The sequence below is a fragment of the Anastrepha ludens genome, chromosome 3, assembly GCF_028408465.1.
Source record: "Anastrepha ludens isolate Willacy chromosome 3, idAnaLude1.1, whole genome shotgun sequence".
In the NCBI taxonomy this organism is placed as follows: Eukaryota; Metazoa; Arthropoda; class Insecta; order Diptera; family Tephritidae; genus Anastrepha; species Anastrepha ludens.
In genome coordinates, this window is record NC_071499.1 from 101,442,783 (window position 1) to 101,514,871 (window position 72,089).

The 72,089-nt window shown below is 37.1% G+C and overlaps 1 protein-coding gene across 1 annotated transcript; it reads left to right on the forward strand.

The window, feature by feature from the left end:
- The first annotated feature begins 39,882 nt into the window (after nucleotides 1-39,882).
- Nucleotides 39,883-41,928, forward strand: LOC128856654 (NADH dehydrogenase [ubiquinone] flavoprotein 1, mitochondrial-like). The gene is made up of 2 exons (XM_054091967.1): nucleotides 39,883-39,985; nucleotides 40,043-41,928. Exon 2 carries the CDS (start codon nucleotides 40,049-40,051, stop codon nucleotides 41,603-41,605), a length of 1,557 nt encoding a protein of 518 aa, XP_053947942.1. The 5' UTR covers nucleotides 39,883-39,985; nucleotides 40,043-40,048; the 3' UTR covers nucleotides 41,606-41,928.
- The last annotated feature ends 30,161 nt before the right edge of the window (nucleotides 41,929-72,089 follow it).

The window sequence follows — 72,089 nt, forward strand, 5'->3', positions numbered from 1 at the left end:
AGTATACAACATTTCACAAAAATCCAAAACAAAAAAAGTTATGGGACTTCCCGGGTTAAAATGGTACTCGTTTCTAAGCTTCATTTGTCGCAATACGAACTTTCCGAATTTTCCGATCTGCATACCAATAACTCTCTTCGCACGTTGTTATCATTTGGATACTTTACGACTATAGTCGTAACATAGCTATGTTTCCTGCCATTTGGGGTCTCTGTTCAATCCTATAATTCTCGGCTAAGGCTTATTAATCTAGGATCTCCAGAATGAAGCGCAGTCCTTTCTTCTTCCTGATTGGCGATAACCATGTACGCAATTTTGGTCGAGTTTAACAAAACGGCCAGTCGTGCTAACCGGTGTCAGTTGGACACACCAAGTGCAGCCAAATCAGTCCTTCCACTTTCGTTTATTTTCAGTGTATTACTGGCATCGTCGACTGTATACTTCTACTGGAGTGGATAAGCTCCAATGTTCCACAAATAAGACTTCGCACTTTTTACTCTTTTTGTGGGAAAAACTTAAAGAGTCAATTTGGAGTAATGAACCCTTTGCTCGCATACTTCCAGACTATAATTTATTATCCAATTCCGGCCTGCTTGGTTCCCCTTTTTCTATTTCTGACTTTGTCAACATTTTTAAATTAGTTGCTTAATATTGTATTCATATTAATTGCTAAAATTTTAGTTACCAAATTCAGTTCGTTTTTATATTTTTTTTCTCTAGTCTGTAAGGAACTTTGTACTGTAGATGATTGCTAAAAATAAAAATAAAATGTAAAATAAAATAAAATAAAAATTCTACCATCAAAAAGCTTATCATTAAGAACTGCCGGCCATCGGAGGCGGTATATGGGAAACACTCAAGTGCTTTCAAGTAAATTAGAAGAGAAATTTAGTGGAACACCCAACAAAGGATGAGCGCGCTAATTATTTTTTGTATATAAAGGGTGGCCAGAGGTTTTTTTTTTTTGATAGATCACGTGTGACTACTATCAAACTAAATACATAATTCTTTTCAGTATTCATTGACGTTTAATCATGGAATGACTTACGCCTCAACAACGATTACAAATCATACAACTCTATTGGGAAAATCGCCGCGCTGTGAAAAGTGTTCATCGCGCGCTCAGGCCAATTTATGGTGGTCAACGACGAAGCCCATTTTTGGCTTGACGGCTACGTTAATAAGCAAAGTTGCCGTACTTGGGTTGGAAAGCAAACCGAAGTCATTCAAGACCAGCCATTACATCCATTGAAATCAATCGTTCTGTGCGACCTAAGGGCTGGAGGAATCTTCGTACATATTTCTTCAAAAATGAGACTGACGCCAATGTGATATGAATGACGAACGCTATCGCGCCATGATACACCACTTTTTGATGCCCTAAATGTATTTACTGCGTCTTCGCTTCGGTGAGCAATTTATCTCTCGTCTCGGGCCAGTGGGCTGGCCACCAAGATCGTGTGATATCACACCATTGGGCTTTCATTTGTAGGGGTATGTAAAGTCGAAATGCTTTGTGGATAAACCAGATTTGATTGAAATATTGGAAGCCAACATTACTTGTGGTATTCTCAAAATACCGCAGAAGTCCTCCAGCGAGTCATTATGCAATGCTGTTTACCGATGGCCGAGTTATGGCACAATTGCGGCCAACATTTGAATTGAAGACTACGAATACTAGTCATGATAGATGTTTCACATAAATCTCGGTATTTCAGATTTGGATGTAAATGTGAAAATGCATCTCCTTTAGGAAAGAGTTAGTATGAATAAGTGTGTCTTGAATAAATTTGAACTGATACAAATTAGGCGTATAATTTGACTTCAGACAAAGGTTAATAGTAAAACACAAAGGCGCATGTAGAAGCAGAGAGAAGCGAGTTGGCAATTGCATTTGATTTTGTTCGAAGAGATAAAGAGGAATAGAATGGAATATAATTATGGATGAAAGGAAGCACTCGGGTTTTATTCGCCATTGCACTTAAGGCTAAGAAGTAGTATTTAAAGGAAACTTTAGCAAGCTTCCCTGGTTTCTTTATGGGTCTTAGCAGTTTTCCGAGGGAAGCGAATCTAGCTCGTCCATTCTCAATACATCCGCCCCAAAAATGCACCGTCTAAGTCCCACGAAAGACGAACAGCAGGTAGAGAAAAATGCTTCGCACTATCTTCATGCCTAAAGCATAATCTACACAGGGATTGTCAATGATACATATGGTGACCATATGCCGTCCACGTGGATTGTGGCCGTAATTAGTCCTATTAGGGCTCGCAGCTCACTATGTCGGGGAAACAATTTTACTACCACCCTGCCATGCCTTTTCTGGAAACACTTGGTTGTTTTGCAGGTGTCAGTTCTGCACCAAGGAACCGCAGCTTGCCAATAATTCAGCTAGTTCATTGCCTTACATAAGTTCAAGCTTATTCCACCTTGCAACAGAGTTTAACCTGAACTTGCATTCCTGAACAACTTTTGAAGAAGTGCGAGCAATTTCTAAGGACTTAAGAGTAGCGTGGGTATCTCTACAAGAGAGTATGAGACTCCAGTAAGACCTTAATCAAGAACTGGTCGCTTACTTACTTACTTAGGTGGCCATAACAACCCGTTACCGAGTTACGGCCGACCTCACTAGCTCTCTCCAGGCGTCTCTGCTCCGCGCGCGCCTTCTCCAATTCTGTATACCAAGCGAGCATAGGGCCTCCTCCACCTGGTCTTTCCACCGGAGCAATGGTCTTCCTCTGCGTCGGCTCCCTTGGACTTCGTCCTCGAACATCTTCTTTGCTGGAGCTTCTTCATCCATACGCACGACATGCCCTAGCCAACGCAGGCGTTGGATGGCGATGCGTTGAACTACGTCAATGTCGGCGTAGAGCTCATACAGCTCGTGGTTCATTCTTGAACGGTAGTCTTCGCCAACGCGCACAGGACCGAAGATCTTACGAAGAACTTTTCTCTTGAACACCCCAAGAGCGGCTGCATCGCTTTGTGACACTATCCATGCCTCTGCGCCATAAAGCAAAATGGGTATGATGAGCGTCTTGTAAAGTGTCAGTTGATCATGCGAGAGAGGGCTCGACTACTCCATTGCCTACTTAGCCCATAGTAACACCTATTAGCAAGAGTGATTCTCCGTTTGATCTCCAGGCTAATATCGTTGTTGCTGTTAACGGCGGTGCCAAGATAAATAAATTCTGGCACAACTTCGAAAATATAGTTGTCCGCAATTACGTGCGTTCCTACACGCCGTGGACACATTTGTAGAAAATAGTGCCATTACGATGCACACCTGCTTTTCGGACCACCCCTTCTCTCACGAAGTTGAAGAGGTTGCATGACAGTGGATCGCCTTGTCTGAAACCTCGAACGGTACTGAATGGCTCGGAGAGGTTATTTCCTACCTTGACGGAGCTGGTTGTGTTGCTCAACGTCATTCTGCGTACAGGCAATCCCTTATCGGGCTATCGAGCGCAGCTTTATAGTCGACAAAGAGATGATGGGTGTCGACTTGCTTTTCATGGGTCTTTTCCAGGATTTGGGGTAATGTGAAAATCTGGTCGATGGTGGACTGAAGCCGCACTGAAAAGGCCCGATCAGTGTGTTGGCAAACGGCTTAAATCTTCCACATAGGACGCTAGACAGGACCTTGTAAGCGATGGTTAGAAGACTGATGCCCCGGTAGTTGGTGCAGATCGTCGGGTCACTCTTCTTCAGTATAGGACAAAGGACACTGAGATTCAAAGGGATATATGGGATTTAGCAATACAAGGCAACGACCTTGTTTAACATGGCAAACTCCAGGGATCTATCCTTGTCACTTGCTTTATCCAAGTCGTCACACAGCCTCCTGGTTTTGATCCTGTCTTTTCCTTGGCCATCCTGGATAGCTGCTGAGCACCCGCCGGGCAGTGAACGAATGTGTGAGACGAATGTCCCCCAAGACATTACATTTGGGTTGTGCGCTGGGTTTGGGACCCGCCACCGAAAACAAAAAACAACCAGTGAAGACCGCAATAGCCTCGGATAAAGAACTGGTCGCTACTGTTCCAAATATACTATTTTCTTACTTAGCAACCAGTTTTCCTACAGGTACTGTGCACTTCATTCTGGTGCATTTGTGCAACTAATATAATAATCTATGAATGGATGAGTTGTACCAATTTACACTGGTGAATTTGGTAGCGTGATTTATTCTTGCTTATATATACACTTAAAATTTCCTTCTTCAATATATAAGTTTGTGCGGATACATGTACATGCACATGTAAGTACACACATGCATAACTAGAATTAAAATGTGGGAGGATTTCCTTACTTCTGCAGCACTTTACACTTTTGTTACGAGTAGAAAGTTTGTAAGGCCAAAATAAACAAATATTTTACATTAGGAAGTAATCCAACAGATTTACTAGTTTGCCTTTCTTTTATGTCAGTGCGTGTATAATTAGTAATCAAGATAAACTGTTTCATTGTTCACAAACTCAGATGCATATTTTCACATTCGTGAGACGAATTCATTTAATATCTAAAATAAATTAAATATGGCATTGCTCTCTTAGAGGGTTAAAATATGTATGAATTTAAGCGAATGAAACACAAGGAATTCAAAAATGTATTTATGTAAATTAGTTTTATTACTCAAGTGCTTACCCGATCTAAAAGGCAAGGGTGACTCTCCATTGGATGTCAATGTTGGCGCGGTTGCCTATGTTAATGTTGATTTTCAACTGAACGAAATTATCTACCAGAGAATTCTAGAAATGTAATAAACTGTTAACTGTAACGTGTGGTCCAGGGCACCTATACACTGATTTTTTGTTCGATGTCACTTGATTTTTAGTTTTCAGATTGTTTTCGTCTTTATACAATTTTAGGGCGGCTGAAGTTCAGTCCTATATTTCGTCAGGGTATCAATGTTCATTTATAAATCACCCTTTTAATACTTGCTGTCATATGCAGCTCGCCATTTCTAGTCGCGCTTCACAAACCTACATCCCCACGGGCAAAAATGTATATCTTGATACTCATGTAAGGAAAACTCAGTTCACCTCGGGGAGGACTGATTACTTCATCTCAACGGTGACATCCAATAGGAATTTTGCCACCATCTTTCAATTTCGGGAGGAATGGAGTAAGGGACTTTTATAAAAGAGCTTCGACACTTCAGTCTACATAGATGGTTCAAAAATGGATTGTGGTGTTGGAGCTGCTATATATTGGCATAGACATAGAATTCCAAAATTTGTGAGTGTTACCAACACTTTCAATGTTTTGCAGGCGGAAGTATTGTTAATAGGGGAAGATTGTAGGCTACTAATCACAGAATCTTCCATATAGCCAAGCTGCAAGCACTGGATCCAGTTACAACAACCTCTAAACTGGTAGAGCAAAGCAGAAATAGCCGTACCATATTTTGTAAACCATAAAGTTACCTCAATCTTGGTCTCGAACTGGCACGAGGGGGATCTGCCATGAATCACATTCTTGCAGAATCGGTATTCACACCACTGAGTGCAATCAAGAAAGCAATTTCCTTAAAATATCTACAGTTCGCGGAGTGCAGATGAAGGGAACATACAACACGCAAAGTTAGCAGAACGTTATGGCCCACCTACAACCCCTAACAAATGTCAATACTGACAAATATAAAAGGGATGCCTGTGGCGGCGGTTACAACTGGCGATTTGTTTGATTTTATGCAAAGGGTAAGTATTCATTCGATATAACTCTCCCTGTTCTACAAAACTATGTTAAATGTATTTTTGAGATATTTAATTTTTTACTAATTTTTAGGCTTAGAAATGGAATACCCAGGAGGCAAAAATCAACATTTCCGACACCTGCTCTTCTTTGCTTTCCATCGAGGTCAAAAAGCTGCCGAAGCAGCCTGGAACATTTGCGTTGCGGGTGCGCCATCTCGAGCTTCGGTATGGAAATATTGAATAACTTTGATATCCATTGTCAGAAGGACTTGAGAAAAAATAATTTGGAAACGTCAGTTCAGTACAATTTTAACGATGAATAACTTTTCACCTAAAGAACGCGCGGAAATTGTGACCTTGTATTTGGAAAATGGTCGTTCAATTGTGCTTGCTCTACGTGCATACCGTCGAAAATACCGCGGTCGTAAAGTGCCTTCTGATAACACCATACTCGATCTGACTAAAAATTTTGAAGAATCGGGGTCTGTAGCAAATCATCAACGTGTTTCAGTTCGTAAAAGACGCTCCAATGAAATTGTTGAAACTGTCAAGCAGAGTGTTTTGAAAAGCCCAAATCTGTCATATCGTCACCGTGCCCAGCAGCTAAACATGAAAGGAACCACTCTTAGAAGGATTTTAAAAGAGGATCTTCACATGTTTCCTTACAAAGTGCAAATAACTCAACGATTATTGCCCACTACATTGGAAGCGCTCAGGACCAACATTAGATCTGAAATAGAGGCAATATCACCCGAAATGCTAGCAAAAGTAATGGAAAATTCGAAAAAAAGAGCACAATATTGTGTGGCTCGTAAAGGTGGTCATTTGTTAGATGCTGTGTTCTAAGTGCAGTTGAAACAGATTGCAAAGGACAAAATCAAATAAAAAAACACCAACAAACATTAAATTTTGCTAGTTGCTAAAGTTATTCAATATTTCCATATCGAAGCTCGAGATGGCGCACACTGTATGTATATGGAGAAGGTTTGCAAAGTTCAAAAATGGCGACTTTAACGTCGATGACACGTTCCACAGCGGGGTGCCATCCAAATTTAATGAAGAACGTCTCAAATCACTTTTGAAGGAGAACGGCCGCCAAACCAGTCGTGAATTGACGGAAAAATGAAATGCGATCATAAAACGATTCTCAAACACCTTCCTTCAATGGGATTTACCGAAAACCTGAGAACCTGGGTGCCTCACGAGCTCAACGAAGAAATCAAAGATAGTCGCCTTCAAATTGCTTCTCTTGAGCTTCATAATACCCTTGACGACATCAGAAACAGATAGGCACAATGCCCCAAAATTAAGAGGTGAAAAGCTATTAGAGGGCAAACTAGAATCGAAGTCCAAGTCGGGTTCAAAATTAGAGCAAAAAAAGTCAGCAAATGAATTGGCAGATTTTATAGCAGAATTTGCATATTTACTATTATAAAAAACATTGTTTTGCACCATTGAGCAAGACTTTTTTGATTTGATGAATTGCCACAAGGCCTTCGACTCCGAAATAATATTGTTTTCGAAATTCATGATGTAACTTCTATATAAGAACTTGTTCAAACAGTTAAATTCCTTTAAATGGCACTGAAATTTTGAGTAATACATTGGGTCTCCAGACCTTTTCACACAGTTTGGAAAATTGGTTTTTTAGATTTTTGGGTCAATGCTCGTTAAGTTGACGTAAAGCCCACATTCCTACGATCAGGCTCTCGGTTTTTAAGCGCACCGCAGTCTTCTCATTTTGCTGGGAAACCTTCTCGAGGATCCCGTGTCCAGATAGCTCATCCGCCAATTATGTTACCGCCCAGGAACTTAAATGAAAATAATGTCGAAGTATACTGATGCGGTCGAGAAGGAGGTCAGACATTCCCTGGGTATTTTCGAAAGCACTAACAACAGCAAACGCCTGCTTCTTTGGTTGCGGCTACCGCTGCGTGCAGGACACTGCAATAATCTGGTAGCCTCAATGTGCGCTTAATGCAGAGCCTCTCGCGAAGTACTCCTGCACCAACCCTTCATCCATCATCGAGCCGTCCGTGAACATATTTACCACTCCCAGCCTAAAAATGCTGCACTCCGCTCACTCCCATGAAGGAATATGAATGGAGAAACTGCCGCTTGAACTCAGCGGGGTCGAGACACTGATTAATCCCCAAAGGGCGAACTCAAAGTCTCGAAGGATACTGGGGTGTCCGTAGGTTAAGTCTTGATTACAGCTCAAACACTACAATCTGGTTGCATTACATGCAGTGGCAAGTGGCATTATTGCCTGCAATGCTAATAGCTATCAAATTCTTCAATGAGTTAAGCGCTACGGTAGGGGTCATCTGATGCGCCCCACAGATTCCAATGAGAGCAGACTCCGGCCGCTCTCCAGCTTCTTAGCTCTGCAGCGCGTTGAACCAGACGAGGTCTTCATACAAAGAAATCACTGGTATGATTCACAAAATGCAATATCACAAAATTGGATATTTCTTACGGGAAAATGGATTTTAAATACACTGTAGTATATTTTCGTTCCGGACTGTATCTACATATATATGTAGACCCCGCGAAGCTGATACTGACCACCGGTACAGGAATAGAGTTGTAGTCCTTAGCGCTCACATAAGGCTCACAGTACTAAGAATTAATAGCTTTACTTACACAGTAGCGACGTTTTCTGGACATCCTTTACTAGCTATCGGCGCGAAAATTATTACGTGGGCCGAACATTCTGCGAAGGGTAGCTATTTACGTTTATGTAAATGCATGAGAATACATACTCATATATGGTCGTTTATACATTAATACTTCTGCTCACATACACACGAGTGCGGTTCAATAAGTACCCGTTGATGACAAAGGGCATTTCGTGTGCTGCCATCTATCAAACGACGGCAAAACAAATTTGCGACTGAATGATAGGTTAGTTTGGTTTTGGCAGCTATTCGCTAAGACGTGTTTCGTGATTTTCACTAAGATGGAAAATGAGCAGTATCGTGCGATAATTCGGTTTTTGGTCGATGCTGTGTATGGGGACGCTTCGCCATCTATGATGACAGTTAGATATTGGTTCAACGAATTTAAACGTGGGCGAACATCTGTTTTTGATAAGGAGCGACGTTTTTGATACCGGCAGACGTGGTTACCGAGAAAATCATTCAAAACTCCCACGACATGCGCGAAGCAACTGGTGTCTCGACCGGAACGGCAATCAATATGATAAGTTGACGATGAAAAAATTGTTGGCCCGATGAGTGCCGCGATTGCTCACGATGGACAACAAGCGGATGTGGCTGTTAACTTTGAAACAGTGTTTGGAGCCATTTAAGCGAGATCCGAAGGAATTTTTGGGTTGAGTTGTCACCCTTGACGAAACCTGGATTCATCATAATACACCAGAAACTAAGCAACAAGCAAAACAATGAATTTTTCCCGCTGAACCTGCTCCAAAGAAGGCGAAGACAGTCCCATCGACCGGAAAGGTTATGCCGACGATTTTTTTAGAATGCGAACGGCGTCATCCTCATGGATTTTTTAGAAAAAGGAAGAATAATCACTGTACAATACTACAGTGAGTTATTGGATCGCTTTCACAAAAAACTGAAGGTGACACGGTCGCATTTGGCGAAAAAGAAGGTACAGGTTCACCACGACAATGAATTGCGTTATCAGTTGCTGCCGCACCCCCATAATCACCCGATCTGTCTCCCTGCAACTTTTTCTTGTTCCCTAACATGAAGAAATGGCTCATCGCCAAGACAGAGGCGTAGTTGGAGGGCTCGACAAATCCTATTTTTGGAGGGGTTATAAAAGTGACCGGAACGTTGGGAAAAGTGTACCTTTCTAAAAGGGGTTAGGTTAGGTTAGGTTAAATGGCTGCCCTAGCTAAAGGGCTCACTTGGACAAATGTTAAGAAATTCCTCCGTTGTGGTGCCATACATGGGAGAGGAGAAAGAAGATGGGAAGGAAGAAGGAGCCTTGGGATTAGATACGATGATGACCATACATTTTACGACGGCGCCGACGGGGGCTGATTTACGTTCGTAGTTAGCCGTAACAAGCTACTAATGAACTTCACCAAATTTATGATACTTACTCCGGCTATATCCGCAGGCGTAGCGAAAAAGTGGGAGCCCAGATTTCTAAGTCTTTGCCAGACGAGAGCAGGGCAGCTGAGAAGAAGGTATTGAGATGATTCCACCTCGTCCTCCAGACAGTTTAAAAGGGGACTATAATGCAAAATAAATAAAAAATTTTGAAAAAATGGTGTCTTCATTTCTTACACGGTTAATTATTGATCCGCTCTCATATGTATGTACTTATATATGCGAAAAAGTGGGTATTCAACATTGATGTTATTGCTTTTGAAGAAAATCACAAAATAGTGCAACCCATTGTTTGATATGCATGACATCCATTCTGCCTACACCTTTGGGGCGGTCAGCACCATGTACACGAAATGCTGTACTCGTACGTTAAAGCGTTGAATGTGTTATGGCGTCAACCACAATGTTGGCACATGAACGACATGCGGACCAAAGCCGATTCTGGCATTGTAGGCCACACAAATCATGTTTTTGCCAAACGATTACCTACCAACCAGCTAGTGAAATCAAACGAGTAAACATTTCTGACCACATTGGAATGCTAATGGGACCTCACACGCTTCACAGATTCCCCGCTAGATCCGGATGAACTGGGACAGATGTTGAATGCACCATTCCAATGGTTGCGTAATAGGATGCACACTTGAATATCTTGCTAAATAGTGAGAGTTCAAATGGGTGCTCTATTTGGGTAAATCTTCGGTTATTAGAACTGAAGTTAATACATATGTACATACATGCAAGTACACTCGTGTTACGGTTTCGTGAGAGGTGAAGAGATTCATTTCAACAATGCACTATGGGGTTTTTGGCGTTTTTTTTGGCATATATTAAAAAAATAACGTATCCTGTATTTTAAAATAAGCTTTATTTTTGTTTTTACCATACCCTAATTAGTTGAGAAATTAGTGGTTGAAATTTTTTACGGTCACACTGATTGAACGGTACGCCTTCAAAGTCAGCTGATTATCGTGTTCGCTTTGTGCACAGTTTGGTGGAATACATTGAAAAAAATTCGATTGCTCGAGTTATCCAAATAAAACAAAGAATCCAAATTTAAATGATGGAAGGTTATAGTCCAGGTATATAAGATTATAGTTTAGTAACATTTTTTCAATTATGTGTGTTTTAGATTTTGTATATCGTGTTTTATTCATATGTATTATTTAAATTAGTCTTAACAAGTATAGGTGCGTTTCGTATAATAGAACTTCCAAGGCGCACAGAAGTGCACAGAGTTTTAAATGTAGAGTTACTTACTAAAACGTGCACAATAATATGTAACTAACTTTGTTTGCACAAATTTGCCCCTTTTTGATAAAATCGCCTTTTACAGAGCGATATACGTTCGGAAATGTAGAGCTGCTAGATATTTATATCAAAAATAATCGGGCAGAGGTCGCAGTTAAGCAGCATATATTAAAAAAAATTGGTGAAAGTCTGAATGAATCTGAGGTAAATTCGAAATCTGAAATCATATATGTACGGGTATAATGGTAAAAAGATATTTGTGGAATATTTAGGACAAATGACCCTAATTGATGGGAAAGTTTTAAATATAATGTCGGAATGCAACTCATGCCAGTCTTGCCCCATCTGCGGAGCAAAACCAACACAATTACTTAATATTAAAGATAGTTATTCAGAAGTTTTCAAGGCCAAAACAAATGCCCTTCAATATGGAATCAGTCCTTTGCATGCTTGGATCCGCTTTTTCGAGTTTGTGTTGAAACTTTCATATAGAGTCGAGATGAAAAAGTGGCACGTTAAAGATTGCGATAAACCTCAATTAATAGCTCGAAAATAATTAATACAAAGGACACTTTTAAAGGAAATGGGCCTCAATGTAGACAAGCCTATTCCAAACGGCAGCGGAAACTCCAATGACGGCAACACAGCAAGGAGGGCAGTTTCTGACGTAGCCTTATTAGCCTCAATTTTAAATGTTGAAGAACAATTACTGAAAAACTTCTATATAATTTTAGTGAGCATTTCCTGTGAGCATGAAATTAGCTCAAGCAAGTTTGAAACCTTTTGTGGAAAGGTTTTTGAACTGTACAATTAAAATTATCCTTGGTATCCTATGTCTCCTACTGTGCACAAGGTATTAGTACATGGTCATCAAATAATAAAAAACTCCTTGGTTCCTGTTGGCTGTCTTGGGGAACATGCATCCGAATCCCGAAATAAGTTGTATAAGAGCGATAGAAGGGGGCATGCAAGAAAATGCAGTCGGCTGGATAATGTGACAGATGTTTTTAACAGAGCCTTAGATACTTCGGACCCATTTTTGTCCACTACCTTTTTAAAAGAACGACAAAACAAAAATAAAAAGAAAGACACACCAAAAGAAGTTTTCGCGCTGCTTCAATCGCCATTTTTAAATATTTTAACAAATAACGACAAAGATTATCAGGAGGAAGATGAAGAATATGACGAAGATATTGAACTTGATGTGATTACTTCTGACGAAGAATATATTAAAATAGAAGAAAACTAAGTTCATATTGGTAGTAAGTAGTCTCAATAAGCTGTTTGTAAGTTACGTAATATTTTTCTTTCTTCTTAGAACACATATCGCACCCTAAATACAAAAGGGTCACAACTCAAAATGAGCAGAAGCTCAAATATGAACGAGACGTTATCAATAAAACGGTCCGCGGATGACATTTGGCAAAAATAATTTTTTTGTTTTTTGGTAGGACTGTTATAAGCTAACATGGCAAATTTCAGGGTGATATGTCACATAGTTTGTTTTATGTGCTACTGTAAACAAGTCAAGCTCGAGTGTGGAAAATTTTGAGTTGTGCCCCTTTTGTATTTAGGGTGCGATATATGCAGTTTAAAAATGTACCTAAGCCATTTTGGAAGGGAATTATCCACCCAGACAAATTTAATATAAAAACAAAGAAATAATTTAATTAATTTTAAATAAATACTTATTGTTTAAGAATGCACAAATTCGCGAAATAAATGAAATATATGGAAACACAAATTTACTATAAATTGTCATATTATTTTAAAGATCATGTTCAGGGCGGAGGTGTAGGCGTAATCGAATGAAAAAATAAACAAAAACCGAAATTCTACTTAAATCTACGTGATACACCTGCAAAAATTTAAGTCATTATCTTTAAATTTGTGATTTATGCCAAAAAAAGTTAAAAAAACCCCATAGTGCATAAATTTCACTATATTCTCCTAAATGGCTGATGACATTGTGAACTATTTTAGAAATGACACTAAAGCACAAGTCTTACTCTCACGCAGTACATAATAAAGGAGACTTAAAAATATTCTTTGCTTGGCCGACACCGTACTTCAAATTGCTTTAGTTGCGATGCTCATTGCATTTTCTGCGCTTGCTCTGGCGTCCATGTCAAATTGCTATTTCTGTCAACTACACTGACATTGCCGACATTTCACTAACCTCAAATGCGAACGAACGTGCTGAACAGCAAGAGTTCTTCATTGTGGTAAAGGGTTATTTATTAAGAGGTGTAATTTTGATATTCAAAGAAAAATGATATTTTTTAATATAAATTATCGGATGTTTATTTCCTTATAGAGGGGAAGGTATGCTGTTAATAGTGGAAAATAACATCAGGTAAATGACCACGACGACCACTCTTACAGGACAATATCCTTTTCATGAAATTTTACGTAGCCGAATTGCAAAGTGGCTGCCCTATGTCCTCGATAGCCTCACGAATTCCATCTTTGAGGTCTTGAATCGACCCTGGGTTGTTGGCGTAGACCTTATCTTTCAAGTGGCCCCAAAGAAAAAAGTCACCAGGTGTTAAATCACAAGATCTCGGTGGTCAATTGTGATCACCTCTTCGAGAGATAACACGGTCTGGAAACTTTTCCTGTAAAAGATCAATGGTTTCGTTGCTTGTGTGGCACGTAGCGCCGTCTTGTTGAAAATAAACGTTGTCCAGATCAATACCATCCAATTCCGGCCATAAAAGTCGTTAATCATCTCTCGATAGCCTTTTATATATTTAAATAACACAATTACTTTTTTTTACTATTAAGATATTGTAAATTATATGAATAAATTAAATTGAAAAATTATATAAAAATACAATAAAAAAATAAGTAAATTAAAAATTGCTGGTACAGCTGGTCTGGTCGCACAGCGGCGCGGCCATAATCATCTTTTATAATACTTTGAAAAACATAAAGTTAAAATATATACTGTTTATGATATGTACAATAAAGGACTTATTTTAGATATTTATTTCATAGTCCCCCAGAATTATAAAATTACTTTATACTACAATTACTACAACTTTCACGTGCTGTACCTTTTATTTAGCCTCACCGCTGTTAAAAACCGGCAATTGGAATTCTTGTGCATTCGACGAAAAGTTTTGTTTTTAATATAATGATTTTCAGTCTATCTCACTCAATTTCAAATTAAAGTATAACCCTACCTTCTCGGCTAGTAAGGAGAAATTGTTTATGACTTTTAAAAGCTGTATTTATTCTTCAAAATCAATTTCATCATAATCAAAGGACCGCCGGTTTGTATATTTTATTCACAAGGTTAAATATGGTTAAGAATAACAATTTTAGTTTTAAAAAATCAATTAGTTGAAAATAGTAATGTACACCCGTTGGCTTGCAAATCGACCGACTTTCCATAATATTATATAAAACGCAATTTCCCTCTGCTAGCACTCGAAATTACACTTTCCCCTGATTGCCGATGTGTTCAGGCAAAATTGTCAGCACTACGGTAGTGTAATTGAGGATTATAGCCATCCCACAATACTTCCCCACTGATACAGAATTTATGGGTATATCTGTTTTATATCCTCAGTCGCGTTGAAAAAGTGTCCCAGTGCAGCCTGAAGGAATAGTCTTAGGTCATACGGTGCTAAGTAGGTTAAAAACGATTTGGAAGGATGTTTGTTAAATGTTTTGCTAAATTCTATCGAAGAAACAGTGGTGTGAACGCATGCACAGAGTTTTTGTTGGCGCCCGATAAGATTTAATTCACTAATTTTATAATTTCTCTGACACAAAATATCTTCAAAATACTGGCTGATTCAATAAGACCGCGGATTTGCTCACATAAATAAAACACAATAATTTTGTCAATTATTATAATTTTTCTTTTATTTCATTGTTCTCTTTCGTATATATGGCATTTGTGTATGAAGAAGGAAGTCCAATGTTGTCAAAATGCAAGATCTCGACGGCCATTTGACTTCGTAGTTTCGTGAAATAATGCGTCCTTGGAAATTTGTTTACAATAGCGCCATTTATTCTTGCGCTGTATGGCAAGTGGCTACGTCGTCCATATCCATGTCATATAACTCATATCATAAAAAGTGTGTTATTAAATTACAATCACGTTCAGCTTAGAAGCGTTACCGTCAAAAATTTTCAAAAAGTACGGTCCGATGACACCTCCACCACAAAACCACACCGAACAGTGGCTCGTTGCATAGCTTTTGTTTCTTAGTGGCATTTGAATTTTCTGTAGCCCAAACGACAGTCGCAATTGACAGAAATTTGGCAGTTACTACATTCTTCTCACTTCCCTTCGGTGTGGTGTATGAAGACGATTCCGATGTCGAGGTCTGAGCCCCGGTAATAAAGCCGACTGTGCTGCATTCATATTCTCTTCATGCCTTATTTTTCTTCATTTTCACGTGGTTTTTCACTGAGTCTGAGTCTCAAGCCCTCATTTTAGTCATTATGTTTTTATGCCTGTGTGGATTTGTACTCCATGAATCCATGTTCGAATTTTTATGCCCTGATCTGATTTGATTAATGTCTGAAAGAAAAAACAATAAGAATGCAAAGAGGTTATTTCATGGCAAGGCTTTCAAAATACGTAAAACACAAAAATTGATAGATTTTATTAATGATTATTTATTGCTGTCATTTTGTAAATTCTTGCTAAAACTAGTGCCGTTAGTTTTAAAATTTCGTCTTTTGCAAATTAATAGAAAAGTTTTTGATTTGGCAGATCTTATTCATAAATCTCTTGTAACCGGCTGAAAACGGACAACGCAATAAAATTTTTCAAAAAATGCCTGTTGTAAGGGAATTTTCAACGTATCAGGATTGCTGTAGCCATGGCAATTGAGAGCATTTATTATATACGCGGCCGATATAACCGAATGGATTGGTGTCTGGCTAACATTAAGAAGCGCGAAGGTTCGAAGCTCCGTGCATGAATCACCAAATGAAAGACAAAGTTGTTTTAATAGCGATCGCTCTTCGACAGGCAAAGGCAATCCTCCGAGTGTATTTCGGCTCCTCATAAAAGAACATTGTCGTTCGGAGCTGACTTACAACTATAGGTCAGCCCATTTGTAAAACAACATCAAGGCACACACCCAAATTGGAGGAGGAGCTCGTTAATTTTACCTAGTAATTAATTCGTTAGTTCAAATCTTTCGCCTTTCTCTTTAGTTGTTTGAGGGAAACCTTTAAAGAACGGTTTGTATATTTTGATCCCTAACCTGTTTCAGCCGAGCTTCAATTGATCAATATTTAGACCACTCATGACGCCAACTTTGCTGATCCCCATACCCAAAAGTCGTGAAGATTAAGATCTGACGACGCTGCAGGCGATTCTTTACTTTTTTTGAAATCTGGCAAATTTTGATTACACAAGAATGAGTGCGTTTTGTCTTGTGAGACGTAGCGCTCCTTATTGTAAGTGAAAATACTCAGCGCCATAAAACTCCTAGGTAATAGATGACCTTCTTAACCGTTTTGAATGTAGTAATTTGCGTCAATATTTACTAATTGATCGATACAAGGGAGCGGCAACTTACCCTTCATTGATGTTATGTTGCAGTTTAGGGAACGTGAAATCACAACCAATTATTCTTTTGCTGTGCGATTCGTAATATGACTTGTAAGGTACCTTGCCCTAAATATATTTTTAGCCTTTAAAGCTTATGACCTACAACAATACGACATTAACGACCCCCTTGTGAATGCCCCAGTTGTAAGGGAATAATCAAAAATCTTTGTGAAAATTCCACAAATTTTTTTTCCGATGCATACGAAAAATGTTGATTTACTTGATTCTCGTGGATACACAACTTGCCTGCGGGGGCCCCCAGTGTTGTCCGAAAACAGGCCAACCTCAAAAGGATGGGATGCTCGTTTGACTTATTTTCAGTATATGAGCTGTTTGGACATCACTGTACTAGTTTTAGAATCCTTGCTAAATAGACAAACCGACCGGCACCCACTACTTTTCGTTGTCTTTCAAGTCGCTAGGAGTACGCGATGTGATGTTCTGTCTTGCGGTTGTGCAAAATGTTTCTGAGCCGTTCCCGACCATAAGCTCTGTCAATCATCATCATAAATATCATATCATATTTGTTTTCAGAGAGAGTAAAACTTGCTAACAATTTGAACTGCAACCTCAACATACAAATTAAAGGACGATATTAACTTCGTTCAAGTAATAGATGTAGGTATACCATCAATTAGCATGTAACAAAGTATCTCCTGACAATATATAAACACAGTACTCGTATATTCAATCTGTAGAGACATTCATTGAAATCGTTTAAAAAAACACTCCGAATATAAAACATCTTATTATACCAAATGAAGAATTAGAAAGTTTTCGGATTGCAAAAAAAAAAACTTCTATATAGAAGAAAGCACCAGCACACAAAGGTATTCGGGAAACTCATATGTGGAAAAATGAAATTAGATGAAACATAAAAAATAAAGTGTACATAGCAAGAACTTGTGAACATATGTGGAAAATTTTGGTAAAAACAGCCATGATTTAATTAAAGTTGAGATTCACGTGATTTAGTAAGTTACATATATGACTGAGTTAGGTTAAGATTCTTGATAGACATTAAATGGTAAAGTAAACGTAATAAAAAAATAAGTTTCTTGCTTGTAATGATTTTTCTCTGTACACTTATTGTACGTAAAGTGGAAAATATTCCTCTTCGATGACTTATGCAAGTGAAATATTTTTAACAATACAGCATCTTAAAATAAAAAAAACTATAAAACACTTACTGTACTTTGGTATATCACACAATATGAGTCGTTAGAGTCGATATTCATCGAGAAGTTTACGTTTGTGCCCAAAAAACAGGGTTTTACTCAAAAAGTCATTACTCAAAAAGAACTGACTTTAGCAACTGGGCATTCAGCTCAATTGAAGTTTGAGATGTCCTATTGATTTGGAAAGAGTTAAAAAAAATACACATTTTGAAATATTGAATTTCGAAAAAATTGTTTTCGCAAAATAAAAAAATTTCAACTACTTTTTTTGCTATTGTTTGTACATGAAGTCGCTCGTACAAGTAATGACGATCATTTGACTAAGTTATGAGCAATTAAAAAAAATGTGTTATATAATTAAAAAAAACCTATTTTGAGTCGAAAAACAAAATTGCCGATAAATCTTGAAACAAAATTTGTTCGGGCGAACAAAAAAATACGTGTCTCATTATTTTGACCAGAGAGCAACATATTTAAGTTACATCAAAATCGAATAACATGTCCCGAATAGCCCGCTTGAATTGAAATGGAAAGCATCAATAGACAAAAGGTGAAGTTTTTGGGTTTTAAACAGACAAACTACTGTATAGGCACAAGGAGAATAAAATGTACTAACGTTAAATCAATACATCCAGCTTTAACTTCACGAACACCGCTATTCGTGTCTTTAACTTCTTACAATAATTCTGAAAATGGGTTTCCTTTCGTTGGAATAAAAAATCTATTAGAATGTTTTTGTTATGTTTGCGGATGCTAAAGGATGGCGCAAAATTGACCATTCAACTTTTTACTAAAAAAAACAAATTATTTTGAATGACGGAAATCTTTATTTTGACCATTACGTGCTCCATTGCTTGTCTGTTTGTATGCTGCAGCTGTCTAGCTCACAAGTGTCAAATATAATTGCCGTAGGACGATATTTGCAAATATTATAAATCTTTCCATAATTGATTGATTGCGCCACATGCTGGAAGAAATGTGAAGAAATTTCTCCGCAAACACTCACAAGTTATATACACAGAAATTGATTTCTACAAAATTGGTTTGGTGCTGAATGAAGCTGTACGTAGCTGTACTTAATGCAAATGTGTCCTTTTTTCTTTTTCGTTCCCAAAGCTATAGTCGGGAAATCATTTGTAGTTACGTTTGCGCGATGAAAGGCGTTCGCATAAAAGTAAAATCATTTAGCATAGTACAATCTAAAAATATTGTAATACTAAAAATATTGTAAAAATAAAGGGTGTTTTTTTTTGGAGGTTAGGTTTTCAAGATGAAATAAAACGGATATAATTTAATGTTATGGCCAAGAATTTAGCTTTATTATAAAGATAAGGGTTTGCCATTATGTTTTAAAAATGATTTCGGGCAAGTGGCCGCCGCGGCTGGCTCGAATAAATTCCAGCCGAGAGGCCCAATTTTCGACCACTTTTTGCAGCAATTGGGGCCGTATGTCAGCAATAACGCACCGAATATTCTCTTCCAAGACGTCAATCGTCTCGGGCTTATCTGCGTAGACAAGCGACTTCACATAGCCCCACAAGCAATAGTCCAGCGGTGTTATATCGCACGATCTTGGAGGCCACGCCGCAGGTCCATGGCGCGAGATAATGCGCTCACCAAAAGTTTCCTTCAATAAATCGATTGTTGCGTTGGCTGTATGGCAATTAGCGCCGTCTTGTTGGAACCAAAGGTCGTCCACATCAACATCGTCCAATTCAGGCACGAAAAAGTCATTAATCATGGCTCTATAGCGCGCCCCATTGGCTGTAACATTATGGCCGGCTTCATTTTTAAAGAAATATGGACCAATGATTCCCCCTGCCCATAGAGCACACCAAACAGTGACTTTTTGAGGATATAACGGCGTCTCAGCAATGCCTTGTGGATTATGTTCACTCCAAATGTGACAATTTTGCTTATTGACATACCCATTCAACCAAAAGTGAGCTTCATCGCTGAACAAAATTTTCTTCGATGCGTCGCGCGAACCGAACCATTATTTTCGTAATAAATTTGCACGATTTGCAAACGTTGTTCAGGTGTAAGTCTATTCATTATGAAATGGCAAACCAAACTGAGCATAAATCAAGTGACAGCTGTCAAAAAGACCATCTACGAAAAAAGTAGTGCCAACTTGAAAACCTAACCTCTAAAAAAAACACCCTTTAGTACAATCTGAAAACCCTTTTGAAAATATTAGTCGCCGCTCGGCATACATTGATCGTCTTCAGAGTGAATTTCTGCCATGAAAAAAGCTTAGTGTAACAACCATCGCAAATTTGCAAATCTAACAAATGTTGTATATATCCATATATACGCATACATACATAAATGTATATACTTATATACTGCTTTGGATAACTATACCAAAAGGACTTGCTGGCAAATTTTGACTATTTATCTAAATTGATTATTTTTTTTTACTACAAAAACCAACTTTGTGAAAATTAAAAAAAAATGAATAATTTTTCAAAAAATTTCACATCCTTTCACTGAGAAAAATGCACTTCTTCATGAATTAGGTATAAAATGCTTAAATATCGAAAGAAAATATAATATATTATATATCTCTTATATATATGTATATGCATGTATGGATATAAATATAGCCACTGTATAACCCAGGCATGGTGGAAATGCCGTGGAAAACCCGACTTCATCGCAAACTAGTAGTGGTGTGCAAAGTAAACTAAATTATTCCGTTCGTAATTTCTGCGAAGAGAATATGTCCTTGTGCGATGGACCGAAGATTTTATATGGTGTGATGAATACACTCATTTCGATTGCTCTTACAATGCCAAAAAAGGAATGCCACCTCACCATTAGCTACATAAAAGCATATTGGCTAAGGCCAATGAGTATAAATGTGCTTTTACCTATATTCTAACATTAGACATTATTAACGTCAGATAAAACATGATCATTACGCTTCAAACGAATGTCAATTACTGCGGTCCAGACATCACATACACACCTTCAAATCACCAGTATATTACTAGAGCGAACACAACAATAATATCAGCAGCGACACCTCTTGTTACGAGAAACTTTTTTTACGGAAACTTCTTCTCACACCAAGTAAAATAGAAATTTTTTCACATTAAATTCCAAATATCATAGCTCTCTTTCCAGTGATATGATCTGATTGCCCCTAGGTTAGGTTAGGTTGTGGTGGCAGTCGGTCCGTATGACCAACTCACTTAGACATCACAGGTCCGTTGTGATACCACTGTGCGACACGGGAACCTTGTTTATTTACTTTCGTGAAACCATTTTGAGGCTCTTATGAAGCGCAGGATTGGTCTAATCCCTGCGCCAGATCTGGTTGCCCCTAATCTTAATATTTGTTTTTGGCTGTGAACTAGTCTTTCATCAACAAGTTGCAAAATATTGGCCAAATATTGTCGTTATCAACACCTTTGTCAAAGTGCTAAACAACCAAGTTGTTTGCCAAAGAGCCATATGCAAAAACTAATATTAACTAACTGTCGTTTTTTCACTGTTTTCTGCAAATGAATTGACTGAAAATTTGTAATTATCTTAAGTCAACTAATCAAGATGCGTCATTATTTTTTTGTATTTTATCCATTGGCATTAATTTAAATTTCGATTAATAAAGACTTGGAAGTATTTGCAATAAGTTCTTTTTTATTTAGTCTTTATATTATTGTATTTATGGGACTTTATTCTATTTTATTTTATATTACTTTTTTCATTCTGCTATGTTATATTATAATTTCCTCAACTTTATTTTTTATTTTACTTTAGTCAATATTATTCTATTTTATTTGATTTATTTTTTAAACCATTTTACTTTATTTTATGATATTTTATTTTATGTTATTCTATTTATTTATCTTGTTTTACTTTACTTTATTATATTTCATTTTGTTTGTTGTGTTTTTATTTTATTCACTGCATTTTAATTTATTTTACTTTACATTATTTATTTAATTCATTCTTAAATTTAAAATTTTTATTTTTATTTTGTTTTATTGGTATTTTTTATTGTTTATTTTTTCAGTTAATTGTTAATGTTTTTTTAGTTTTTATTTTTTTATTTTATTTTTTTATTTATTATTGTTTACTTTATTTTATTTTTTATTTTTTAATTTTTTGTTTTGTTTTATTCTATCTTAATGCATTTTATTCTAATTATTTATTTACTCTATTGTGATTTGTCTTATTTCTTTTTCTATTTTTTTCATATTTTATTTTATTTCACTTTATTTTATTTTGATACGAGTGTACCTAATTGTATTTAGTTAAATTTTGTTTTAATTGACTTTTTAAATATTTAGATGTAATCATTTGCAATTTGGCGGCCGCCGTAGCCGAATGGGTTGGTGCGTGATTACCATTCGGAATTCACAGAGAGGTCGTTGGTTCGAATCTCGGTGAAAGCAAAATTAATAAAAACATTTTTCTAATAGCTGTCGCCCCTCGGCAGGCAATGGCAAACCTCCGAGTGTATTTCTGCCATGAAAAAGCTCCTTATAAAAATATCTGCCGTTCGGAGTCGGCTTGAAACTGTAGGTCCCTCCATTTGTGGAACAACATCAAGACGCACACCAAAAATAGGAGGAGGAGCTCGGCCAAACACCTAACAGAAGTGTACGCGCCAATTATTTATTTATTTAATCATTTGCAATGCAAAATGACTTTAGTTCTTGCAAGGTGATTAAATTCACATTTGTTTGATATTGAAAGAGCGCCTGTTCTTGAGTATTCCTTGCTGAACGATAAATATTTTATTTATTTGGCACTTCTGATTGTGTATGTCTTCTTTCTTCGACATATACAAAACTCCATTAGCTGCGCTATTAAAACTTTTCAGTACAATTATTTTTATTGATTTATTTAAGTCATTTCTCACTTGGAATTCAACTCCTATATCCGCTTAACTTGCAATATTTCCCATTGCATTTTAAATGTGAGGAGGAGTACATAAGTCTCACTTGCTACGCTTTGCAGTTTCCATTTTTCACTTTTGTTTCTTTATTTTCATTCGACCATTTTACGCTCCAACGCTTCGTTGTTATTCATAATTTTTTTCTTCCAAATATATAACAAAATACCACACATAACCGCTTTATTGCATCAAGAGGAAGACATGCTTGGGTACAACCATTTGGACGGATGAGGTGTTTTCTGATGTTTTGTATCCGACGTATGTGGTCTGAGTGGCTTCCGCCTTTTGACAGTTAACTTTTTATGATCGACAACGGCCTTTCATACACACAAGTTCATGAACAAGGGAACATTTACGCGACGAAATATTATCCGCGTTTATTCGCACGAACATCTTCAGAAACAGGAACAAACTGTTGTCACAAAACCACATCTGTATACGGCATCTCGTATTCTTGTGAAGTCATACCAAACTTACCACAGTGTTGACTAAGTGGTGGGCTGGACAAATTCAACTTGTTTTTATCACTCGTTTGCGAGTGTTATTGAGTGAGTATGAAAACTGTTGAGTGCTTTAAGGGGTTGATACCGAGCGACGGTCGCCGATTATACGAGTACAATAGCACTGAAAAACAAACCATAGGTGAAAAGAGCAAAGGGGTATACATACTTACATACATATGTTTGCTCCAAGTGGTTAAGATAGCTGCTGTTATTATACGCTGGATGCGTCTTTGCGTGCTTTTTTGCCTAAACGCTTTTATTCTATAAATCTTTTTGCACGTCACATCTATGCGGTTTCTGGTCTGCTTGGATGGTTTTAAATAGTTTTGATTCCTAGTAAAATAATAAAAACAATCTCATATGATATTATAATTCTGTAGTATTTTTAAACATATATTGTTATTATCACATATACTCTAATTTTTCGATTTTCCTGATCTAAACTCAGGAAGCAGTTTACCTGGACGCAGGCACGCCACTCTTAATTAATGCGAAAGCGGTTCCAAACTAGGTTGAGTTTTTTCGACGAGAGCAGCTTTGATGATGCATTACGCATTTTAAACCCGCTCATCCGCAAACACAACTACCAAAAAACAAAAAAAAAAACTCCGAATGTGCTGGCCTTATATTGCATGAGCATTTGACTATGAGAAAGCTCTGTTCAAAGTAGGTGTCGCGTTTGCTCACTGTTGACGAAAAACAAGAACGTGTTAATGACTCTGAACGGTTTTTGGCCAGGTTTAAAGGTAATATACCGGAATTTTTGCATCGTGAAACATGGATCCAGCACTTCACTCCGGAATCAAAACGGTTGTCATCTGAGTGGACAGCAGCTAGTAAACCTAGTCCAAAGCGCCCGAAAGCACAACAATCGACTGGAAAGATTTAAGCCTCGGTAATAAAGGATGTGCAGGGTGTAATATTTGTCGACTATTTTGAGAAGGACATACCATCAATAGTGAATATTCTATAGCGTTGTTGGAGCATTTGAAGGCCGAAACTGCAAAGAAACGTCCGCATATGGCAAAGAAAAAATTTTGTTTCTTCAAGACAACGCATCGTGTCACAAGTCAATCAAAACAGTGACGAAACTACATTAATTTGACTTCGAATTACTCCTACACCCACCGATTCTACCAGATTTGGCTCGCAGACGAGGTTATCCCTGAAACTGAGGCTTATGTTGAGGCAATAGATAAATCGTTCTACGAAAGTGGTGTTGAAATGTTAGAGCAGCGCTCGAACGATTGCGTGGTTCTTGATGGAAATTACGTTGATGAACAAGGTTAATTTGAGCGAAAGAAAATGTACTTTCTTTGTTAGGCCCTGAGCTTTTCAGCCCATGTGTTAATGCAGACACTTTCTCATTCACACTTGCTGAGAACCGAAAGACAACTAATCCAATGGTTTTTATGTAAAAGCATGCACATTTTGAAAAAATATAAAATCGCATTGACATTTTGTTAAAACATAAAATTATGATTAAATATGTAAGCCAAAATACCTTTATTTTCATTTCACTAATTTCAAAGAAACCTGCATTTACAAATTAATTAATCTTGTGTTGGTATTTAGACATCAGTGATCAATCACTATTACCAATAACATGGCTGTTAGCCTTTGCCAAAACTAATGACGTGTAAATAGTACAAATATTTATATGTATACTCGTATGTATAATGGTGCTCACACTCTCCAACGTAAACGTACGCCCATATCAGCTGACACGACAAAACAACGATCTACGTTACTACGGAACGGAACGATGCACAGTGGTCCCGCCGCGTAGGAAGAGCGGTCATAAGAACTTCTGGCGTGATAAATGACTTTTTAGTACGTTTTTAAGTTGAGAAATGTTTTTATTTGTTAAAAAAACATTAAGACATATAAAAAGTAATATATACCTATATAATAAGAATATATATAAGATATAATAATAATAATATATAATAAAGTAATATATAATTAATATAAAAAGTCAAAGGAAAATTAGGTACACACATTTTTATATATTATAAAATTTGTTTGTTTCGTTTAAAGTTTTGCCAGTTTTTTAAGGCTGCCAGTTAACTTATTCTTATTTATGAAAACAATAAAATATTCACTTCCAAAAAAGTTAATGTACTTAGAAATACAAAACTTTTAACTCCATAAATCTAACACTTCTCTTGACATCATAGATTTCTTTTTACATGGTAATTTTCGTAGACTAGATATAAATGGATCGGAATTAAGAAGAAGCCTGTGCAAAAGATCCGTGTTAGTTACAGTTCTTGAGTGCTTTCTGGTATTGTCACGTCTGAATTGTTTCACTAATTTATTACATGATTCAGCTGCCTCCTCTGATAATTCTCCAATTGATAATAAACAATGATCGATCACCTCCGACCAATGAATGAGCACTTTATGAACTGATGCAGGTAAATTATACCATGAATATTTACTAACTAGAATTTTAGCAGTGTCTATTGCGTATATTTTGAATTTATTCGAATTAATTTTAAAACCAGATGAAAGACATTGTAGGAGATAACTACATCTGTTTATAACGTGTTTGTCTATTCCTGTGATTTTGGATGATATGGTTAAATGAAGGAAAAATTGTCGTGCTGTTTTCCATCATTAGAGATGCCACTTCCTCCAATTCGCGGTTTGTCAACTATCAAGCCTAATTGTTCTCTAACTCCCTCTGAACAAATTCTTTTCTCTTAGCTTAAAGTGCTTTTTCCTCAGATGAACGTGCTTACCACCTTTTAAATTCGATTCTATAAGAAACATGAATAAAGTATTCAAAAAATCTAATCTAAGAATGCAGGGGTGGTAAACCAAATTCAAATCTACTGGAGTTTACTTGTTTTTTTCTAAGTCATTCATTTCTTTAGGTGTCGCACCACAAATATAACATTTACTCGTAGATGAGTCACTAAGAGCACAGCACATTTTACCATCAACCATAGTTAATTGTAAAGAATGACTTACTTTATAACTATGGTTATCGATTTTAACAACAGTCGGATTCAAGTCACTAATAGTTTTTTTAAAATGCTCTTCTTCTTGAACCCAAAGAGCTTTAGTTTCTTGAGCAAATTGAAAACGTATAGGCCGACAAAACCTTGTGGAGGATGGGCGAGGGTTTTTCCAAATTATCTTATCTGGGTCGGAGGTAATCGATTTACAAATTAATTTCAAGGGTATATAAGATGTAACAATTAAACTTCCATCTTCCGTTCTCGGATCAGAAAAACTTTGCTTGTATTCGCTCTGTCCAGTGCTGCCATCGAAACCCCATTTACCTACTAATTCATACTCAGTGCAACTTGATTTAGATATATTTACCAATACTGGTTTTTGAGATTCGAGAATGCGAGAGCAAGTGTGGTCCAACAAACATTGTAAATTAATTTCGGCAGATGATTCTGTAACGCTAATTCCTGTTGGGTAACATAGGTACAGATTAGACCCTATATCAAGCGCAATCGCAGGTCATCGCAGCTGGAAATTATTTTTCTTTAAGAGGACTTACGTAAGAATATTTTAATGTATGTTTCATTTGTGCAGATTCGAGCGAACTTAGTTAAAACTTTACAAACTTCTTATAAAAAAAAATAAACGGTAAATTTTAAAGTACCTATTTCGTACGGTCTGCAAACCTATTAAATAATAATTAAAAAAGATAACAAAACGTTTAACATGTCGTACATACCTTCAACTTGAATTTTCATTGTATAACAGGTCATAAACACAGAAATGCGTAGAAAAATAACACTTCCTGGAACTGCGTAAGTACGGAGCGGAGACCACGCTAACTATCACTTTTCAAATTCTCTTACTTTGGCGGCACAATTATAAGTGAATTGTTTGTGCAGTTGAAATTTCTTTTGTACTCTAAGTTACTATGACTAATGAACTAACATTTAGCTAAATATTGTTGCATAATTTTAACATGATTATTTTCATCCAATGTCTTACGGCGGAACCACTGTGCGATGGTGAGAATTAATTTACAAGGGGCGCTCTCACCTACTAATGCTGATGTTAGCGTTAATGTTACCGCTGCTATAAGTTCAATCAATTTACATACACATACGAGGCGTGTTGAAAAATAAACGCGAATTTTGAATTTTTGCAGGTTACGTATATTCGAATTTCGATTTTTTTGTGGGGATATGTTGGTTCTCATGTCTCTCACTCATCCCAACAAGTTCGGTCATTTTGAATGTTTAGTTAATTGTTGACAACTGCTTTGCTTGCACGTGTTTCGGGTCGTCTTCAATTTTTACCTATTCAAAAAGATGGCTCAAAGAACCTGTATCAAATTTTGTGTGAAAAATCAAATTAAGTGAGCGGATGCATTCCGAATGTTGATTGTGTCATACGGAGAAGCTACTTTGGACTAAAGCAACTGTTATCGGTGGCACAAAATTTTCTCAGAAGACCGAGAAGATGTGAACGACGAAAAGCGTGCAGGCGTGCCGGACGCCCGAGCGCTTCAACAACAGACGAAACAATTGATGAAGTAAAGAAAATGGTATTGGCCAATCGTTGAATCACCGTTAGAGAAGTTGCTGAGGATCTAGACATATCGATTGGCTCGTGCCATTCGATTTTTTTCAATGATTTGGGCATGAGACGAGTCGTTGCAAAATTCGTACCAAAACTGCTCTATTTCGACCAAAAGCAGCATCGCATGAACATTGCTAATGAGATGTTGGACTTTGTCCGCGACGACCCAAATTTGCTCGAGAAGGTCATAACTGGTGACGAATCATGAGTTCATGGTTATGACGTGGAAACCAAAGCTCAATCATCTCAATGGAAGCTGCCGCACGAACCAAGACCGAAAAAGCGCGCCAAGTTCGGTCGAATGTAAAAGTTTTGCTTAACGTTTTCTTCGATTGCAGGGGCGTTGTGCATCATGAGTTCTTTCCACGAGGTAAAACGGTCAATTAGGAATACGCCCGGATGTGTGGAAGAACAAAAATTGGCTCTTGCATCACGATAACGCCCTTGTTCACACATCGTTGAATGTGCACGACTTTTTGGCCAAAACACACACTTATGATGCCACTGCCACCGTATTCCCCAGATCTGGCCCCCTATGACTTTTTCTTGTTCCCGAAACTGAAGAGGCAGATGAGATGAAAGGATGACGCTACGCTACGATTGACGAGATAAAGACGGCATCGAAGGAGGAGCTGAACAAGATAAAAAGAATAATTTTTTGAAATGCTTCGAAGGTTGAAAAAAACGTTGGCACCAGTGCATGATATCTCATGGGGATTACTTTGTAGGGGACAAAATAGATATGAATAAATAAATAATTTTTGAAAAATCACAAAATTCGCGATACTTTTTGAACACACCTCGTGCGCGAAGGTTTCGGCGCCAGTCGATGCTGCCTCTAACGCTGCTCTTTTGCCCACTTCATGATCTGTGGCGGCTAATAATGCACAGTGGACGACGGTCAAAAATAAACGGAACAAAAAACATATACAAATTTGTACGCCAGCCGCTGCTGAACCTAACACCAGAGAATGTTAATGCAATGAGAAGGTGCAAATGTTACTGTGAGCTTTTTTTAGTACAATTGAGATTTGAAAGATTTGTAATAAGGTCATTTAGCACACCGAGTTTATAGACACCTCACTGACTTTTGCTCACACAAAAATTAGAAACACCACACATTTTTCCCCTCAACATTAAACCAATTAAATTTTTACTATTTTCGTATATTTAAAAAAAAAAACGATTTAGAAAAAAAATTTATAAAAAAAAGTTTGCGCCGGGAATTGAACTCGAGTCTAACATGTGGCGAGGAAAAATAGGCGGTGCGTTTATTTCTTCGACTGCTTATTTTTTGACCATTTTGTTACTTTTGAAATGATAAGCGGATACATAAAATGTATTACAAATTTTTTTACGATTACATTAAAAAAAACAAATTTAAAAACGAAAAAAAAAATTTGTGCCGAGAATTGATGGCGAGTCACGTGGGGAGGATAAATACGCAGAGCGTTTATTTCTGCGCCTGCGTTGTGAACAAAAGGTTTTGTGTATGCGCGCGACGCGAATAAATTTTAATAAAGTTCTGAAAGTAATTCATGAAGTTTTTCATTACACACATATGTACATAAATGAACGTATACTTTATATGTAAATAAATGATGGTATATGAAATATACATAAGTACATAATATGTATGTACATGTCAATAGGAGGTATTTGCATTCAGAAAAAAAGAAAGGTTTAAGATAAATCAACACTTATTTTATATTGTATGTCAATTTATAGTTTATGTATTCGACAGCATTTACATACATATGTATGTATGTACATTTGTATATGAAAAACAATAATGCACAAGCGCAAGAACATCATATCACATATGCAAGTACAGTGCACTCGGGAAAACGTCAACACTAGTTTACGTCAACATCCCAAAACGTCAACCCTTAATTTTTTACATTGTCTACTCTAAAACGTCAACCAAACCACAAAGCTCTAAAACGTCAACTTTAAATAAATCAAAATTTTGAATTAAGCAACAGTTAAAATACACAGTTTTGATCACACACACACATTTATTTCATGAAATTAGTTCAGAATTCGGGTATTCCCCTTATATTTAAGTACATACATATTTATGTATGTAGAATAGAAAAAAAATTCCATCTCAATGTGTTGCCTTTTTTATGTTCAGTTGATTTTTTGTTCTCGTAAGTGCCACATTACCAAAATGTGTTCAAAACAACCGAAAGTGCTTAAATTACAAGAAAAGGCAAACATTTTGGATTTATTAGAAAAGAGTGCAAGTGCGGTAGCTTTAGCAAAACAATATGGTATCTCAAAATCAACAATTAGCAAGATAAAAATGAAAAAAAAAAATTTTGGACTGTGTCAATAATACGCTTTCCGGCCCGGGAAAAAGAATGTCATTAAGAGCATCAGAGTTGCCGAAAATGGAAAAGCGCCTGTATCAATGGTTTGTAAAGCAGAGAGAAAAGCATTATCCGGTTAATGCATTAGCGCTCAAACAAAAGGCTAAAGAGATTCATCTAAAAATAAAAGAAAAGGAATGTTCTTTTAACGCAAGTGATGGATGGTTGCAAGGTTTTAAAAAAAGATATGGAGTTCGCCTGCTTAAAATAACTGGAGAAAAGCTATCTTCACAGCCTTTGCTGGTCGAACCATTTAAAATCAAACTTAAACAAAAAATTGAAGAAATGGGTCTTTGCCATGATCAATTGTACAATGCTGATGAGTCTGGCTTATTTTGGAAAATTTTGCCAGAAAAGTCTTACGTATCAAGTGCCGAAAAAACTGCTCCGGGCGTAAAGACAGAAAAACAACGCGTTACTTTTTTATGTTGTGCTAATGCTTCCGGAAATCATAAGCTTAAATTGTTGGTGATTGGGAAGGCAAAAAATCCACGCATTTTCAAAAACTTTAACTGCCCAACTGAGTACAAGAGTTCCAAGTCCTCATGGATGACATCAGCTATTTTCTACGATTGGTTTCACAAATCCTTTGTGCCACAGGTTAATATTTGTTCTGCTACAGAAAAAATATCGCTTTTAATAGCTAAGATTTTCTAATTTTAGGTAACAGATTTTCTTTTAAAAAAGGACTTGCCAGTTAAAGCGCTCCTTCTGATGGACAATGCTCCATCTCATCCAAGTGAATTAGAGCTTAAAACAGGAGATGGAAACATAGTTGCAATGTTCTTTCCTCCGAATGTAACCCCACTTATCCAACCAATGGATCAAAACGCAATGAAAATAACGAAGCTGTATTATAGAAACAGTCTTCTAGCCATGGCAACAGCAAAAAAATCAGATCTAGTAGATTCTATGAAAGCTGTTACATTAAGGGATTGTGTTATGCTTTTAGAAGCCGCATGGAATAAAGTTAGCAAAGATACAATGGCAAAATGCTGGCAAAATGTTTTGCGTTTAACGGAAAATGAGACAGGTCCGAAGGAAGATATTCCGTTAAACATATTGAAAGAAAAAATAAACTCGGAACTGCAACAACAAATGGAGCTCGCAGTTGATCTGCTTTATGAAATAAACCCTCAGGTTTGTCGCTTTATAAAATTATTTTAACGACACGACCAGTAACTTTATACATTTTTTAAAGTTGACTATACAGTATCATCCATTCAAAAGTGGAATAAAGATTTTCTACTGGGTAATGTTTCTAATTCGTGTGAAGCTGAGGAGTTAGAAGTGACCGATGATGAGACAACGATTTAGATACGAGTACAAATGTACATACAATAAAACCAAACGAAGCTGTCGAAATATTTAACCGGGCTTTGGATTGGGCTCAATGCGAGAATGTTGAGCAAAATGACCTAAATGTACTAAGACGTTTACGAGAGAAAGCTCTCCTCCAAGTATTGGAAAGGAAAAAACAACAGAAAAAAGATAACCGATTTTTTTAGATGCATAAGTATGTATGTGAAATGTGATCTCTTTTGAAATGCGTTCCTTTAGTTTTTTTAGGCTCAAAGCCTTTTTTGTTCTTTTTTTGTATTTGTTTATGTTTAGTTTAAGTTTATAGTCAATAAAAACGTTTAAAGCACACTATCAATATGTTTTTTTATTAAAAGTTTCTACATTCATAAACGTCAACAATTTGTTAAACGTCAACACTCGTGGTTTTAATTAGTTGACGTTTTCCCGAGCGCACTGTATGCCCAAATAACCTTGACTTATGTATGTACACATGTCATACCACATCACATTCTTACAAGAAATCAAATACACATGGGCACTAGTGAACGAGTTTCTTCCTAACAAGTGCAAAAACAATTCTGCTCTATGTATGCATATATACCGACTTTATGTCCTAGCATATATACATACATACATATGTACCTACTTGCCTTCTAAACTTCCTACAAAATAATTGTATTCATATGTTACAACATCCATGCACGTTCATACATTCAAGCATACATATATATACATATGCGCGAGCACAGCGCTCCCTTCTTGCTTCCGTGTACTTTTGTCTTTCACCAGTCGATATTCCTAATATTGTACTTACAAAAACACAATACTTTGATAGACGCAAAAGCAACAGCAAGCACAACGCGATGGCCGCTTTGCCACCACACATTCTAAAATGTTCTAGAACACAACAAAAACACATACATACCTCACATGCGCATGTCGCCCAAAGCTAAAGTCTAAGCCTAGCGACTACAAAAACAAAATACATTCGTAGACGCAGTCGCAGCGGCCATGATTCTATCAGCGACGGCGCTGAACAATTTAGAACAAAAACAAAAAGTTCATTCATAAGTTCGAGCTCATATTTCAATTTCATTCATAAAACGACCCGCCATATGCCAATTTTCGCGACCATTCGAAAATAGTCAATATTGGAATATTTCGCGTGGAATTATTTGCCAATATTTGATAAATCTTAAATTTTTGTCATGTCGAGTGGCCGCTCCTCCGTATGTATGTATGCACCCTTATATGTATGTAAATATGTCTTCTAACTGTGCGACAGTCGCGAGTTAATGTGACTTCCAGCGAATCACACATTGCTGTCCGCAAAGCCGCATATATGTACCTTATGATCAGAAAGTACCGGGAATGTTTAAATTAAACAAAACAGAGTTAAATTTAAGGCAAATTTATATTATCTCCTTTAAAATTTGACCCGTCTGAAGCAACACACATGTGCCAACGTTTAACCCAGTCCTCCAAACACCCCCGGCAGGCCGATTTGTATTCTCTTTGATCAGTGCGATGGCGCGATATCATCATGCAAAATCTGAGAATTGTTTGCTCACATTTCCGGGGGTTTCCAACACACAGCATCTCTCTAAGGTTTCAAAACGGATAAATAATATTCTCTATTGACTGTCTGGCCCGATGGAAGGTACTCATGGTGGACTATGCCTTGGCAATCGAAGGAAACAGTCAACATCACCTTCCCGGTTCTTTTTGCTCATAGGGTATACATATCCCATCTTTTCACTGACGGACAAGAAGACGGTCGCAGTTGCTGTTTTTTATATGCATACATTTTGCGTTCGTTGAAAGTTTGTATATATTTGTATACATATGCGTGTATGCGCGTTGGGCTTTCTGGATGCATCCATGGATATTAGAATATTTTCTCATCAATATGTGTATGTAAGTAGTTCAGATTTGACTGAAGAGATTAAATATAGGGATGCATATTCATATGATTGCCTTTATGGCTGTTTTACATATAAATTAATTCAAAAGAAGTATGAATAATGTTATATAGAAAATAAATTTCTAAATAACAGGTATTAGAAAAACCTGAATACACTATTTTAAATCAATTCTAATTAAACCAAATATAAAAAATGAAATATCGAACAAAAAACCGCGTACAAGATTTGAACCTGAGTCAAAATTGAGACTATGTACCGCACACACAACACGTCTTTCACGATTGCGCTAATCTATAATCACAAATAAAGTTTTCCAAATCACTCATTTATTCGATTCGCAGTTTTATATGCACATATTCTGCGTTAGTTGAAAGTTTGTATGCGTAATTATATGCATATGTATGTGTGTTTGCGCGTTTGGCTTTCTGGACGGATATTAGAATGATATTTTCTCATCAATATAATTTGGATTTGATGAAATAGATTATAGATATATGTACATATTTTCTGTTTTGATTGATTTATATAAAAGTCAGGTCATATCCAGTATGAACTATTTTATACCGAAAAGAAATTTCCATTTATAAAATACAAAAAAAAACAGTATTTTAAAGAAATTTTAATTAAAATAAACTCAAAAATTTTACCAAACTTTCCTGGTTTGAATTGTAAAAAAAAAAATGTGCAAGAAAAAAAATATGACTTCAGGACTTGAACCTGAATTATATACGTGCCAAAAAACAAAACGAACAATTCCGCCGACTTTAGCTTCTGCACCACAAACTAACTGCCGCGCGGCCTTCTTAATCGCAAATTTATTCGCTTCGATTTCCTTAGTAGTGTGCCGAAAAATCTTATGAACTTCCTCAGTAGTCTGGTAAGCGCAGAAAATATCTGAATTCTTGTCCTAGCGTGGTAAGTAAATATAGAAACCCTCCACTCGCGTCACTCGCGTGGTAAATATCTGCAATTCGCCACTCGTGAGCAAAGTTGAATTTGAAATGACCTTATTATGAATCTACAAATTAGAACTCGAAAAAAGCTCATTTAACATTTGCTCCTTCTCATTGCATTAACATTCTCTGCTAACACTTCGCGCTCTGTTCATTCGCCTGCTGTTCCGGTCAATAATGCACAGTGGACTAGTGTCCATAAGAAACGGAGCAAAAAACAAGTACGAGTAGTAGGTACAAATACTTGTAATGATCTGGATGTTGCGGTCAAATACAAATGGTTACACATGGCATCTTTATCTCCCTCCGTATCTGAAGATGATATTAAAGAGTACGTCTCTAGCATACAGGCTTAAGTAAAAATATGCTTTCTTCTTTCAAATTGATTAAAAAAGATGTTTCATTAACGAGCATTAAAATAGTCAATTTTAAGTTGAGACTTCCGGAGCCTTCGTATGAAAAGTTATTGAGCTCAGAAATCTGACCAACAAATGTAATTGTGAAGCAGTTTCGGTTTTTTCAAAAGGATTCCCCACAGCCGCCACCGGTATAATAGCATCTTCAAATATTCCTAGTGGTGTTCTTAAAGTCTATTTTCAGAACTTATCCGGCATATGTACAAAGGCTGATTACGCAATTAGATTACGACATCTTCGTTCTTGTTGAGACCTGGCTAACTTACTTAACGTTTTTCGCTAAGACAGGGATGCTGCAAAAACAGGGTGCTTGCGTGGAGGTGGCTTTCTTATTTCTAGCAAGTGTCACTTAAACGCATTTTTGTGCCCCTTCATGAACGGTGACTCTCTGTTGGATCAGATCTGCGTCTGCATAAGTTGTCCCAATTTACGAGGCTCTTTATATCTATCTCAATGACAATCATTTATGTGAATTCGGTGATTTCAACTTAAGTAAGATAAATTGATGAATTTGTGTCTCCAGCTCTATTCCCACACCAAATAATGTTACTGCCAATCATGAATTATAGTTTATTGATAATATTCTTAACCTTAATTTATTTCAAATTAATGATTTTGTTAATTTTCTGAATAAAATCTTGGACCTCATTTTTGTAAGTGACAACATAAACTACAAGATCAATGAATGTTTGAGCGTATAACTCCTAAAGATAAGCATTATTTACCCTTAGTTGTCAAACTCGACTTTTACGGTTTTGCTAATATTCCGTCTGCTGCCGGGTTATCATTTATTTATTCATTATGCGATTTTGCAAATTCCAATAACTTATACATTAATTGGGTTAATTTATTTGCTGAACTTGACATACCTAGCAGTTTTCCTGTCTTTAAGTCCATTTTGTCTAAACTCTGCTTAAATAACATTCGCTCAGAATGAAAAAGCCTTATAAATAACCTGGTATTCTAAGACTTTGAAAAAGCTTAAAAATCTTAAAAATAATTATTTCAAGAAGTTTAAATCTACGAAGAATCATTTGTACTTCGTTAAATATAAGCAAACGTTAAAGGATTTCTACGATTTAAATAAACCTCTCTATAATAGCTATATTAAGAACCTGGTGTTAAACATTAAAGCAAATCCCAAAACCTTCTGGAGATACATAAAATCTAGAAGGAGTAGTGTCAGTGCTCCCACTGGTATCTTTTTCGATAATAGTTAAGCGCGAAGCCCAATTGAAGCGGCAAACTTATTTACTGAGTTTTTTAAATCTAATTTTGTTGACGAAGAACTTGATCCTCCGTCCGACTTTTCCTTTGACTTAGTTTATGCCCTAAACTTTGGAGCTCTTTGCCTCTCTGCTGAGGATATTAGCAATGTGTTATTTAAATTGAAACTCTCGAACTGCTGCTGATGGAATTTGAGCAGTTTTGATAAAAAATTGTCCGGCCTTGGTCTATCACCTGAAAATTATTTTGAACAAATCTTTCTCGTCGGAATATTCCATTGCCGCGTGACAGCTCTCTTTTATTAGGCCCTTCTTTAAGCGTGGCAATAAAAATTACGGTATGAATTATAGGCGGTCAATGCAAAGCTGAGCTTTGCGGTTAAATCTTCAATATGCCTAAATCAGCATGGGCTTGTTGCTAACAGATCTACCTATATTATCTAATCTGGTTGCTTTTATTGAATACTGCATTGATTCTTTCTCGGCTGGTTTCCAGGCCGACTGTATATACATTGACTTTTCGAAAGCCTTCGACAAAGTCTCTCATCTTAGTTAAAAAATTAGCTTGTTTTGGCTTTCGTTCTGCATTTCTGCATTGGATAAACTCTTATTTTAGCAATAGCCGTTGTGTTGTTACAATTGATAGTACTTCATCTATGGTACTCCCTTTGCTGCCACCTCTGGTGTTCCGTAAGGAAGTATTTTGGGACAGCTTTTATTTGTGTTATTTATTAATGCCATCCAAAGTTATTTCTCATTTGCTAAGTTTTTGCTTTATGCTGATGACCTTAAGATCATCTCAGCAATCAAAACTCAAGAGGATGCCGTTAAACTTTATGTCGATATCGATAGGCTTTACGTTTGGAACAGAATTCACGTCTTTCGCTGAACTTATCTAAGTGCTTTCGAATATCTTTCATGAAAACATCAAACATTTTGTGCACTAAGTACAGTATCTCGACATGTGTCCAGCAGTATGTTAGCGAGTTTAACGACCTTCGCGTTATTTTTGATAACAAATTTTCTCTTAATAACCATATAAATTATATTACTTCAAAAACTTTCTCGACGTTGGGCTTCGTCAGACGTAACGCCACTAAAGTTCTCTCGTTTTTATTTGGAGACCTTTTAGTCAGCAAACTATCAATAGAACGTGTGAAAAAAATATTTCTCAAATATGCCCTTCAGTCTCTGAATTTTATTGATCCTTTGCCATCATATTCTGCTCGTCTAATGCTTATAAGTCTCAAGTCATTAGAAACTCGTGGGTCTCTCTGTGTCCCTTTTTCTTAGAATATTATTTCTGCAGTACTTGATTGTCCCTACTTGTTGGAAAGGATTCGATTTAGTGTTACCCAGCGATATATTAAAACAACCATCATCAAATGGTTCTTGCCTACATAGAGCCAATTGGAAGTGAAAATTTGATCGGGGCAGTAAATGCAGTAAACAGCGAAATTTCCCAAGCCTCTAGAAGATTAAGGCTTCACGTCAGTTAAGGACGTTTTTCTTGAATGGGGAACTGAATGAAGTACAATTTTTTAAAGAGAACTTCTCAAAAACACCTTATAATGGAGTTTGTAAATAAACACGAAATCTAGAAGAACAGAGTTTTTGAAAAATATAAAGCATGGATCATGAGATGATGCAGAAAATTGCTCGGAGGTTGAGGATATCTTGCCAAATATAATACGCCTTGAGTTAATGGCGTTTAAAGATTCTAAAAGTGGTAAATTAATCAAAGTAGTATAAAAACATGAAAGTATGTAAGTGAATAGGTGTGTTAACTGGACAGATTTAGATAAAATTTAGCAAGAAAATAATTTATAACATAGATCTACGTATAGGAATACAATTTTTTATATGGATGCAACCTATTTAAACATTTAAATGAAATTTTACTAATAAAACACAATATGGATGTCAAGCGAAAGAGGCTTAAGCAAGAAGAAGGTAGCCTCTTTGAAAAATTAATTATTAAGTTCAGGAAAATCGGTTCAACTTAAGTAGATACTCACTCCAAATTATGTAAAAAGCAGTTTATAAAAGAGTTCCTACCATTTTTCTGTTGGGGTCAAATGAAGTATAAATTACAATATGGGTATCAAACTAAAGAGTTAAAAAAATTAATTTGAAAACCTTTTCATGTGCGAGGGTAGCCACCAGTTTGAAAAGTTAAATAAAATTTATTTAGCAACTTAAATCAAATTTTATTTTCATACGTACTTACACTAAGTTCTTTTGAGAGCAATTTATAAAAGAGTTGCCACCTTTTTGAAATTTAAAAATATTTTTCTGTTCAAGCCGAATAAAATATAATATTACTATAATATTGTACAACAACATTACAAAAAAAAAGCAAAAACAACTTTTAGTTTCATTAAACACTTTTTTTAGTTTTTATATAAAGGTTGGCAAAAAAGTCTAGCGTCGCAAACATGGAGCAAAATAAAGAGAAAATACGGCATATTTTACAGTACTACTACGATAAAGGCAAAAATGCATCTCATGCTGCCAATAAAATTTGTGCAGTTTATGGACCCGATACACTTTCCATTTCCACCGCACAACGATGGTTTCAACGTTTTCGTTCTGGTGCAGAGGTGATCGAAGATGCGCCACGGTCCGGAAGGCCTGTCGTCAAAAATTGCGATAAAATCGCTGAATTGATCGAAAGAGACCGGCATAGTAGCAACCGTAGCATCGGCCAAGAGCTGGGCATGAGTCATCAAACCGTTATAAACCATTTGAAGAAGCTTGGATTCAAAAAGAAGCTCGATGTATGGGTGCCACACGACTTGACGCAAAGAAACATTTTTGCCCGTATGGATGCATGCGAATCGCTTCTGAATCGCTACAAAATCGACCCGTTTTTGAAGCGGATGGTGACTGGCGATGAAAAGTGGGTCACGGTGAAGCTGCCCAGACGGTGGCCAAGCCTGGATTGACGGCCAGGAAGGTTCTTCTGTGTGTTTGGTGGGATTGGCAGGGAATCATCCACTATGAGCTGCTCCCCTATGGCCAAACGCTCAATTCGGACCTGTACTGCCAACAACTGGACCGCTTGAATGCAGCACTCATGCAGAAGAGGCCATCTTTGATCAACAGAGGCCGAATTGTCTTCCATCAGGACAACGCCAGGCCACACACATCTTTGGTGACGCGCCAGAAGCTCCTATTTCTGTCCATGGCGAACGAGCTTGGTAGTCGGAAGTTGTCCACAAGAGAGTCCTGTGAAAATTGGCTCTCCGAGTTTTTTGACAATAGGGAAGCGAGCTTCTATAAGAGTGGCATTATGAAGTTGGCATCTCGGTGGGAACTCGTCATCGAACAAAACGGCGCATATTTGATTTAAATCGCATTATTATAACCAATTTTATGAACAATTGAAAATTCAATAAAAATACTTTTTTGCCAACCTATATTTATTGAAAAGCTATTTTTGAATAGTAACTTCGTCTATTTTAACCGAGGATTTTTCATATGTTTGAACTGGGACTTGAAAAATAATATTTAATAATGGATTTTGAATCTTACGCGAACTCATCGGAAGTAAATTACACTGTTCTTCAAAATGTATGTATTAGGTCCGAGAAAGCAAACTGATAATATCTAAGCTGGTAGAACTCGCTCAGAAGAGCATTTTATTTCAATCTGTTTATTAATTTCCGAGCGGAAAAAGTTTTAATAAAGCTATCTTCATTACGAAAATATACAACCGTAATTATGGAGCCTGACCTTCCATTCATAGTAGTCCGACCCACACTTTCATATTACATAATTTTTACTTAAAACTTACTTTTTTCTCCTTTCAAATTACTGGAGAAATTGAAACGAGACGAGTAATGCTGCTCTTACTTGATTGACACATGGCAAAGCTTCAAGACACAAAAAAAGTAATAAATACTTCAACATTAGATACATTTATTTTATATTTTTCAATTATATACCTACAAAAGTTCTGGAATTGCGCTACTTCGTGTTATTGGAGCATACAAGCATATAAGAAGTATGTATGTGTTTATGTATATAACTATTTAGCTTCCTAACAAACAATATGTCATAGTTAAAAATGTTCTTGCGAAATGTTTCGTGTAACATCCCGGCTGCGATTGTCCTCCAGCTTCGTTTTAAAGATACTAACCCACCGACTAAAGACACCAAAGCAACTCCCCCGCGACCTCCACAGAGTGCGAAACCTCCATCACCACCACCTACGGGAGCAAAAGGAACCACACCGGTCCCTCCCCAGGGCGCAAAACCACCAAAATCGCCACCACCTGGGACTCCTCCAGCTCAAAGCAAGACCACTTTTGGGCCCCTCTCAGATCAAGATCGCATTTTTACAAATCTGTATGGACGTCACGATTGGCGGCTGAAAGGCGCGCTAAAGCAAGGTGACTGGTATAAAACTCGGGAAATATTGCTAAAGGGTCCTGAATGGATAGTAAATGAAATAAAGACTTCTGGTTTGAGGGGTCGCGGTGGTGCAGGCTTTGCCACCGGCCTAAAATGGTCATTCATGAGCAAACCATCTGATGGCCGACCCAAGTTCCTTGTAGTCAATGCAGACGAAGGTGAGCCAGGTACTTGTAAAGATCGCGAAATATTGCGTCATAGTCCTCACAAACTTGTAGAGGGTTGCCTTTTGGCTGGACGTGCAATAGGTGCCCGCGCTGCGTTTATTTATATGCGTGGCGAATTCTACAACGAGGCATGCAACACGCAAACGGCCATTGCCGAGGCTTACAACGGTGGTTTTCTAGGGAAGAATGCTTGCGGATCTGGTTTCGACTTTGATGTCTACTTACATCGCGGCGCCGGAGCATATGTGTGTGGAGAGGAGACGGCATTAATTGAGTCATTGGAAGGCAAAGCTGGCAAACCCCGACTAAAGCCACCTTTTCCTGCAGACGTTGGAGTCTTTGGTTGCCCTACAACAGTTAACAATGTGGAGACCATATCCGTATCACCTACTATTTTACGACGTGGTGGGAAGTGGTTTGCTAGTTTTGGTAGAACTCGAAATTCTGGTACAAAATTATTTACGATTTCGGGACATGTCAATAAACCTTGTAGTGTTGAAGAGGAACTATCAATGCCACTTAAGGAAATAATAGAGCGACATGGGGGCGGAGTACGAGGCGGTTGGGACAATCTATTAGCCATTATACCTGGTGGCTCCTCAACACCAATCATACCAAAGAAAGTGGCTGAAACTGTCATTATGGACTTTGAAGGCCTTATGGCTGCACAAACTTCCTTGGGAACTGCTGCCATTATTGTAATGGACAAGTCTACGGATGTGGTGAAAGCTATAGCACGCCTATCTGCTTTTTATAAGCACGAGAGCTGTGGTCAGTGCTCACCTTGTCGGGAAGGTCTGGCTTGGATAAATAAAATAATGCAGCGGTTTGTTTCTGGCAGGGCAAAAATTGAAGAAATCGATATGATCTTGGAAGTTACTAAGCAAATAGAAGGTCACACAATATGTGCATTGGCCGACGGTGCGGTGTGGCCTGTGCAGGGCCTTATGCGGCACTTCAGACCTGAGGTCGAGGCTCGGATAAGACAATACGAACAGAAGACGCGAAAGAAACTAACAATTAATAGATGTGAAAGTTCCTAAATATAAGATATCGATTCTCTTTGGAAATATTATGACACTCTTGCGAGCTTTGTAATCCCTATTAAGAAGTTCGGAAATTTTGTACAGATATTAAAAAAAAACAAAAACAAAACCTTAGTGAACTACCGGAACGCTGCATTTCCCCTATCTTAGCATTTCGGGATAAGACGATATTATTAAATCTACTTGAATTGGAAAGGGAAGTCTAAAGACGAATCAACTAAACTGTCACTTGACCATAGACGTAGTTGATTTTTCGTCACTGTAGCTAATTCGCTGCTGCAAGTATGAGTGGTCAAATTAAAATGTTTGACTAGTGGATAGTGAATTTTCTTTTTAAGTAATAAATCTTACAACTGGCTCAATTTTAAGTGTAATTAATCTGACATTGGCAAATTATAGAGTCATGTAAATATATAGGGTGGGCCATGTAAAATTTGCTTTTGAATCGGCTATAAAAACAAACTAATCAATATTTTTTCAAACTTTTTTTTTATTTTGAAGATTGAACATTGTCATTTATGAGTGAAAAATAATATCATTCAAATGACCGCCACGACTGGCTTTACAGTAGGCCATTCGATCAACCCAATTTTTAAGCACATTTTCGATTGTTTGGGGTCCAATTTCATGAATGGCAACTTCGATTTCGTGTTTTAAAGCATCGATCGTCTCTAGATGCTTCGCATAGCATTTGTCCTTAACGGCTCCTCACAAAAAATAGTCCAACGGGCTTAAATCACACCTCCGAGGCGGCCAATTGATATCGGAATTTCGGCTGATTATTCGGTTTTCAGAAACGGTAGCCAAAAGTTCGAGTGTAACTTTGGCAGTGTGACAAGTTGCACCGTCCTGTTGAAACCAAATGTCGTCCATGTCATCCTCTTCAATTTGTGGAAACAAAAACTCGTTGAACATGTCACGGTAACGCTCGCCATTTACTGTAACCGCGGCCCGATGATGCCGAAAGACCAAAAACCGCACCAAACAGTGACTCGTTGTGGATGCATTTGCTTCTCTACAGTAGCGCGTCGATTTTCTGAGCCCCAAATCCGACAATTTTGCTTATTGACGTAGCCACCGATGTGAAAATCAGAAAAGAAGAAGAAGACTCACCACTTTGGAAATAGGTTTTCAATATTTCCCAATTTTGTTCAAGCGTATAGCGTCCCATTTTGTAAATGTCAAACCTTTAAGTAAATTATGAACACATTTGACATGTCATTCGTGTTACCATTCTCAAAAAAATAGGTGGTTCGAAAAGCAAACGCTATATGGCCCATCATGTACTAGTAGACTTTAGACGTATACCGAAGCTCATTCTCCTCAAGCAATAGGATTTTGGTTTTGCCGTCATTTCGTCTCAAACAACAGGATTTTGGTTTTCTTACTGATCAACGGCAGGGTTGTGGCTTCCTTACTACAGGATTTTGGTTTCCCTTGCCAACATTTGTGCACCCCCTCTATCTAAATTTTGTACTGCCTGGGAATATAACCCTTGGTTTAACGCTACTCATTTAATTTTCTACACAGTGTTGCCAAATTGTTACCAGTACAGACATTTACTATTTTTTTGTTTTGCAAAGCCATTTGATTGTCATTTTATGTCAAACTTTGCGATGACAACGTCAGATTAGATATATTCCATAAATAAATTGATTATTTTAGTAAAAAAAAAAACTAGTTTAAAAATGTTGTTTGGATTTTTCACAATACTATACTTATGTTGTGACAACGTTGTGTGAAATTTACTATGTTAACATGCTTGAACATACAAACATAATAGGAATATGAATAAGTTCGTGCGGTTTTTTTTCGAAATTTGAAACTTTATTGACGTAAAATGGTTACAAATTTAATATTCAAAATATTGTCCATCGCTTACTACTACTTTTTCCCATCTTTCTGGCAATTCACGGATTCCCTTTGTGAAAAATTCGGTCGGTTTTGCCGCAATCCACGAATCGATCCATTTTTTGACTTCATCGTAATTACGGAAGTGCTGGTCAGCCAGGCCATGTTGCATCGATCGGAAGAGATAGTAATCGGATGGCGCAAGGTCTGGACTATACGGCGGGTGGGGTAGGACATCCCATTTGAGCGTTTCTAAGTATGTTTTGACCACTTGTGCAACATGTGGCCGAGCATTGTCATGTTGCAAAATAACTTTGTCGTGTCTATCGGCGTATTGCGGCCGTTTTTCTCGCAGTGCTCGGCTCAAACGCATCAATTGTCGTCGGTAGACATCCCCCGTAATCGTTTCATTCGGTTTCAGTAGCTCATAATACACAACACCCAGCTGGTCCCACCAGATACACAGCATAACCTTCAGGCCATGAATATTCTGCGCCGACGTCGATGTTGAAGCATGGCCAGGGTATCCATACGTTGCCCGACGTTTTGGATTGTCGTAATGGACCCACTTTTCATCGCCAGTCACAATTCGATGCAAAAAACCCTTTCTTTTGTGCCGTTGAAGCAGTTGTTCGCATGCCATAAAACGGCGTTCAACGTCTCTTGGCTTCAATTCATACGGCACCCAATGGCCTACCTTTCGGATCATTCCCATGGCTTTTAAACGTTTGGAAATGGTTGATTGATCAACTCCCAAAGTTTTTGCAACCTCTTCTTGCGTTTGAGCCGGATCTTGATCGAGCAATTCCTCCAATTCGGTATCCATGAACTTTGGCGGCGCACCCTCGCGTTCTTCGTCTTCCAAGCCAAAATCACCACTTTTAAAGCGTGCAAACCACTTCTGGCACGTTCGCTCAGATAGAGCATGCTCACCATAAACTTCCACCAAGATACGATGACTTTCGGCTGCTTTTTTCTTCATATTAAAATAATGAAGAAGAATTCCCCGCAAAAACACATTATTTGGCACGAAATTCGACATTTTCAAGTGTGGTAAAAATATTGTTGTTTACGCTTCAAATAAAAAACTTATACTGACGTTTGTGCCTTACGACAGTAGCTCTCCAATGAATGTTTGGAAATGTGGATCGATGGAATAATAATCAAGTTACGCCATCTGTTGTAAAACCGCACGAACTTATTCATAGTCCTATTAGTAAAATAACTTGTAGCTAAATCTTCTCCCTAACATATTTATGTATCCGTAATATTAGGGATTTGTATAACAACAATAATGATTTATTTATATTCCATTTATGTATATGTCACAGACATTTCTGACTACAAAGTAAGCAAAACCGCACAGCAGCTTTCGGTAGCTTTGTATAAAAATAACATATCTGTGGGCAAAAAGTAAAGTGAATTTGGTTCTAAAATAAAAATCTTTATTTATTCTTGCAAATCAATTTCATCCCTTTCAAAATAATCCCCTCTCGATGAAATACACTTATGCCAACGACTTTCCGTTTCCCATTTCCGGTATAGCCATCAGCACCTTCTTCGATTCAGCTTTTATCTCCTCAATCGACTCGAAACGCGTTCCCCGGAGTGGTCTCTTGAGTTTTGGGAATAGCCAGAAGTCACACGGAGCCAAATCAGACGAATACGGTGGTTGCGGGACGATATGCGTGGAATTTTTGGCGAAATGGTCACGAAGCACGAGTGCAGTGTGAGACGGTGCATTATCGTGATGCAAATACCAAGAGTTGTTGGCCCATAATTCTGGTCTTTTTAGACGAATTGCTTCACGTAAACGACGCATAACGCTCAAATAATATTCCTTATTAACAGTTTGGCCAGGTGGAAGGAATTCACCACGAAAATCGTAAAAAACTGTCATCATGACCTTTATTTTTAAAAGGCTTTGACGTGCTCTTTTCGGTCTGGCCTCGACTTTAGCATGATATTCGCTTGATTGGTCAGTTGTTTAAGGGTCGTAAACATAAGTCCAAGTCTCATCTCCCGTAATGATGCATTTGACCTTGTTCTGATAGTCTGAAAGCATTGTTTCACACACATCAACGCGACGACTTTTTTCCAAGAAATTGAGAGTTTTCGGTACCAAACGAGATTTGACTTTTCGTAGGCCCAAATGGTCTTTCAAAATGGTTTTCACAGATCCTTCTGATACGAGTATTCCGATAATATCAGTAAGGTCCTTAACAGTTAACCGACGATTTTTGAGCACTAACTCCTTCACTTTATTGACGTGTTGGTCATCTGTTGACGTCGATGGTCGTCCGGAGCGCTCCAAGCCATCAACACGTTCTCGACCCTCTTTGTAGTCTTGGTACCACTTATAAACATTTTTCTGCGACATGGTCGAATCACCAAATGCCTTCTGCAACATGCTAAATGTTTGCGCAGCCTAAATTTTATTCTGCAAACAAAATTTGATGGCACTTCTCTACTCAATCAAATCAGACATTGAAAAATCAAAAATGCACTCTTGGTCGTTTGGTAAACACAAGCGTAAATATATTACTGATAATGACATTCACATGAAAGTTGTCCCAGATGTTATTAACAGTGCTGCCAACTCATGAAAAAAATAACTAGAGCGAAATTTTATTCCCGCGAAGTTTGACAAATAAATTCACCTTACTTTTTGCCCACAGTAGTATATATAAAAAATATTTTTGAAATCTTCGAGCAACCGAAGATAGTTGATTTTAAAAAATTTTGTACCAAAATAAAACTATGTACCAAAATGTTTAACATTGAATAAATCTGAAAAATATAGACTGTTTAATTCCTTCAATTTACTTTTTATTGTACTCAACCCTACCAATAAACGAAAATCGACGAGAATGTCAAAAATGCTTCAATCACTTGGTATGGATCACTCATGTGTCTTCTGATTTACCATAACCTATACTCAAGCATTAACAAATTTTTTTAAATTTTGTTGCATTGTGTAATCGTCAAGTGCCTTATTGAACCCTATACCATAGTTTGCAAGAGATCAAATAATTCTTTAAGCAGCAAATTTAATTTTGCTATTTTTTTTTCAAACAAACTACTTGTCTAATTAGAATTATTAGAGAATATATAAAAATAAGGTAGCATGCAAAACTCTTTCTCTTACTTTAGTGTACTCTGAAATAATTTTTGCATACTAGAGTATTATTTAATTATTATTTAATTCACTCAATCTCAAAACTAAAATGTAAATAACTAAAAAATATCACATACATATGTTGTTGTTGCTGAGTTTTTACATAAATATCATGAAAGCATCGCAATTTGCAGAAGTGTATGTCTACTAACTTTAAACTTTCATGAACACAACGAAATGCTTGTCTTCTTAATTCTGTTTAATCTTACTGTATTAGTAACACATACATACATCCACACAAGAAGTGTTTAACTTTTGGAAAATATTTGGTACCAGCTAGTGATGCATTTTAATCAAATCATAAATTTTCGAATATTTTTATTACCCAAAGTACCCAGTCAGTAATACTCGTACCCGTCATTAATACTCGCAACACCAATCCATTATTTAGCATGAGAATTTATATTTGCCATTCTGGGATCTTCCGTTTGTTGATATTAAATTAAAGAGAGCAATGGGAGGTATTAGAATCTCCACCGATTTTAACTTTACGTGCACTACATAATGCGGATAGGCATGGCGTATACGTAAAATACTTTAAGCCTGCCCATGGCTAGAATATTAATTTCCTCTTACGTTTAACGCCACGACGAGCTACTAATACGAACGTCTCATAAATTTATTTATATGTATGTTGTCGATATAAATTAGGAATAATTCAACAGCTGCGCTGCTGAAGTCATGCTACGAAATTTTGTGCGGCGTTTGGAATTTCATTTAATTCGGATATTAAAGAAAGACGCATGAATGTGTTTTAATGATTTGGGGTTTTATTTAAAATAGTAAATCTGGCCATTAAACATGGCCAACACTTTCATTCAAATGACACTTTCCACGCTTTGTTTATCCCAACCAATCTGTTAATCAAATTGTCAAATGAAAATTTTTAGTAATTTTTTAACCAAAGAAGTATATTTGAAAATTTTAGCTTCATTATTATTAGTATTTCGTTTAACCCTCGTAGCCGAATGAGTTGGCAAGTGACGACCCTTCGGTAGTGTCCTGGCTCGAAATCCCAGGCATGAAACACCAAAATGACAGCAAATGTTTTTCGAGTATCAGTCCACTCACTGCAGGCAATGACAATCCACCGAATGCATTTGTACCATGAAAAAGCTACTCATGAACACCCATCTGCCTTTTGGAGACGGCATAAAACTGTAGGTCCCTTCATTTGTGGGAAAACATCAAGACAGAAAACAAAAAGTGGAGGAGGAGCTGGGCCAGGCACCCATATTATGCATATACAGGGTCCGCCACATAACTTTACGGAATTAAAAATGCTATAAAAAAGAAACTACTCAATGTTTTTCCAAACTGTTTTTTTTTTATTTTGAAGTACAATCCTTCCGGTTAATGATGGAATACAACTTCATTCATATGGCTGCCTCGGCTACCATACCAAGGTCTTTACGCAAAATTCGTCTCAATGATGCCTCCGAAATGTCCAATTGTTGGGAACGACGGTGAACTGATGTTCCTGGTGATTTACGAACACTCTCGGCCACAGCAGCAATATTTTCGGGTGTACGCACGGTTTTTGGTCGGTCACGCGTTGGTTTGTCAATAAGCAACCCAGTTTCTCTTACTTTTTTCGCAAAGTAACGCACATATGCTTCATTCGGTGCTTTTCCTCTTCCCATTGCTGTACGTAATTTTCGTACACATTCTGCAACATGACCATGATTTTCAAAGTAATGTTGCAAAATTTCCCAGCGTTCTTTGAGCGTATACATAACCATTTCCGTTCAGCGGAAGAATAAAACTAAATTGATGACAGCTAAGTGTTACCATTCTTCAAATAATACCTAGTTCAAATCCGTAACGATAGATGACGGGCCCTGTATATGTATATTAGTAAATTCGCTGGTCCAAAACTCCTTCAATTATGTGCGGATATTCGATTTCATCCACGCTCAAACATTCCCAAACCAGCACTTAACAATTATAATTTTTAAAAGTCGTTGGCAAGTTTTTTTACTTTGAAAATATGTGCTTATCGTCACACAATACGTGAACCATCTGAAGCGTAGTTTTTGGGAAATTTGTATTGACATCTCAAAAACATTTTGGCTTATTGGCAGGCGGTTGTATGTAGGCGCTTTTTCTCATTTACTTTACTCATTTACTTTACTCATTTCTTGTTTCCCTTGTACTATCGATGATAGCCGGGCTCTGCCGAAGAAAGTGCAGATTTAAGTCTTTTGTAATTTATGGGAAGTGTCATTTTTTCCATTTTCAATTTTGAAATAAATATCTGTCCTCAAGTTGCGCTATAGAATATAGTATTTTATAAAAAAAAAAGCGCCAAAGACACAAAAATGCTAAAATAATGTAATATAACACTGAAATTGTTTGTTGTACTTTTGTGGAAGGACAGTTATAAAATTTTTTGTTGGGTGTTTGCTTTTTTTCCGGAAATTTTTCATTTATTTTGTTTTTGTATTGTTATGAGCGCTGACTTTTTGATGATACAGTACTTGTCCATTATTCAAAACTCTCGAAAGCCACCCCATTTTGTACACCAGAGTGAAATCAATTCAGGGATTAAGTTTAATCGGAAAATTTGTTATTGAACCAGCTTAATCTGGCTGAGAATTTTTACAAGGCTATTTTTTACAATGAAAAATGTATTTCTGTAGAAGCATTCGAGTGTATGCAATTAATTTTTCATTCGTATTTAGATACGTGTTCATTTACATACATACTTACATATGTAGGTTTCTTGCTATAGATGGCCTTGAATGTGTATGTAATATTTATATATTAATATGATATGAATCATATCAATATAATATGAAATGTATCGACGCACGTATAAAATGCCAACCAATATGAGGCTGGCCCAAATTAGAGTCTAGAACTAGAGTCGCTTTCTGTTTCTTGAGATTAGTTATTGTTTAATTACTATATAAAACCCTGTTAAGCGTGCTATATATACTCTTAGAAAAAATCCTTTAATTCAATTCAGAGTAAATAATACGAAATTAAGAATCAATTTACTTTTGCTCGATATTACCACCTTTTGCCTTGAGACGGCCCAGAAACGAATCGCGAGCTCCCGAATGTGACTTGCAGGTCTTTGGGCCCACTCCCGGACAATGCCTCTTTTCAGCTCCTCGCGACTGGTGAATCTTTTAGTTCGGACCTCGCTCTCCAAAATGGCCCAAATAGACTAATAAATCAGATGCGTGTCTGGTGAATTTGAGAGTAATTGTGTGGACGTTATCGAGTACAGAACGTTGGTGTGCCACCGAAATGTTTGTCTGAGCACGGCTTCAAAGCAATCTCTAGAATGCTTTCGCGATAATATTTTGCATTTACCTTGACGCCAGGCTCGATGAAAACGATTGGAGAGCGCCCATCTGCGGTTACATTGACCCAAACCATTATCTGTGGCGGGTGCTGCCTGCTTCTTGGTGGCCAATCGTTGACTCAAGTTCTCGTATGAACGGTCGCTCAAATAAATCCTATGGTTTTGGGAGTTTACGAATTGCTCAATTTGAAACATTTTGTAGTCAGAAAGCACAATGTTCAGAAATTGACCGTTTTCGGCGAAGCGAAGCAACTTCTTTGCTCTCTCAAGTTTGACTTCACTTCGAGTGCCGTACACCATCAGCAAAAAAAGTGTCAAAAATTAACCTAATTTTTGAGCTACTTAAAACTTGAATTTTACCAAAATTCAATGATAAAAAAATGTATACTCTAATGTTCTAAATTTTTAAATAAAAAATGTGAAATTTTGATTTTAATATATGGAACTTTCGTTTTTAATTTGCATTAAGTTTGACACTTGGATTTATATAGTTTTTGTTGAGTAATGAGCTACATAAACTTATCGAAATTAGAGAAGAGACAATTAAATCTTCCCATCTTGTCAATTATTGGCGCTTATGCTGATGTATATTACCTATTTGGTTCAGCTGCTCCTTCTATTCGTGGTGTGCGTCCAGATGTTGTTCCACAAATGGAGGGACCTACAGTTTTAATTTTGAGGAGCTTTTTCAAGGCAGAAATACAATCGGTGTTTTACCATTGCCTGCCGAGGGACAACCGTGATTAGAAAAAACTTTTAAATTTTTGCTTGATAGTCACGTCATATTTGGCTATGGGAGCCGCTTGAGTCCATTTGTGAAAAGTCTTTTTTGGTTAACATCCAAGCAATACAAATTTTTCTAGAGTTTCTAAAATGGCATCTCATCGAAAATTGAAATGTAAACTTGCGGCCTATGGTTTTCATTCTACGTTTTCGAAGTGAATCATGTCTTACTTATATTAAAGGCGTTTTATTGCTGTAGTTGATAGTATAGGATAGGCCATGTAAAATTTGCTTTTTGAATCGGCTATAAAAAAAAAACTAATCAATATTTTTTCAAACTTTTTTTTTATTTTGAAGATTGAACATTGTCATTTATGAATGAAAAATAATATCGTTCCATTGACTGCCACGACTGGCTTTACAGTAGGCCATTCGATTAACCCAATTCTTAAGCACATTTTCGATTGTTTGGGGTCCAATTTCATGAATGGCAACTTCGATTTCGTGTTTTAAAGCATCGATCGTCTCTAGATGCTTCGCATAGCATTTGTCCTTAACGGCTCCTCACAAAAAATAGTCCAACGGGCTTAAATCACAGCTCCGAGGCGGCGAATTGATATCGGAATTTCGGCAGATTATTCAGTTTTCAAAAACGGTAGCCAAAAGTTCGAGTGTAACTTTGGCAGTGTGACAAGTTGCACCGTCCTGTTGAAACCAAATGTCGTCCATGTCATCCACTTCAATGGAAACAACTCTTTGAGCATGTCACGGTAACGCTCACCTTTTACTGTAACCGCGGCTCCTCACTCATTTTCGAAAAAAAAAAATGACCCGATGATATCGCCGGACCAAAAACCGCACCAAACAGTGACTCGTTGTAGATGCATTTGCTTCTCTACAGTAACGTGTGGATTTTCTGACCCCTTAATCTGACAATTTTGCTTATTGACGTAGCCACCGATGTGAAAATGAGCTTCATCAGAAGAGATGATTTTTCGGTAAAAATGCTCATCTTCGGGCAAACGATTTTCTGCCCACTGAGCGAACCGAAAACGCATTGGATGGTCCTTAGGCTTCAGTTCGTGCACCAATTGAACTTTGTAAGCCTTCATACCGAGGTCTTTATGCAAAATTCTCCTCAAAGAAGTGCGTGAAATGTTCAATTCTTGAGAACGATGACGAGTTGAGGTTGTTGGATGTTCACGCACATTTTCGGCTACAGCAGCAATATTTTCGGGTGTACGCACTGTAGGTGCACGTTCACGTGTTGTTTTATCCTTTAACGATCCACTTTCACGAACACGATTAACATATTGATCCACAAACTGTCTTGTTGGCACATCTTTTTTTTTGGAATTTTTTTTTTCAAATTTCTCACAGTTTGAGTAAAAAGAGGTTGTCTGTAAAGTCGGTTTACTGACGATAGTTTAACGTGTCAACGTCATAAGAAAATGTTGATGGAATGGTTGCAATTTTCAAAACAAAATTTTAATTTTATTTGTTTGATAGATATTTTGTATGGATATAGAGGAGGAGGTAAATGGAATTGCAATGGAATAGGTCAAGTTACATTTACACAAACGTGAAAAATGATGAAAAACATTTATCAAATTCATGAAAGATATCTTCAATTTCGATTGTGCATCAGACGTTAATAAGTCAACAACACTTAGAGGCATCATCATCGATTTGACTTTCTCAAGACCCTTTACACTCGAAACACTCCCTTTCATTTCCTACTTTTTCTATCATCGTCCTATTCTCAACAGAGAAATGGTTCATTACCACAGGAAGCACACAGGAAGAAGGCATATGCAAATACAAGTATGTGAATTTATATACAAATGCGCATATACATACATATATACGCTCACTTAAGTAGGAGAGAGCAAGATGTCGAACGTTGCCGTTCGTTTGCTTTGTTTGCTTTGTCGTTCGTTCCGCGCTTTCGCTTGCAGTTCATTCAAGGTAACGGCAATGAGCAAGGTAACACTAATGAGCAAGGTAACGACACATTTTTTCGTGCGTGCAGCCTGTTAAATCGAATTATAAGACGTTATCACGTCAAAAACTCAACACTTTGGAAATCGGGTTTCAATATTTCCCAATTTTGCTCAAGCGTACAGCGTCCCATTTCGTAAATGCCAAACTTTTAAGTAAATTATGAACACATTTGACATGCCATTTGTGTTACCATTCTCAAAAAAATTGGTGATTCAAAAAGCAAACGCTATATGGCAAATTGAAATCCTTTCAGATTTCTCTAATTTTATTCAAAGTATGGCTCTTAACAATTATATGTGAAAAATTGCCTCATTTATATGTCCACTATGAGTCATCATTTAATGTCCAAAAAGTCGATTCATGAATGCGTCATTGTTGGGAACGTCGAGATATCGATGTTGAAGGTTGTTCAGCAACAGTTCATGCTACAGCAGCAATATTCTCAACAGAATTAATTAAATTTTTCTCTTTACTCGCTAATAACTACTTTTTTTTTCTTAATCTACCTTTTCTTTTCCTAGTATCAAAGCCGTATTTTATTATTGTTGTTAAGTTATATTGGATTGTTTTGTCAATGACAACTTCTAAACATTTTCATGTTAAAATAATTATAGTTGCATATAATAATGTTAAAGTACTTTTAAAAGACCTAAGTCTTTCTCTGTACTTCTTATTCTTAATTGGCGCAATAACCGGTTACGCGATTTTGGCCGAGTTTAACAAAGCGCGACAGTCATTTCTTTTTCCAGTGCTACCGGCGCCAATTGGGCACACCAAGTGAGGCCAAGTCCTACTCCACCTGATCTTTCCAACGCAGCGGAGGCATTCCTCTTACTCGCCTACCACCAGCTGGTACCGCATCGAATACTTTCAAAGCCGGAGCGTTTGTATCCATTCGACGACATGACTCAGACAGCATAGCCGTTGGATCTTTATTCGCTGCGCTATGTCCATGTCGTCGTAAAGCTCATACTGCTCATCGTTCCATCGCCTGCGATATACGCCGTTGCCAATGTGGAAAGGTCAAAAAATCTTGCGCAGAATCTTTCTCTCAAACACTCCTTTATCGGATGTTGTCATCGTCCACGCTTCTGTGCCATACGTTAGGACGGGCATGATGAGAGTCTTGTAGAGTGTTAGTTTTGTTCATGGAGAGAGGATTTTACTACTCAAATACCTTAGTCCAAAGTGGCAAAGTTACTCTGTACTACATATATTTAATACATATATAATATGAAATGAAAAGTTTTTGTTCTGCAAGTCCTTCTCTATCCTCGACATAACCTGTTTTTTTTAATTTTTTTAACAACGTTTGAATTGTCGACTCATTCGAATGATTATTTCCACCAAAATAATTACGAATTTTGCTATATGTTGTTCTTAAAGATCGACCATTTTCATAATAATAAATATATAATTAGCGTGAACCCTTCTCTAAGGTATTTGGCCGAGCTCCTCCTCCTATTTGTGGCGTGCTTCTTGATGTTGTTCTACAAATGGTTTTAATCAGTTTTAAGCCGACTTCATTTTTTATGAAAAACTTTTTGACGGCAGAAGTACACTGCCATTGCCTGCTTAGCGGCGATCGCTATTAGAAAAAAGGGTTTCTTTATTTTGGCGTTTCATGTACGGAGAGTCGACCCAACGAACCGCAGCAGGGTTCCCTCTTAATTTTCTCCTAATGAAGGAGATAATGGGTTTCTCCTGCTAGTTGATAATTCGCTGCTGCGGACGAAGATGAGACTATTTGTTCTGGGTCTTATGGATCTTTTGTTGAGATTGAACGCTGGGATTGAGTGGATTGTTTTTGACGCATGGCTTCTATTTTGTTCCATATTTGCTCATCAATGTCTTGATATACAACACTAATGCCACACCAGAAGGTAAACTCACCTCATTAAATTTTCGATTAATTGAGTATCTTTTCGTATTTGTAGAACCTCACTAAATTTTTTTAATACTTTTTTGGTAAATAGTACCAATTTTTCACATCCACAACGATGGCAAAAAAGAAAGGACTAATGAAGACGTGATTTTATAGAAGACGGCACAATTCCATACAAACTAAACGTTACGGGGTTGTTGCCAAAGTTGCTAACAAACGTGTAATCCTCTATTGAAACAAATTAGAGGTCTGAACAGAATCGCTGTATAAAACAATTTTCTTGAAAGATATTGCATCACTTTGAACTGCAAATCTATGGCGGTGGTGTAGAAAGTTCGTATGTTGTTTACATGAAAAATGATACAAAAGCGAGTTCGTTAATGTTGAAGTACTTGAATCGGAATCGTGCACGTATAAATATTGTATTTAAACTTGAAGTGTATCGTGAATAAATATCATGTGTATGTATTTCGTGCACAAAACCGCACACATACCATTCCCAGATACTTGGGTATGTAAGTATGTAAAATGTATGTATGTAAGTCTATTCATATGACCCCTGCAAATCATGACAAATTACTGGGGCCAGCAAAAGTTTGTAAAGGTTTTTATTTCCGTCAGCACGAGTAGCTTTTCAGCTCATTCTTCCTACCACTCTGACCCCGCATCAATCAATTGTGAACGTGCATCACTCAACGATACGAAGGATAATCTAAAAGGATGTGCAGGTTGAAGTTTATTTATGCGAATCAAAGCTGCAAAAATACATACATCTGAACAAATGAAATCGGAGCAAATGTTTGCATTTTCTTGATTTAGTATTGATCCTGCAAGGAAGTCTACTGATGTCGAACTGGTGTATTTCTGTTAATATCATATCTATTTTCTTACTCTGCCTTGGTTACTCAGAATGTTGGGAACAATGGCATTAAACTTTCATTCCAATAAAAATGACGAGGATGGCAATAATATTGATGAAATGATAGGAGCTTCAAATGGCCTCTTTCTGTTGCGAAGGTTGTAAGTGCATGGGATTAGTCTAATTTATTTCTTATACCAGAATAGTCCGGTATTCCAAAATCTCGCTATGACTAATGAAAAGCTTTCTATGTACAGTGCTCGCTCGGCAACGTGAACACTCCAAAATGTGAGCACCTCAAAACGTGCACAAAATATTTTGTACGTTGGCTACTTTAAAACGTGATCAAGGCGAGAATGTTCCTCAACATGAACAATAAGAAATACAATGTTTCAAAGTTTGCATGTAAAGGGTGGTTAAGTTTCAAGGGCCGGTATTGATTTTAAACAAAATACAATTTTTTTAGGAAATTATTGTCATTTCTCTTTATTATGATAACAATGGTATAGTTCAATTACGTACGGAACAAAATATTGGCCAAATAGCCTCGGCGGCACACCTCCATCCGATGGTCCGAATTTTCGATGACGCTGAGGCATAATTGAGGTTCTATGCCGTTAATGTGTCGAAATATCTCATCCTTTAGCTCTTGAATTGTTACTGGCTTATGAACGTATACTTTTTCTTTCAAATAACCCCAAAGAAAGAAGTCCAACGGTGTCGTTGACGTTTAGGTGTGGTTCACATTCAATATAGGCTCTTGAAATTTAACCACCCTTTAGTTTGCATTGACCTCAAATAATTCTGAGCTTGTGGAATCTTCCAAAAAAAAATTATGCGTTCTATTTGTGGCTGCGAGTAATGCATTTTGCCTGCCTTGGTATGTTTTTCCTTAGATTTGCTGCATAAAAATGAGTTTCAAAATAACGGTGTGCTTAATCTTAAAAGAAAAAGCTGAAATCCTCTTTTTTTTGCAAAAGGGATCGAGGGTAACTTGCTTAGAAAATAGTATGATGTTGGCAGTTTTAAAAGAAAAGGAAAGAGCTCAGAGCAATTATATATATTATATATATATAAAATATAAAACTCGATTCGTTCAGTGCAGAAGGCCCTTCCTAACTATCGCAATGCATTTATTTTGTCTGTCTAAAAATTAGCTTGAACGAAGCTTTTTTTTTGTCGGGACAACTAGCAAGTGCAGCACTCAGACATTAATTAAGTTCATTATTCTACACTTGGATTCCCTTTTAATTTTCTTTAAATCTACCTGATCTCCGAAGAAATCTGAGTAGATCTTGTGGTGCCAAGGAGCCAAGATGGTCGCTTCTTAACACATCAGTGCCAAAGACCTCAAACCTGCTTCGAGCGAAGGCGGGGCAGACGCACAGGAAGTGGGTCGCCATCTTACCCTCCTCTTCACATGCTGGGCAGAGTACACTGTCTGAGATGCCCCAGGTTTCCATGTGCTTCGCCCACAGAAAGTGGCCCATCATCAGTCCAACCAGCCGTCAGCACTCCGCTCTGCATATTGACAGAAGGGTTTGCGACAGTCGATCGGACATGACAGGTAACATCAGTTTAGTCCATCGGCAGCCTCTCTCAGCCTCCCAAGCTCACTTGTGGGTGGTAGTTACAGCATCAATCTATAATGTATACCGACATAGTTCAGCCTGGACTTACAGGACTCGACTACCCCTGATATTGTTGGGAGGCTGTCTAAGGCCATAAGCGCAGCTTGGCTGTCGCTGCAGACACATATAGATCTACATCTCCATCGGTTTTCCACAACAAAGTTCATCGGTTCTTGAACTGCATACACCTCCGCTTGAAGCACAGATGCATGCATTCCAAGAGCAAAGTGCAGTTTTGTACCGCTGGATTCTACGTAGACCCCAGAGCCGGAGACATGCTTAGTCCTGGAACCATCCGTAAAAATGCGAATACAGTATTCGCCGGGCTCATTTTCTGAGTTTGACCACTGCAACTCTTTTCAATTACAACTCTTGATGGCATAGAATCAAGGGGCATGGAGAGAATCGTTGGATCGATGCCCATGCTTTCTCTGTGTTCCAATGCCGGACAAGGGCCGTACCAGTTCCCACTGTGTTTCAGTCTGCAGATGGCCTTCAGGGCCTCTCTTTGGATGAAAGCATCAAGTGGTGGCAAACCCATCAGAGCACCTAATGCCTGAAGTAGTCGGAAAAGCTCCGGTGAAACAGATGGCCACAGTGCGTTGTAGTCTCGATAAGGTCCTCCTGACTCCCACGTGAGAGAGTCCAGTCTACTGATGCACAGGCAATAATAGGTCTTATCATAGCCGTGTAGATCCACAGCATCTTGCTAGGAGAAAGACCCCACATTTACCCAAAGACATCCTTGCACTGCCAGAAAGCTGTGCTTTGGATGCCTTTGTTTCAACGTGTGATTTTCATAGCAGCTTACTATCGAAGATTACTCCAAGACATTTAACTTCCTTGGATAGCAGGACTGTGACTCCTTTTAGCTTAGGCAGAACGAGTCCATCAAGATTCCTCCTTCTGGTGAAGAGCACAATACCAGTCTTGGTGGGATTTGCCGATAGCCCATTCGCACAGCACCAAGTGTCAATCCGATCCAGAGTTTTCTGCACTATCCTGCAGATGTTCATAAGCTAAGGGCCTGTTACCAAACAAGCAACATCGTCCGCATATGCTTGTGCGTAGACTCCCGAATCGTTTAAGGTGGTGAGTAGAGGATCGATTACCATGCACCAGAGCAATGGATACAGCACACCGCCTTGGAGGCAATCTGTATTAACCGCGGATGACACCAGCAGATCTTCCTCTGCTCGCACCGAGACGATTCTTTGGGCCAGCATCGAACGAATCCAATTCACTAGCACCCGGTCTACGCCATGTCTACTAGCAGAGCTACACATACTGTCAAAAGAGGCATTATCAAACGCTCCCTCCATGTCTAAAAAGATGCCCATCGCGTAGTCCTTCCTGTCGATGGCCAACTCTACCCTAGCAACAAGATTTTTCAGTGCTGACTCTCAGGATTTTCCACTTTGATAGGCATGCTGGAATGGAGACAGAGGGTGAGCCTTCAGCGACATCTGACGTATGCGAACCTTTCTTAAGCACTTTTCTTAACGCGTACGATATTTTCTGCTTCAGTGACTCCTCGTAAAATTGTCTGCGTAAAACTTTCGTAGAAGACTTTAACCCGTTCATTGCCTTTTTTAACGACTTTCATTATAGTTTTGACACAGACATTTTATTTGCAGTCGTTTTATACAGAATATTTTCGATAAATTAATTGCACTTTCAACCAAAATTTGAACCCCCAGTGAAAAAAAGGACTAATACTGCCTTCGGTAAAGTAGGTCTGGGAGATATCATATTTCATAATTACTAGCGTTTGTTCGTGTTGATTAATCACTGTTGGGCGGTGTTATTAACAAAGTATTAGTTCTTCCTATACGAGTAAAATAAAATATCGAGACCTGTGGAGGGCTATCACTTTCAACTCCACCGTGCTAAGGTGTGGCTTTTGTGGCATGGATTAAATGGGTTTAATGAAAAGCAATTTCAGAGAGTTAATTACAAATTTGAAGATTTTTATAAAACTTCGTTTGTTTGATAGACAAATTTATTGTATTTATTAAATGAATTACTCGTATGCAAAGGACTATCTGCACGTGTACTTCTAGGCGTGCATGCATACATACATACATAGGTATTTACATATGGCATTTTATCAACCATTCTCCCCTTTGAGCAAATTAAGAATTTTCAAAGAAAAAAAATAAACTCAACCGACGCAGAGATTGGGTAAGAAGGTCGTACCACCCTTCTCTTTTATCTTCAAACAATTTTATATTACCAGTCATTTCGAAGTATTGAAATTTGTTGAAACCTAACATTTAGATACACACAGAGGGATTTGCCTTAAGAATTTAGTTGATTTCAGGAGATTTTCCTTGTTGTGTGTAATAGCTAAGGAAATAAGTCTAGATGTATTTGTATGTATGCTTGTGGAATGATTGAGGATGCTAATATCATTTCTGACTGGACTGGCTTAAGTATTTTTAACCATTTTTTAATAGCTAAAAAGCTATTTCAGCATACACACTTTCCAATCGCTCAACTTGAATTCAGGTTAAGAATATCTTACATACCTATGTGCCTGTGATGGATTCAATCGAAATGAGTTTCATTTATTGATTTTAAGCACCCAAGCATGTGGAAATTAAAATCGGAAAAGCGAGGCAAGAAATTTTTCATTACATTCAAAGCGAGTAGAAAACCGGTGGAACGAATATAATATGGAACATGCAATGAGATGAGAATACCCCTGGCCTTGCAAGGTTATGAGTTTTTGTGGAAAAATAGTTAAGCACTTGATTTGGCAAATGGCTTCGAAGCATTAGCCTACATGCAAGGGACTTTTAAACATATGTATGTAGGTATTTAAAGGGAGACCAAGTAGGTACAATTCAACGGCACCAAGTACAACCTTCACTAATGCACTATTAAAATCTCATGGCATTTGGCGAGTACCTGTGGTTTGGCACACAAATAATACGATTTTTTCTTAAATCAGAATCTGTATTATTATTATATTCAACAGATTTATCTCGTCACCAGCAAGAAAGCTCTTATCCATTTTAATATACTTAGGATAACAACTTAGTTAAAACTCCGAGTTTTTATCAATTTTTTAGCTTATGGAATCCGTTATACGGTGTTCTAGAAATCTTGTTTATATATGTATTCAGTGACCCCAAAAACTATTTGCGTAAATCGGAAGACTTGAAAAAAATGCATCCACCATATGGAAGTCCACGGAGTTTCAAAAAAACCATTCTTTTTTAATTTTTTTGAAAGTTTCCGCCATTTTTTTATTTCAATTGCACACGGCATTCGAAAGGTATTTTTTCAGCATAAGCCCATTAGAAAACTGTTCTCATAACATGGAACAGTCCAAACATAAATTGTGTCTATCAAAAGGGCCAAAAGTTGCATGAATTTCAAAAAGTTTCTAATAAGTTGGAGACTGATTGACCGCCGACCAAAAACGTCAAATTGTGACGGTAACACTAAGAAGAGTTCGGGTGATATTGAAAAACATATTGAATAACTGCTGCTGCATTTCCGGCACTTTGGATGCTAAGGAAAGTCAAATACTAGTAAGTTATATGCAATCAAATATTTTAGTATGAAAAGCAGTATAAATTTTTGCACATAAATTTCTCAACTGGATACCTCAATAACTTGAGCTCCGAAAGGGTGTTTAAATACGAAATCAGCTTGTCAAATATATTCAGGATTGAATATAGAAATTCATGCAATTTCATGCCATTATTAGCGGCATATTAGAAGCATAGCATATTTTACATGCATAAGTGTGCCCACACACATACAAAAATTAGAGCAGATGCGAAAAAATGAAGATTCACAATTCACTAAAACCGCGCCATTTAGTAATTGTGTGACTTCCTCGCAGTGCACATACGAGTACAAACTCAAAAGTACATGGAATTAAAAATTTCCATAGTTATGCAATCTGCTTATCCGAGTACGTTCCCCAACACGAGTATAATTAACAGCACAATTTCTTTTATTTATTGTGCTGGGGAGATGCCGCCCTGAAGCAATAAAGCCAAAAGTAATTGCAAACAACTAAAGTAGTTTTGTCGTATCTTTTTCTCATTTTTAAGTGTAAGCGATAATAAAAAACATAAAGCAGTTACCGACCGTTATGATAAACATAGGAATTCAGAGAAAACTGAAAAGTAGAGCAATGCAGATTACCTTGTTCATGAATGAATATTTAATTCATTAAGAATACAAATACTCGGGTATGTTACATATGCTTGTACGAGTACGTTTGCTTAGTATATAGAATTTGCAGAGTTTGGGCACTTTTCGGATTTGCATAGTAACAAGAAAGTAGATTTTTGGATGCATTTAATTAATATCAAAATTTGATTTAAAAATATATGTACATACGTCTGCATATACATAAGTACATACATATGTAATCTTTAATTTGCCATTTTAACCAAAAAAGTTTCAAATGCCACGCTCCGAAACATTTTGATTTTATGCAGGACCGCCATGAAAACCCTTGGCTTCAATTGTATGCCTACGTAGATCTTTCTAAAATTAAAATTCGTTTTATATAAAAAAATTGTTAAAAGCACAAAGCCCTTGCATTCAAGGTTAATCCTTAGAATATGTTTACATAAATGATTAACCAGTGATATTCGAGTAGAGGTTCAAAAAAATCAGAATTATTTTTACGAAACCACAAATAACACCGCGTTAGACACATTCTGTCCTATGAACCAAATATACTTTTTCGGAAAGGGGATAGAAAATAAAAATACACGTGTATCGGCAATTTTCATGTACACGTCACAATTTTTGTATTTTTTAACTTTAAACGAGCAATTCTTGTATGCATATCTGTATAGCCACACGATCTCAGGATTATCTTAACGGATTTAAATGAAATTGGGCACACAGATAGTGTATCACATTTCTAGACTTTTCACCTAGGTGTTGCCACTGACAATGTTTCACAGGGTTGCCACCTGTTCGAAATTAAAAAAAAAAAATTGCTTGAGATATGCCGATGTGGGTATCAAAAGAAAGGTATTTCACTCCGCATTACAATAGAGATATAAAACCCCGATTTTTTTTATTAATTTTATTGTATTAAAATTAAAAATTGTTACATTAAAAATTTTAATGCTCTTATTTATTATTATTTATATATTATTTTAAAATCAGCCGCCACTATATTCCACTGCTTAAAGCGTGATGCAAAGAGTTCGGCTTTTCTCTTTGACAAATTTCCTTCTCGTACAAGGTCATTGAAGTCGGCTTGCGTTACTAAATGCGGCACTGCAGTCCCAAGTTCACTGGGTGTTGGTACAAATTCCAATACTTCTGGTTCCCCGCATCTCGCATTCGATGCAAGAAATGTTGATAGCATTGTTGGTGCTACTGTTGGTTCTCCATCCCTTAATTCGGGAACATCATCAAAAATCTCCATTGAAGCCGCTATACGTTCTTCTGGTGAGTACAGAACAGCTGGAATAACCGATTTTACATTAGCGTAGCGAATTTTGTTGCGGCGAAAGTATTGGTACCCTTTAGTTTGAATAAAAGTTACGCAAAAGTAGCACAGTTCACTGCAGTGCTCCGTACGTGGTAGCCAAATTGTTGGTACAGAGTACTTTATTGTTGACCTTCCATCAGTAAACTTGCATAAATTTCTATAGCAATAGTCGCACACGGCTTCCGGAGTATACCACAAGTAAGGAACATAAGCAGTATTGAATATTTTCTGAAACGAATTAACCACTGTTTTCGTAATATTTTTAAAATTTTTACTTGGTGCGAATAAGCCACAAACGTAACAAAAGTTATTTCGAGTCGGGCACTGCATTTTTCGTAAGATCAAATATACAGAAAGACGTTTTCGCGCAACAGAACTTAAAGCAATTGTCGAAGTATACGTCTCCTAGTAGCGCAACTGTCAGATGATCGGAGCTTCCGGAACTGTAACAAACACACAAACGGCACAGTGTGTTATACGAAACAATAAATAAAAGGTTAATAAGTTGTTTAAAAATTTGGAGTCCCTTCAAGTTATGCCGAAAATTTAGAAAAAAATTTTTTTTTTTAGAAAAAATAAAATTCAAGAAAATCTGAGAATTGATAAAAAATTTTTTTTTTAATTTTACATAATAAAAACATTTCCACGAGTCTGCCTGCGGAAATTCAGCGCGATTGGATCACGGAAAAAGGGTTAAAAATAGATCCAAAGTTTTTCACACAGGCGGACTACGAGCTCTATATTTTATACATATAATATATATATCGCCGATACACCTGTATTTTTATTTTTTCTCCCCTTTCCGAAAAAGTATATTTGGTTCTTAGGACAGAAAAAAAGTTAGTTTTTGTAGCGCAGTGTAATTAGAAATAATTAATTCACCCCTTCCCTACTCGGAAGAGAATTCCACTGCTAGCAAAGCGAAAAATTTGTACGTGGAAGCAACAAGAATTTAGGGATGATCATTGCCAAGTTGTTAATAAGCGTTTAGCTCAAGTTTCACTATTTGTATTCAAAATACGGCTCTTAACAATTATGTGGGAAAATGACATCATTTAAATACATATCCAGCATAAGCACGCCTACAGGCTGTTATACGAGAATTAAAATTAAAGAACTCGCTCATACATTGCCAAATTGAGTTCAGCAATTTCGATCCGAATGTTGTGTTTCAAATCTGGCATCGTTATTGGCTTACTCACATAGACTTCACTTTTGAAAAAACTCTACAAAAGTCTAGTGAAGGTAGATCGCATGATCAACGTGGCCAAATAATTACACCATTACGGAAATTAATCGACCGTGCATCTTAGATCGCAATTATTCAATACTTTCCCATGTTGTGTAACTTATAGCTCCGTCCTGTTGAAAAAAAGATCATCTATATGCATATATTCCCTTAAACGCAGGCTACAAAAATTCTTCAATCAATTGTCTATCGCGATTTCCCTTGACAGTAATAGCCCTTTCATTTCCATCTTAGAAGAGAAACGGGCCAATTATTACATGACTGAAAAAACCACACCAAATTTCCATTTCCCTATGCTTAGTGTTGCTTTTCCCTCTCTTTCTCCTTTGGGCTGGAGTAAGGTATCACACGACCCGTGCCGAGACTCAATCTGGTTGGGGTTCCAATTCATCAAATAGTCCAATCGTAAATTGAGTACACAGAATAACTGGAGACGTTTTGTATTAACCAGCTATTATTATTATTATATTATAGATAGATGCCAGATTATAGGAAAAGATGCCAGAACCAATGAAAACAATACTAATATGTAGAGATCAAGGCATCATGGAGGAAGCAATGGAAATATTGTTTCAAGCTGGGTACGCACATATTGGGAACAATAATGGGAACAGCCCAGAGTTTAAAACTCATTCAAGTTATAGGAATAATAATTATAGAAACAACACACAATACAATAAAAAAGATAGTAGGAATAGAGCTAAATACGAGAACCTCCAACAACCATTCCAAAACCACAGAAAGAATTTCCATTCAACGCCACAAAATAACGGAAGAAATTTTCCAACAACCATTCCAACAACACCGCCCATACCAACAAACAACTCCACAAAACCCCAATGCTCAAAATCCACCATTCCACAGACCAAATTTTAGGACCCAACCAGAACCGATGGACATAGCTAAATTGGAAGTGGCTGAAAATTTTCGGGAATCAGCCTCAAGAATAAATTACCATTTATAATAATAAAAACGAAGATAGGTTTTATAAAAATTATAATAGACACTGGCGCAACAAACTCAACTTTAAATCCGGGGTCTGTGACCCCAAAAGAATTCATTCAACCAACCCACTTTTAATTAAAACTCTTCAACATCAAATTTACGTTAGCGAAAAACGCATAATACCTATTTTCGAAGAATTTAGCGACATTGGAACAAATAAAACACTGGAATTTTATATAATAAGATTTCATAATTTTTACGATGGTCGTCTAATTGGTAACGATATATAGAACTGAATACCTATATCGATTATAGAAAGAAACAAATAGTCATCGGTAACAAGATACTCACTAAATAAGAAAATGATAATAGCACCAGATAACTCCGACCTATTGAAGAAAGTCTCAGTCATATAGATTTCCGTAGGTACATAAAAAAGAAGTTGCAGATCAAATCCAAGAGATGTTGGAAAATAAGATAATTGGGAATAACAATTCTCCCTCTTCAGCCCCAATTTGGATAGTGCCGAAGAAGGCCGATGCCAATGGAAAACCAAAGGCGAGCCTTGTAATCGACTATCGTAAACTGAACGAAGTAACGATCGATGGCAAGTTCCCCATCCCGAACATAGACGAGATACTTCAAAAACTGGGAAGAAGCCAGTATTTCACCACACTCGATCTGGCAAAGGGTTTTCATCAAATCGAGATAGAGGAAGAAGGCATCCACAAAACCGCTTTTAGTGTTGAAGGAGGACACTATGAATTTCTGCGAATGCCTTTCGGATTATAATATTCTTCAAGATTACATCAGTAAAATCCGCTTGGTATACCTGGACGATAAAATTATATTTTCAACATCCTTACAAGAACATATGGGCTCACTCAAACAAGATTACAGGAGGCAAACCTGAAAGTCCTACTGGATAAACCAGAATTTCTAAAAAAAGAAACGGAGTTCCTTGGGCACATAATTACAACGGAAGGAGTCAAGCCCAATCCTAAAAAGATAAAATGCGTTGTTAACTTTCCAATACCCAAAACGACAAAACAGATGAAGCAATTCTTAGGGCTCATAGGCTACTACAGAAAGTTCATAAAAGACTACTCATCTATCGCTAAACCAATGACTAAATACTTAAAGATTGATTCAAAGATTAACATAAATGACTCAGCATACGAAAAAAGTTTTAACACCCTTAAGATTCTACTAACACACGATCTAATATTAGCATATCCAAACTTTTCTAAAACATTTACATTGACAACGGACGCGAGTAATTACGCTTTGGGAGCCGAGCTTTCGCAAGACAATCACCCAATATGCTATGCAAGTCGCACCCTTAATACACATGAAATAAATTACCCTTATGACTACCATTCGGAATACATAGAGAGAACGTACGTTGGAATCTCGGTGAAACACCAAAATTAAGAAAAACATTTTTCTAATAGCGGTCGCCCCTCGACAAGCAGTGGCAAACCTCCGAGTGTATTACTGAAATGAAAAAGCTCCTCAAAAATATCTGCCTTTCGGAGTCGACTTGAAACTGTAGGTCCCTCCATTTGTGGAACAACATCAAGACGCACGCCACAAATAGGAGGAGGAGCTCGGCCAAATACCCAAAAAGGGTGTACGCGCCAATTATATATATATATACATATATATATGTATATATATTTCTAAGTAAGCCAGCACAAGTTTTATCCGTGACAATTGAATATTTATGAAAGTTTTACCAATAAAAGAGCATACGAGTACATATGTGAAATACGATTTGCTACTTTCAAACACCAAACAAAAACTCATGTGAACAATTTTACCTAGGCATATAAACATGCATGTACCTGCATAAAAACACTATGCAAAATGAATAAAGTTTTTATAAACACTTTTTCTTATATTTTCTTTGCGAAACTTTTGTGCCTGCTTTAGGCCTTTAGTATTCAAAGAACGCAAATTGTGTCGGAATTACATACGCACATATACATATTTCTATGTGGCATCCTTCGTAATAAACTTTTTTTCAAAGTATGTCGCTTAGATAGGAGTTGCACACTTTTTGCGATAGCGAATTTTACTTTTGAGGCTGGGTGATAATTTGACTATTCGTGGTTTTCGGGCCCAGTAAAATACTTTTAAAAATTTATTACTGCTATTGGTAACACTCTGCGACAAACTCAAACTTTTTCCAAAATAACAAGATTCCAGCAATGGAAAAAAATCGGAATATTTGTATGATAACTTGCATGTATTGAAATGTCATCAAGAGAATTAACTAAATTAACCTTAACTTTTATATTCCGTTTCGACTTATTTTTGGCGTTTAAATTGAATTTGAACTGTGTTGTATTAAAGGACTTATAGTAGAGATTTATGTCAAATATTTTTGTAGATCATTTAAACCCTTTATATTCTTCTGTTACTAGTATTTTTTACTCTTCTTCCACAAAACTGACAAAACCAGGCCCATCTATTGAAGAGTTATATAAAGTGTATTCGAATAACAGGTGTTACAGGTGAATGGATTGCGCTATCGAGAGATGATTAATGATTTTTTATGGCCGGACTTGAATGGTATTGATCTGGATAGCGTTTATTTTCAACAAGGCGGCACTACGTGCCACACAAGCAATGAAACCATTGATCTTTTACGAGAATTGTTTCCGGACCATGTTATCTCTCGAAGAGGTGATCATAATTGGCCATCGAGATCTTGTGATTTAACACCTTGAGACTTTTTTCTTTGGGACCACGTGAAAGAGAAGGTCTAAGCCAACAGCCCAGAGTCGATTCAAGACCTCAAAGATGGAATTCGTGAGTCTATTGGGGACATAGGGCAGCCACTTTGCAATTCGGTTATGGAAAATTTCATGAAACGGATATTGTCCTGTAAGCGTGGTCGTGGTGGTCATTTGCCTGATGTTATTTTCCACTATTAACGCCATACCTTCCTTTTTATAATGAAATAAACATCCGATCATTTATGTTAAAAAAAAACATTTTTCTTTGAATATCAAAATAACACCTCTTATTAAAAAACCCTTTATGTATATAATTGGCGTGTACACACTTTTTGGGTGTTTGGCCGAGCTCCTCCTCCTATTTCTGGTGTGCGTCTTGATGTTGATCCACAAATGGAGGGACCTATGTATTCACATTCAAGTCCGCTCCGAACGGCAGATATTTTGTATGAGGAGTTTTTTCATAACACAAATACACTCGCAGGTTTGCCATTGCCTGCCGTGAGGCGACCGCTATTAGAAAAAACTTTTTCTTCATTCTGGTGTTTCACCGAGCTTCCAACCTACGTTCTCTTTGAACTCCGAATGGTAGTCACGCACCAAGCCATTTGGCTACGGCAACCGCCGTAAATATTCCGTAAAAATGTTTCCCATTGTTTTGGTTATAGAGCAGCTCAACATATCATGTGAGGATTGCTATGAATATTTCTGGACTCGGGCACTTCTAGTATTGTCAGGCACTAACTGACGTTTATATTGACAATTTTGACATAATTTACCATAAAAATACGTTCTGATATATGAGCAATATTATTGCTGTAGAGGTTTTAAACGTTCATGTCGGTAATGAAATTTAACTGTGAACATTTTCGTACATTTATTTTTCACAATTTTCGACGGATAAGATAAGAATTCATCGATGAACTGAAATCTTTATATAGCGACCAGGCACCGTCTTTTAGTACCGTAAACAAATGGTAGAATGAATTGTCTCGCGAGAGTAGTTCACCTGTTCCGGAAAGGTTGTCCGAAATCAGTTGTTGTGCCAAAAAATGCCGATGTTCGTCTCCCACTATGGCGAATACTTCAGATTCATAACTCAGCTCAAGCACATAAATTAATGTGTGAATTGCGATTAATGAAGTAGTATGCATTTAAAACCAAATATGCCAATATGTATTTCTAACAATAAAATAGAAAATGCTCATATTTTTGCACAAAAAACAACTATTTCTTTAAAGGGGGGGGTAACGTTTTTAATTTTTTTTTTTGCATTTTTTTTTATTTGATTTTTTAAATGAAGAACTTTTCAAGAATATTCTGTGAAAATTTTAGATTAATCGGAGCAAAACTTACAAAGATACAGCCATGTAAGTGTTGCTACCTACTCTGATTTTTGTTTGTATTTAAAACTTTAAAGCGTTTTTCCCACAACTTACATTTTCAAAGTCGGTGCCCCTCATAACTTTGAAACTACTGCACCGATCCTTTTGAAATTTTGAACACTTTTTCAGTAGCTGTTTTACAAGGTAACGCCGAAGAGTTTTTTTCGAATTTGTTGATACTTTTGTTTTTACGGTAACTAATTCACCGATTTTTTTCGCGAAAATCGTGTTTTTGACTTTAACGTGTTCCCAAAAATCGAATTGAGATGCGTCCGAATAATTTCTGCCATTGCCGCATTTTTAAATATTTTTGGATGAAAATTTCACAAAATATACTTCAAACGCTATAGTTTTATGTAGTAAAAGATTTGATGAATAAATTTTAACTGTGTCATCAAAAAAAAATCATAAAATGTGCCTTTTTTCCATGAATTAACGCTTAGCACACACAATTCTTCCTAAAATGGAATAGGTGCGATTATACATAATTTAACAATATTTTTATATTATGTAAGGGTGTGCAACTAAGTTTTAAAGGATTTAAAACATATAGTAATACTAATGTCAAATTGTACTGAGTATTTGTGTAACGAGTTTCATGTGAAAGCGTCATCATTAAGTGTCGTTTCTTAGTTTGTGTCATTTCGTCGAAGTGTAAACAAAAAAATTTTTTTATACAAAGACTATGTCAGCTTTTGTGCCTACAAAACTTCATTCGCGGGAAGCATTGCTATTTTGCTTCCATCTGAAGAAAAGTGCAGCGGAAAGTTATCGGATGCTGTGTGAGGCTTACGGTGAGAATGCTCCATCAATTTCAACCTGCGAGTACTGGTTCCGACGATTCAAAAGTGGTGACTTTGACACAGCCGACAAGGAGCGCGAAGGAAGGCCACCAACTTTTGAAGACGCCGAATTGGAGACAATTTTGGACGAAGACCCGTGTCAAACCCAAGAAGAACTTACGACAACGTTAGGCGTGACTAATCAAGCCATCTCAAAGCGGCTGAAAGCCATTGGAATGGTCCAGAAAGTCGGAAACTGGGTGCCTTACGAACTCAAACCAAGGGATATCGAACGCCGTGTCACTGCTTCCGAAATGCTGCTTCAACGATACAAGCGAAGTCGTACGCAAGGCAGCGTATGTTAAGCGTGGCGAACCCGCACCATCAACGCCAAAGCCAAATATCCATGGCAGCAAGGTAATGCTCTGCGTTTGGTGGGACCAGAAGGGAATCGTTTACCACGAACTACTGAAAAGTGGTCAGACGATAAACGGAGCTCTCTACAAACAACAACTTATGCGATTGAAGCGAGCGATTGCGGAAAAACGTCCGGAATGAGAAACCAGACATGAGACATTGATCTTTCATCATGCCAATGCTCGGCCGCATATCGCATAAGTGGTCAAAACCTATCTCGATGGTAGCGGATGGGAAGTTCTACCCCACCCGCCTTATAGCCCAGATCTTGCACCATCAGATTACCATTTGTTCCGGTCGATGCAGAATGCCCTTACGGGAGTGCGTTTCACTTCGGTTGAAGGTATCCAAAATTGGCTTGATGAGTTCTTCGCTTCCAAAAGCGAGCAGTTTTATTGGGACGGAATCCATGCATTACCAGAGAAGTGGGAAAAAGTTATAGCTAGTGATGGACAGTATTTTGGATAAAATAGGTTGTACCAATTTTTAACAATACATTTTTGAAATCGAAAAAAAAACCTTTAAAACTTAGTTGCACACTTTTATATATTTAATTAACTGATTATATATAATTAAACTACATGGCAGAAAATGACATGACAGGACCCGGCACCGAGAATCAGATGGTTTGATTCTTGACTAAAAACATAATTAATTCTTTCGAAATCAGTGTAATCGGCTCTGAGCTGCAAATGGACAAACATTTTCTTATAGCCTTGTCAAACGGCGGCGTTAATTGGGACTACCGGTGCAGTAAATTCTGATTAAAATTGTAGTGTGACAGTCGTTTGTTAGCCGGATTGGTGAACAACTGGTTTATTTATTGGATAATTTTGTCAGTAAAAGATGGATTGCAGGTGACAAATACGGGTATTAGCTGCCCTGATACTAATTAAAAAATAAGTATTTATTAAAAAAAGTATTAAATTGGTATGTTTCAAACTGCTCCGAAATATCAAAACAATTAATTTAATTTTGAATGTGTTAGTGCAAATCAGCATTACATTCAATCTTTTCTGTTCCTCTCTTTAAATTTTTACTTCATTATTTTTCATTCCATAGATATTAACTGTCATTTTTCGGTAATGTTGCCTTAATCCGCCTAAATTATGAAAATTAAGTCTAGTTGTCAATTCGCATTACTTGCTCTTATTTCCTGAGATAATTACGAATAAAGTAGTTACTCACGATTACCGCCACCGCCTGTCTAAGCAGTAAGTCTTACAGCCTCAATTCGTAAACCGGTTTTCTTGCCCATATATCATTCCTGTCTCTTCTCATCACTCCGTAATTGTTTTGTGATCAAGTTGATTTCACGCTTTCTTCTGTCAAGTAATCTCGGTTCATCGAGTCCAATCATCAAGCCTACCCCAACCTAATCTAAGATTTTTCGGCACTCATAAACGTAATTTTTCAATATCCAGTGTCTGCAAAACTCTGTGACTCAGCTCCAATATATAATATAAGTATATACCTACTTAAAATGTGTGTGTGGATGTGTAAGTAAAATTTCAAATCAAAGACCAAAGGGAAAAATCAGGCACCTGAAAATTCTTTTACTGGTAAAAGTTAACTAAATCAACAAATAAATTTATCAAGCGTGAAATTCTCTTCCATAAGGGATAGTAAACAAAATCATAAATTTCCTTTGAGAGTTGCGGAATTCACATGTTTACAAATTCATTCAACGACCTGCTGTTGTAGTCTTTTAAGCTGGAAATGCGGGAAATTCTGTTGAAAAACGTTTGATACCACCAAATTGTGCCCAAGAGTGCAAGTACGGTAAACATGCTGCCACTTACATTTGTATGTCTGAATTTAAGTCATAATCAAATACATATGTTTATATGAGTACATACATATAATTGTGCCATATTTCTGAGCTTGTATACAAATTTATATTTATATATGTAGCTGTATACATATACATAAGTACCCTGTAGGGAGTACCTGGACTATTGTAGAAGCCATGAAAGGTACCGAGCATTCACCCTCAATCATTACCACGCATCGTATATTGGATAAATAAG

Excerpts from the sequence above, each read along its gene's own strand:
- LOC128856654 (XM_054091967.1), top strand. The coding sequence starts at position 40,049 with ATGTTCTTGCGAAATGTTTCGTGTAACATCCCGGCTGCGATTGTCCTC.